This window comes from Carica papaya, chromosome 9 (genome assembly GCF_054855325.1).
Source record: "Carica papaya isolate Zhongbai chromosome 9, ASM5485532v1, whole genome shotgun sequence".
NCBI lineage: Eukaryota > Viridiplantae > Streptophyta > Magnoliopsida > Brassicales > Caricaceae > Carica > Carica papaya.
This window is the reverse complement of record NC_142317.1, coordinates 31,301,215-31,371,946: the sequence shown is the minus strand read 5'-3', so window position 1 is coordinate 31,371,946 and position 70,732 is coordinate 31,301,215. Positions and strand designations below refer to the sequence as shown.

The following is a 70,732-nucleotide window of genomic DNA, read 5'->3' as shown; positions in this document are numbered from 1 at the left end:
GTAAAATCCAGGAAAAAAGAACTAGATGAAGAAAATGAGTGATTGATTTTGGATTTAAGGAAAGAGATTTCTCATAGCTAGGATCAGAGAGATAAAAAGAAGAAAGAGAAGAAGATGGCATCAGATTGAGAAACTTGCCCACACCAATGCATCTCCTGAAGCTTCATCGCGATTAGCCTCTCCATCAGCTTCATCGTGCATCTCGTGTCCATTTTCTCATTTCTACATCACTAACAGGTGATCAATTAACACAAAACGCGACATTGACTAACTGTGAATTAATTTCTGTTAACTTCAAGTTCTAAGTTTTGACATTAAAAATTTTTTATGGAATTTTTTCTGTACCCCAATTTCTAACCATCTGTATCCATCTTGCAAGGTGATTTGATGATTAAAAAGACAAACAAATTATTGTGGACAGTGGCATTTGAATCCATGCCCTTAGACAACTCGGCAATCTCCACTTTTTGAGAATTTAGTTGTGCACTTTCTTATATATTCTCTGCGTGCTCTCTCATGGCCCTGAACTACATCATCCTTTTCCTCAGTCACAACTACAGAACAAATTTTCTTTTTCCTTTTTTCTTCTGTGTCATATTCTTTCAACTGAATGAATACAAATATGTATATTTTGGAGACAGATTATGAAGATCACAACTAAGAAACTGTGATTTGCTATACATGTTTTCCAAAAAGAAACTAACATGGGAGAAGAGAGGAAGAAAGAGAGGGAGTGAGAGAGACAGAGAGAAAGAGAGAGAATATAAATATATAACAGCTGACTGTTGAACTGTATCTGCAATTTCGGATTCCTTTCCTTCATTAATCTCTATCAACAGACACAAGGATTTTACTAAAAAAGTCTTTAAATAGTAAAATAATTAAAACTTTGTGATTTGCCAAACATGCGTACCATGAAGAAAGAAAGAAAGAAAGTACCAGAGTACGTAGTGAGTTAAGATCACCAAAAAGTCCTTAGCTAGAGGATGAGCTTAGTTGTAATCTAGAGAACATTCACCCCCATCTTCCTCATGAGTACCTCTATTTACTGGTTGCAAGATTTTCCACTTGAGGCTACTTCGGACTGGTTCCTGATCTCAAAATACTTCAACTCATGATTGTCATGCTGCACCCTCCCAGTTACTTCCAAACATAAGCCATTTCCAAGGCTTTTGCTGACTTGTTTATTATTCTTAACAGGCTTCTTGATAGGACCTGGATCCAAGAAGATAGGTTGTATTCTAACTGTTGGATTTGGTTTAATCCGGTTCGCTTCTCTCTCATCTGGTGGTCTTAATATCCTATTTTCCATCTCTAATCCTGAGACCTCATCTTCATTCAGTAGCACCTGCACTTTACCATGCATTATATCAGATACAAGCACTTATTTCAGTAAAGTAGCAGCAGAAATTTGCAACAGAGAAACATGAAAGAATTTCCAAACACTTCAACTTAACAACAGGAATTAAAGAGATTTCTTTGGGCATCATGTGGGTGGCTATCTGGGGTATGACCACAGTCAAAATTAAGCAAATATTACTGGTAATATTAGCAAAGAATTAATACCTTGCGGCCAACCAAATCAAATGTCACAACAACTTTGTTCCGTTTGGCACGTTCAGCTTCTTCGATCTCCTCCTGTTTCTTCTTTATCAGTTCCTTCTCCTGAAAGAGAAAAAAATGATTGCATACCAATTTCAGCACATAATTGCAGAATGACTACAAGACTGAAACCATTTAATTAAAAGAGATTCAATACCTCATTTGAAAGCCAACTATTCCCCTCAATTTCATAATAATCACTTTGATCATCAATTACTGCAGTACGTGCTGCAGAGTTTCGATCATAGTCAACAAGCCTTTTTGCATAAGCTTCAGCTGCTGCTTCAGCATCAGATAATGGAGCATAACTTTCTTCAAGGCCAGCATATGTACTGCCTTCCCTCAGAACAAGGACACTGCAGAAACTGCAAGGCCCCTCTCCCTCTTGTTCGCAAACTATTTTTCCACAGGACAAACAATTACTCACCAGTCTGTGCTGACGGGCTTGACAAGAGCATGGTTTACCCTGCTGGAAAACTATTGAACCTTTAGCCGCCTCTGCAAGTGAAACAACTTTCCCAGCTTTCTTCTTTTTAGAATTAGTTTGGTTCCCTTTATGCACGGTTCTTGACTGGCTAATCTCAACCGGAGCCTGGCTTTCCTGATAACTCGAAATTGCATTCTTTTTTGGTTCAACCTCATTACTGGCGACAGTGAACTTCTGATATTCTACCTGATAATTGGATGATGAACCCTCTTTTGTTGCTCTAGATGGTTTCTTTGTTCCACCAGAAGACTCTAAGTTTGGGCGTGGCTTCACATAGGCATGTAAACTTGAACCTGGAACATCTGAAGTACTGCTGCAGAGATCTGAGCGTCCTCTACGGTGCAAATATTCCTCTGTGACACTTTTGCCTGCTTCTTGGCCAATAATATTCTGCATAAATAAATGAATCCAGGATATAAAATATTACCAAGATATGTAATACTGTCAACAGTGTTGCAAAGGACTAGCTGGTACAGAATTCAAAAGGAGGAGAAGAACATCATATCCACTGTCTGCAGATAAGCTTTCTGTTCCTAAAGATGCACAACTTCCATAGAGCAACAGCCCATCTTTCCAATACTAATGCTATCCTTTCATGTGCCAATAATCAACTAACATGGTCAAGTCCCTTCAGTTTCAACTTTGTTTCAATCTAAAGCAGAAAATTCATACTTAGGCTGATCAGGGCAAAGCCATGGGAAACTGGCTTGAAAACAAGTAATCTATTTGCAATGAAAACCATTTAGATACAACAGTGAGAAAAAGTTGTTGCTAGAGAAGTTGCATGAACATAATCTCTCAGTGGGTTCATCAAATGCTTCCAAGAACCAGAAGTATAGGAATTATGAAATAAATCTGGGAAAGTAATAGAATTTGATTCTACTTCTATCATCATAGTTTTTGTTCAATTTAGTCTCAAGGTGCGTTGTTCCAGTTTAGCAGCAATATATGATATTAATTATAGAATAAATCTTTAAGACTCTTGCTTTAGATGTAGTTGTTTCCCCCACAAAATAGTATACACTAGCTAGGATGTGAATTGGGATCAAAGTCAGCCAACAGTCCAGGTCTTATAAAGAGAGAAAATAGAGAGGAAACGAATAGATATGAGACATAAATCTAAATTTAGCCAATGAAGCAATGGCAAAAGATGCTCGGGAGTTAAAAAAGAGAAATTATATTAAGTCAATCCTTACAAGGTGAATTATATGGCCATCATATAAGCCAATCCTTACAAGGTGGATTATATGGCCTTCATATCCATTTACATCTCTATTAATTGTTTATCTATTCCAAAATAATAACAGTATAACTGAAGCAGTATCTTTCAATCAAGCTTTAAATAGGTGAAAACTATGATAGCCTATTAGCTTCAAGAAGTTTCAGGTCAAAATAATAAGTGCTTCTTAGAAGTTTACACATGAGGGAGCAGCTGCTCAGCTTACTTATGGCAGTAAATGGCATCTTCCAATCTTGGGAATGTAGTAATATGTATTTGAAAATGACAAGAAGCAGTAGACAATAACCAAAATGGCTCTTATCAGTGCCCAATTTCCAACAGCTTTTTCCCAAGTAACAACTGCTCGGTTAAAAAAAACAAGTGAGACTTACCTACTATAACTTGGAAATGCTAAGGCTTTGTTGAAAAAATAAAGAAAGATTGTAGAATTCATTTGCAAATCTATGCTTAATTTAACTAAAATGTATTCAAAATCATTTTTAAAATGTAAAAAGTGACCTCATATGGAATTTCATACTAAATTTTAATTATTTTCTTAGAGAATTTATAGTCTTTCACAGTTGAACTAGGTACAAATTTACAAATAAATTCTATGGACTTTCCAGACTTGTTCCAAACATAGTCTGATATGAAAAATAAATAAATGAAAGCATAAGAAACCTTAGAATGTAATGTATAGAATTCAACAGAGCAAGTAGGGTGGGAGTCTATTTGTTTCTAAACACTTTAGTCTTATATAAGCAAAACATGAACAAGTTCATTATCTTCAAAGACAATCACTCAGGTAATTAGTCAATTTCCAGTAACAGTTCGCAAATAAAATGAGATTATCACAACCAATCCCATCTCTTAAATCTTAAGATTAATCATAGGTTTATCTAATTAGATATGGGAAGCAAGGCACACTGTTTAACCCCAAAGCAAACCAAAAATCCTTTGAAGATACAAAGAGAACAAACTTCATTGCAGATGACTAGTATTAAATCAGAAGAAACGAAGATATATTCAACTGTAAAGCATGCAAAAAATAAATGTTTGTGTGTGTATGTATGTGTATATGTGTATATATATAGAGAGAGAGAGAGAGGGATGATCACATCAAGGTACTCTTTTGCATCAAGGGGTTGAGCGAGCTCACAATAAGATACCAAACCCGATATAATTTCTCTATCCAAATCCAAACCTGTCTCTATTTTCTTGCACAGATCAAACAACGCCTTCTCTAACCATTCTCCCGGCGTCTCCATTTTTCCTAACGCAGTTACGCAGAGGAGCTTGCACCTTGCTTCCACTTTTTTTTTGGGTCAAAAAAATATTTCAAGAAAAAAGAAAAGACGTTTTGGGTTTCGGGTCAGGTCGGGTCCGGTCGGTGTCGATTATTTGGAGCTGCTCTGATCTGAAACTCAATGCAGAAAATAAAAAATCAGTGGTACTTTTACGAGTGATAATTAATTAATATATAATAATAATAATAATTAAATGATAATAATATAGAATTAGAATTGATAAAAAAAAATTTATATTTAAATAATAATATATTAATATATATTAATGATATATTTTTATTTAAATGGTAAAATAATATATTTATATTTTTAATTAAATTATTAATTTATTTTTATCTATTATATATAATAGTAAATAGTGTATAAAAAATATATAATTAAAAAAAAAATTATGTTGTTATTGAATATAATTATATTTTTATTTAAATAAATAATTATTTATATTATTATATTAATTTAATGTTAATAAAAATAAAATTATTTATATATTAAAAATAAATAATTATAATTAAATATTATTACATTAAATTTAAAATTATTTTAATAAATAAAAAATTAAAATATACTTAAAATAATTATATACGATGAATTAATTTATTAATTAATATTATTTAAAATATTAATCGCCAATAAAATTTTATGTGTTGTTGATCTTAACTAAATGAGCTTCAAAGGAGGTTATGTGAATAAGAGAACTTAGAGAGAGAAAGTTGATGAGAGAGAGGAACAGCAAAACAGAGCAAGATTATTCAACTGCATCTGTTTTTCTGTTTTCTTAAATATGGTGTTTTTATTGGAGAAGGACTGCAGATTTCTTTTTATTATTTGTATATATAAGAATGCAAATAGAAACAAGTTACTTCAACTAACCGATCAGATCAAAAAGCCCGAAATTCATGCATACACGTTGTATGGAGTTTTCGTATCCTACCGTGAAACAACTTCACGATTGATTTGAACTCTAATTTGAAACTAAACAGATAAAAAAAATTATTAAATTTAACAATTAAATTTAACACTTTCCCATAATGATTTTTCCACCAATCCCCACCTTTCCTCACAATTCCTCAAATTTGGCTTTAGACAGAGCCTTGGTTAGAATGTCCGCAAGCTGATCATCAGTGGAGCAATGTATCAGCTTGATTTCTTGATTTCTCTCAGCCTCACGTATAACATGGTACTTAACGTTGATGTGTTTAGTTCTCCTTTGCATCGCAGGATTTTTTGCAATGGTAATTACAGACTTGTTGTCTACATACAATACTGTAGGTGCTTGTTTGTCCAGCTTTACATCATCGAACACGTTCCTCAACCAAATTGCTTGGTTAGTTGCTGTAGCTGCAACTACATACTCAGCCTCAGCAGTGGATTGTGCCACAGTATCTTATTTTTTAGACGCCCATGAGAAAGCATCAGAGCCAATTTTGAACAAGTACTCAGTTGTGCTACGTGCATCTTCTACGCTTCCTGCCCAATCACTATCACTATAGCCGACCAATCCACCCTCAACTCTTGCTATGTATTGAACACCAAAATTCTAGGTTCCTTTCAAGTACCTCAGCACATGTTTAGCAGCTTGTAAATGTGATTCCTTTAGTGAAGCCATGTACCTTGAAAACAAACTCACTGCAAACAGAACGTCTGGTCTAGAAGTCGTGAGATACAGAAGGCTCCCAATCAGACTTCTGTAATTTTCCTCATCAACTTTGTTACCTTTCTCATCCTTTGTCAACTTCAAGTTGGACACGAGTGGTGTAGACACTAATTTACAGTGATCCATGTTGAATTTATTCAAGATCTCTTTGACATACTTGCCTTGTGAAAGAAAAATACCCAAGCTGTTTTGATGAATCTCCGTTCCCAAGAAGTAGGTAGCTTCCCCGAGATCAGACATCTCGAATTCCTTTTCCAATTTCAGCTTGAACTCCATCATCTTTCTTTTGTTGCTGCCTGTCACCAGTATATCATCAACATATACTGTAGTGATTAGTTTGTCTTCTTCTCTATTTACATACAGTGTAGTTTCTATCATGCTTCTCTCAAACCCATAAAGAAGTAAATATGTATTTAACTTATCATACCAGGCTCGTGGAGCCTATTTGAGGCCGTATAAGGCCTTGTGAAGAAGATAGACATGTCTCTCATTTCCAGGCTGAATGAATCTCGGTGGCTGCTCAACATAGATTTCTTCATTCAGTTTGCCATTCAAGAAAGCCGACTTCACATCCAAATGCATCACACTCCATCCAAACTGAGCTGCCATGGCCAGAATGAGTCTTATTGTTTCATGCCTGGCCAAAGGAGCAAAAGTCTCTGTCTAGTCGATTCCAGGAAGCTGGGAGTACCCCTTTGCCACAAGTCGTGCCTTGTGCTTGTTTGTTGTCCCGTTCGGATTCAGTTTCACCTTGAACACCGACTTTACTCCAATAGGCTTTTTGTCTGCACTTGATTTTACCAGAGACCAGGTATTGTTCTTCTCGATCATCCTGATTTCCTCTTCCATAGCAAGCTTCCACTCTTGCTGCTGAAGTGCTTCCTCAACAGAGGAAGATTCCTTTGAAGCAAAGCTGCACCTTTCATAGATGTCAGCTAAGCTTTTCATTTTTGTTCTCCTTTCTGCTTCATCTTCTTCATCTTCTTCATCTTCTTCCTCAGCTTGAGTTGGGTTTAATACTGATAGAGATTTCCTTCCTTCTTCCACTGTCACACAGTCTGGTTCGACCTTCTGCTTCTCCTAATTCCAATAGCTCTTTTTGTCCACTGTAACATCTCTTCAAATCATAAGCTTGTTAGTTTTCAAGCTTAGAATTTGATATGCCTTTGTTTTTGTACTGTAACCCAAAAATACTCCCAATTCAGCCTTTTTTTCTAACTTTGATCTCCTGTCATCTAAGACATGACAGTAGCACACTGAGCCAAACACCTTTAAATACTTAGTCGATGGTTTGATGCCACTCCAGGCCTCCCCAGGTGTCATCTCCTTCACAGCCTTTGTAGGGAGCATGTTGAGCAGAAACACGGCAGTGTTCACTGCCTCAGCCCACAAGGCTTTAGGCAAGTGCTTGTCAGCAAGCATGCTTCTTACCATCTCCATAATGGTTCTATTCTTCCTCTCCGAGACACTATTTTATTGAGGGGAATATAGTGCCATGAGCTGTCTTTTAATCCCATTCTCTGAACAGAAGTCCTTGAATTTACTGGAATTGAATTCAAGGCCATTATCCGTCCTTAGGCACTTCAGTACACAACCACTTTCCTTCTCTACAATAGTCTTAAACTTCTTGAATTCACCAAAAATTTGAGCTTTATTCTGTAGGAAACAAACCCAAATCATTCTAGAAAAATCATCTATGAACAAGCCAAAGTACCTGCATCCGCTCATAGAGTTTTCCGTCATCGGACCACAGATGTCAGAATGGATAAGTGTCAGCCTCTCTTCTGCTCTCCAATCTGCTTTCGAAGGGAAAGAATTCCTTATCATGTTCCCCATCTGGCAGGTACTACATATGTAGCAACCCCGGTAATTCAAAATGAAAATTATATTATAAATATTAAATGCGGAAGCAAGATCAAAATTTCGGTTAACATCCCTTACACGAAAACCAAAAACGTACTTAAAATATAAAAGATTAAACTAACTAAGAGAGAAACTCGAAAATAAAACTATGAGTATGACTACAGAGTCTCTAGGCATCCCCTTCGTCGTCCTCCTGCGGAACGGGCTCGGGAACCATGTCTTCCTGATCTGAAATGGTTAAATAAGGAGTGAGCTACACTAGCCCAGTAAGAACATCACGATATCTCACCGTCACGGAGGTAAAGGTGGGTAGAAAAACACAAAAGACCAATGGAGCATGATTTATAACAAATCCTTTTTATTTATGATAAAACCTTTACCATCCACTTACCTCGGTGGAATTCATGAAACAATATAAGAAAACAATAACATTATCACAATCATAGAATAATATAAGCTGTAAAACATAGCACTTATCATGCATTTTGTAATTCAATCATTATACAACATATCCTTTTCTCATTTACCAGCCTACTAGTATCCATGGGGGTCCATAGGGGTCCCGCTACCCGTTAACCTTTAACATTCATAATCAGTTTCCAGGGCCGTCCCCATACCCCGTCCGGTATGGGCGCCAAAACTATAAACCTCAATACCCCGTCCGGTATGAGGGTGAAACGGGCCGTCCCCATACCCCGTCCGGTATGGGCGCCAAAACCATAAACCTCAATACCTCGTCCGGTATGAGGGTGAAACGGGCCGTCCCCATACCCCGTCCGGTATGGGCGCCAAAACCATAAGATCTCCATACCCCGTCCGGCATGTGAGACCACAATCCCGGTAGGGTTCCCTACGGACCCGGTCCGTCCACCATCTCCCAGGATATCTAGTCAGGCTAACCCCATCATACAATTATCAGTCTACACAATCTTTCGTTTTCCTTTTCCTCAATAAGCATCATCAATTCACATTTAAAAAAAGCAAATCGTAATTCATGCCAAACAGACAACACACAGTATCAGTTCTTCAGTCTTTCAATCCATAATTAATAAAACAGTAATATATGCACTCGAAACTATACAATGAACACATCAAACCTCATAATGCATTTAAAGCTGTAAAACAGGCCAAATAACAGTAAATTATCAATCACACTAGACTCGGGCTCCATTAGCAACCTTAAGCAATTTCACACATGCGTTAATTCAAGAAATACCGTTTTATCATTTTGAACTTTAATACCGTGATAGAAAATAGGGTGAGGGGGTCCTTACTTGTTTTAGGGATCCGAATACGATTCACAGTGCGCCTACAGGCCGTCCCTAATTTTTCCTGAATTTTTTCTGGGGAACTGAAACACACTAACAGTACCTGCACGTGTTCCAAAAAAAACCCAAATTAGGCCCAGGGCCTCTTTCGGCCCAAATCGCAACTCCGGCACGGCGGCTCCGCAGTGCTCCGGCGACGGCGCCGCCGCTGGCGGCGGCGAGTCGCCTCGGGTTGGCTGTTTTCGGCCGTTTTTGGTCGAATTCGGCCACACTCGCATCGGTCCCTGTGAGAAAACAACCCTAGGGCCCTCGGGGGGCCAAAAAATCACGGAAAAAGGGAGCTTACCGGCGGCGGCGCTCTCGGGTGCGGCGGCTCTCCGGCGAGGTTCGTGTTTTGATGATTCGGCTCCGGTCAACCTGTAGAGAAAAGAATGGTGATCACGGTGATATAAAAATTGCATCAAACGGAGGCCGGGAAGGGCCTCGTCGGAGGCAAAAATCGAGAGGGGGCGCGGCGGCGCCGCTGGTCTTCGGACGCGTATTCCGGCCGTTTGGCCGGGATTTTGGCTTCGATTTGGCCACAGGAGGAATCAGTGTGGAAAAACGAGTCGGGGGTATGAAATTTACCTCGATCGGCGGTCGGAAATTTCCCCGGTGCGGCGGCGGGTGGCGGCGGTCGGCCTCTGGTTCGTCTTCTCCGGCGAGCGGCAGGCGGCTAGGGTTTGTGGTCTGGTGTGGGGGTTCTATTTATAACCCCTTGCCTTTTGATCTCAGCCGTCCATTTTGTTTTAATCTGGGCCGTTCGTTTTTGATTGAATCTGGGCCGTCCGTGCGATTATATCTGGGCCGTCCGATCGCGCGATTGATCTGGGCCGTCCGATCCCACCCACGCGGATCGCCAACGTGGCCCGTTCAGGAGCGACGTGTTCTTGCCACGTGGCAAGCCCCGGTTGGCCGGGACTGCTGACCGGGCCTGCTGACGTGGCTTTTTTTTTTTCTCCTCGGTCCGGGCACTACAACATACTGACTCAGTGACTGCAATGTTTGGGAAGTCCTTTGTTAGGCCTCCTTTCTATAGTTGTTGTAGCCCAGCCGCATGAAAATGCCCAAGGCATCTATGTCATATCTCACCTTCTATTACAGTGGCAACACTGACCTTCTCGACTACTTCTTTGAGCTTCAAGGAGTAGACTTGATCATTTTTTTGGATGAAAGCGATCAATCTATCCTCAGGATCATATATCCTGCAGCAATTATTATTGAATGTAACCGAGTAGCCTCGATCAGTCATCTAATTCACACTCAAAAGATTCTGTGAGAGGGTATGAACAAAATTCACATCAGTGATAAGCTTCCTACCTTCCCTGGTTTCAATGGCTATGTTACCTTTGCCCTTGATGGTTTCCAGCATACCATTTCTAAGCCGTACTTCACTTGAGACTGTTTTGTCAAGTGATGCGAACAAGGCCTTATCCTTGCACATGTGGGAGGTGCACCCACTGTCCACCACCCAGATAGTATCATCCTCCACTGACAGCTCACTTGATGCAATGAGAATTGTAACACGTTGCTCACTAGACACCTCGGTGACATTTGCATGCTGTAGTTCCTACTTTGGCTGTGATCCTTCCTGCTTCTGTTTCTGCCTGCAGAATTTCTCCTTATGACCAAGCCTTTTGCAGAAGTTGCACCAAACGGCTTTCTTTCCCTAGTACCAGCACTCATTTTCAGGGTGGTTTGTCAAGGAACAGATGCTGCACTGAGAATATTTCTTTTGCTTACTGAAATTTTAATTTCCAGTTTGATTCCATTCACTCATTCTCCCTTGATTCTGTGTTAAAGAGCTATCTTTGATCTGAGTTGAAATTAAGGCTCCATCGGTATGTTGTTGAACATGCATATTTACCCACTGCTCACTAGATTGAAGCTTGTTTATCAGCTCAGCCGAGGAGATAGATTCAATGTCGGCAAGCTCCTCCAAGGCTGAGATTTTATACTCGAATTTAGGGGGCAAACTGATAAGAATATGCTCTACCACTCTTGATTCCAAAAAATTCTCCCCAAGCAGCCTCATTTTATTTACCACATCCGAGAGTTTGGAGGCATAGTCCTTCACTGATTCATTTTCCTGCATTCTGAGTAATACAAACTCACTCTTCAGTCTCAAAATTTTTATCTTCCTGCTTCTAACTCCCCCGTCGAACTCTTCCTTCAGTTTTTTCCAAGCAGCCTTTGGTGATTCAAAGTTCATAATCCTTGAAAACACTCTATCCAAAACAGCCGAAAAAAGGCAAGCAATAACCTTTGGTTTCTTGGCATTGTCTTCCTCGTGCCTTCTTATTTGGTTTAGAGTGGCAGTGTCCCCTAGTGGAGGAGGATCGTTGTTATCGATAATAACGTCCCATAGACTTAAGGCTTTCAGATGGGCTCTCATTTTGATTGCCCATACATGGTAATTTTCTCCGTTAAAGTGTGGGGGAGGTGAGGTTCCAGTGGATGTCATCGGGTTTTCGAGAGTATGTTGATTTACCGGTCCCTTAAGATAAAGGCTCTGATACCACTTGTTGATCTTAACTAAATGAGTTTCAAGGGAGGTTATGTGAATGAGAGAACTTAGAGAGAGAAAGTTGATGAGATAGAGGGACAGCAAAATAGAGCAAGATTATTCAACAGCCTCTGTTTTGCTGTTTTCCTAAATACGGTGTTTTTATTGGAGAAGAAAGACTGCGGATTTCTTTTTATTGCTTGTATATATAAGAATGCATGTAACACCCAAATTTATTATTTTTATTTATTTTAATTTATATTAGAATTTTAGTTTAATTTTTTAATATTTAATTTATAAGGTTTTAATTTAATTTAATTTAATTTAATAATAATAATAATAATAATAATGATAAAATAGGGTAAAATTATTTTTGGGATTTAATTAAAATTGATTTTGGGAAAAAGGGATAAAAATTTGGATTCTGGAGGTGTTTGAAAAGAAAATCAGAATCCGGTGGTCAAAACGCAATTTAAGAAAGTTGTGCCACGTCAGCAGCCCAGTCAGCAGCCCCGACCAACCAGAACATGCCACGTGGCAAGGAAGCTGACGTGGGAGACCATGCAGACGGAGCCACGTGAGCGATCCGCATGCATGCGATCGAACGGTCCAGATCTCACGCGTGCGGACGGCCCAGATCTCACGTGCACGGACGGCTCAGATCAAATCGCAATGGACTGTCCAGATTTATTTCTATTTTAATCGCGATCGTACGACCCAGATTAAACCGTGATGGACGACTGAGATTAAAAGGGGAAGGTTATAAATAACCTCACCCACACCCGATCCCAAACCCTAGTCACCAGTGCCCTCGCTAGAGAAGAAGAACCAGTCGCCGGAGGAGCCGACCGCCGCCACTTGCCACCACACCGGAGGGTTTTTCGATCGCCAAACGAGGTAAATTTTCTCCCTTTGGCTTGTTTTTCGAAGCTGAATTTTTGTCTCTGATGAGGCCCTTTCCGGTTCCCGTTCGATGCAATTTTTACACCATTGTGATCACCGTCCTTTTTTCTACAGGTTGACCGGAGCAAAACATCAAATCGTGACTCGTGCCGGAGAAGCCGCTACATCCGAGAGCTCCGCCACCGGTAAGTCTCAGTTTTTCGTGATTTTTTGGCCCACCGAGAGCCCTAGGGTTATTTTATCGCAGGAGTCAATGCAAGTTTGGCCGACTTCAGCCAAAAACAGCCAACCCGAGGCGGATCGCTGCCGCAGGCGGCGGTACCGTCGCCAGAGCACGGCGGAGCCGCCGTGCCGGAATTTCGATATTGGCCGAAAAGGGGCCCTGGGTCTGATTTGGAATTTTTTAGGACACGTGCAGGTACCAGTAGTGCGTTTCAGTTTCTCGGAGAAAATTCAGAGAATTTAGGGACAGCCCGTATGCGCACTGTAGAGCCGATTTCAGACCCCGAAACAAGTAAGGATCTGTCACCCTATTTCCTATCACGACATTAAAGCCTAATAAATGATAAAACGGTATTTTATGACTTAATAGATATGTATAATTGATTAAGATTGCCAATGGAGCTCGAATCTGATATATTGTCGGTCAGTTATTGTTTGATCTATTTTTTAGATTTAAATGCAGTATGGTATTTGATGTATTTATTTTATAGTTTCGTATGCATGAATCATGGTTTCTTTTATTATGGTTTGAATTATGGTAAACCCGATGTTGTGTTGTTTTGTTTGGTGTTATTATTGGTTTACGTATTTGTGTATGATTGAAAAATTTAGACCAAGGAAAATGGGAAAAAGGTTATATGAATTGATAAATGGATAATATGGACAGCTTGACTAGATATCTTAGGAGATGGTGGACGGACCGGATCCGTAGGGAACCCTACCGGGAACGTGGTCTCTCATATCGGACGGGGTATGGGGACGGCCCGTTTCACCCTTATACCGGACGGGGTATTGAGGCTTATGTATTTTGGCACCCATACCGGACGGGGTATTGAGGTTCATGGTTTTGGCGCCCATACCGGATGAGGTATGAGGATGGCCATAGAATCAGATTATTAATGTTAATGGTTCACGTGTAGCGGGGACCCCCTATGGATCCCCACGGATACTAGTAGGCTGGTAAAAGATGAAATTTATTATCTGATTATTGAAGTGCAAAGCATAACATGTGTTATGTTACAAAGCGTATATGATTTTATAATGGTTATAATGTTATTGGTTCCATATGATTTTTTTATGAATCTCACCGAGGTAAGTGGACAGTAAAAGTTTTTATTATTGATAAATGAGTTTGTTAATAATTATGCTCCATTGGTCGTTTTTTTTTCTACCAACCTTTATTTCTGTGGCAGTAAGATAGTGTGATATTTTTACTGGGCTAGTGTAGCTCATTCCTTACTTAACCTTTTCAAATCAAGAAGACGTGGTTCCCGGACCCGTTCTACAGGAAGACGGCGAGTTAGGCGCCTAAAGATTTTATAGTTCTATTTATAGTTTTATTTTGAGTATTTCTTTTAATTAGCTTATTCTTTCATACGTTAAATACGTTTATTGCTATTGTGTAAGGGATGTTGATCAAAATTTTTATTTCGCTTCCGCACTTAGAAATTTTAATACATACATCTTCATTTTAATTTCTAAGGCCGTTACAATGCAAATAGAAATAGGTTACTTCAACCAACCGATCAGATCAGAAAGTCCGAAATCTGTGCATACACGTTGCATGGAGTTTTCGTATTCTACTGTGAAACAACTTCACGGTTGATTTGAACTCTAATTTGAAACTAAACAGATAAAAAAAAATCATTAAATTTAATAATTAAATTTAAAGTGTGTGAAATAATATTTTTTTATTAGTTTTAAATTTTTAAATTTATTTTTTTAATAAAAATGTACAGTATATATGGAGATATTTTATATTCATATTAAATATAAAAAAATATATAACTATATTTATATTTAAATAAATAATTATTATATATAATTAAATTAAATTTTTATATTTAATAAAATAATTAGTAATTATTTATATTATCATATTAATTTAATTTTAATAAAAATAAATTTATTTATATATTAAAACAAATAATTGTAATTATATATTATTATATTAAATTTAAAATTACTTCAGCAAATAAAAAATTAAAATGTACTTAAAATAATTACATATCATGAGTTAATTTAATAATTAATATTTTGTAAAAAATTAATCATCAATAAAATTCAATGTGTGCAATCATATTTTTTTTTTATTAGTTTCAAACTTCTAAATTTATTTTTTAACAAAAATGTACAGTATATATATACTTATGTAGATATTTCGTATTCATATTCAATAATAGAAAAATATTTATATTCTTTTACTAAATTACTTGAGACTTAAATAAATAGCACAATAAACCAAAACTACTTCAAAAATATAAATAGTAAAAAATATTATCTACAAACAAGTAAAGAAATATAGAAGAAATTAGTCCATTTAATATAAATTAATCAATCCAAAATAACAAATTAGTTAATCAAAATAATAAGATTCATCCATTAAACATCCAACATAAGGTTTCTAAAACTATAATATAGTCTTGCATTTTAGCAACAACAACTTTCATTTCAATTATCTAAAAATTCGAAAAAAGTAAAGAATCAAAACTAACAAAATAACAAATAAAAATATTCGAACTTAATATGTAATATTAGTAATTAACTGGTAAATTAAGCAAATTAGTCATGAAAAAACTACGCCAATAAGGAGGACAAATCATTAAAGCTTTAACCATGTTTGGTTTATCCAAAAGCAGCGTAAAAACTTTTGTTTCTAAAAGGGGATCTAATCTCATACGAGAAACCTCTTCATATAGCTCTTCTGCTGAAACAAACGATTTTGAAATTGTTAATATTTCATCCACTGAATTTGAAATAGTTTGAACTTCAGCTAGATATTCTTCTTTATAAACTGTTGTCAAATGTCTCACTTTCTTCTGCACTAAAGACGCTTGTACCTCATGTTCGGATTCTGAAATAGGAGTTTCGAGTGTTGTAGCCTCACATGAATTATTCAGACCATGAAAATTAAAATTACCACTTAAATCTTGGGTAAATGGTGTCTCACTTGTAGCATCTAGACTATGTTTATCACCACTCCTCTTCCTTTGTCTTCGTGGGTTTAGGGATGTCTCACTTGTAGACCCACTAGCTCTATCCCATCTATACATTTCTAATATTTTCTTGTAATTTCACACGCATTTATTTTTTAGTTCCGCTGCTTCAAGTTGAGCCTAATATGAATAACTATATTAATATTTAAATAATATAAAAAATAGCAAACAACATATGATAAAGTAAGAGATTTACTTTTATTAGTTGCTCCTAAACTACCTTTTCTGTTTCGAATCGTTCAGTTGTTGGATTCTACGCAAAACCACTAATTTCATGTTTAAAAACATCATAATATTTTGATAATTGCCTTTTCAAATTTTTTTATATGGTTGTGTATACGCTCTTTATCAATGTCCAGATTGAGAAATGCATTTCTCAGTTCTTTAAGTACACAATCAATGACGTGTGATGTGAATGTCCCGCTCGATCTACGACCACACAAATGTTGATCGTAAAACGAGTTTACTAGGACGTCATCCATATGATCTGACCAGTGGATCATTTTACTTCCTGCATCTGCATGCTTGTTCTTTTAGCCATTTTCTAAAACACATATGAAAACACCAAATATAATCATATACAAAAAAATACGATTACAACAAAATAAATTCCAAATTATAGCATTCAATTAAAATATTTAAGTTACATAAACATCATAAGTCATACAAATGTCATACACCATATAAACATCAAAACTATATAAATGTCATAAAATACACAAAATGTAATCAACCCACATATCAGCTGCTATTGCATCTTTAATTGCTTCGTATTTTCTCATTTCTTCAGTATTATCCCTAAAGTTACATATATTTCGTTCGTCTAGAGAAACGTTTCGAAGTTCTTCATCAACCTTTTGAAGAAGTTTATTAGTTTGATCATCTCCCTATAAATAATTACGCAAAATGCAACAAGTAAATATAATGATATTAACAGTCTTAATCCAATAATGAGGTTCAGTCGAGGTTTGGATAATTGAAAAATATTTTTTTTAGAACTCCAAAAGTACGTTTAATCCCATTACCAAGGAAGCAATCATAGATTAAATAGTCACGAGCATTACATGGTGGATTCCTAGAGTATTAACGTAGATGGTAGCGTTCTCCTCTATATGGTATAATTAGTCCGCCCCGCAACATGAACCCAACATCTACAAGGTAAAACTTATCTATAAGTAATGAATAAATTAAGTTATAACATTTTTCTTCAAAAGTATAAATTACATATTAAAGTTAAATATATTTTAATTACCTTTGAGAATTAGTAGAGGATCATCAACTCTGTTTAACACATCTTTTATTATTCTTGAATCTGATGCAGTCCCCTCCCACCCAACTAAGACGTATGAAAATTCAAATCAAATGTACAAGTTGCTAACAGGTTTTGAGTGGGAAAATTTTTCCTCCCGCGAAACCTTTTCTAGACATCTTGAAATTAATTATTAACTAATTAACTAAACATGCACTCATGTTAAAAGAAGTAATTAAACGTATATAACTTGTATATATACCTTAAAAATGAAAAGAATTTGGGATTATTAGCTACTTGTGATCCAGTTAGCTGATTAATAAATTTATCGGCCATATGTACTATAAATCATAGCATATTGTGAAAATGACGACTTGTCATCTCTCCGGATCGTCGAAAAACTCCAGATGACTCGATTTCTTAATTTTGTCTTAATAAGTAAAATGTTTTAAGTATTTGTTCCTCTATAGTTGCACGAATGGTATACCTAAGTCTACTATCTATAACTAGTAAATGACATAAATTCATAAAAGATGAAGTTTTCATCCTAATTATATGACAACAAAACTCACTTGATAACAAATTTTGCATAAGTTTATCTCAAGCTTTCTCTCTCTCTAGTCTTAATTCATGAGTAAGCTTATAATTTATATCGCGTCTTTTAGGAACTACTAGCCCATGAAGTATAATAAACTAACATACTAAAATAACTACACGTGTTAAAATATCTATATTTTTTATTTAATGTGTGAACAGAAACGATATTAAATGCTTGAAACAAAAAGAAATAATGAGTATAATTATTTCAAATCAAAGTAAGTCAAAGCATACATTTTAATTAATATTCTAACTACCCGAATCTCCATCATGAAAGCTTCTTATGAGTTCGAGATGGGTAGATCAGTCACCTATAACAACTAGGTGTTATCTAATGAATGTGACATCAAACAAGAAAATATATACAAAAATTAGGTACTGTTTAATTTTAAAAGTTTTTTCCATCTTGAATTTCTAAGAAAATCAAAGAAATTGAAAGGAAACCGCTTGCCATGTTTTCGCTTCTGTCAAGCCAAAAACAGTATTCAGAAAATTAAAAAAAAAAAAAAATTCTTATGAAAATTAAAAATTTCCTTTGATGAAGCAGTCAAATAGCTTCTCAAAATATTGTAAGGACAAGCCAGCTGGTGGCATCCAAGAATAAGGAAAGTTAATCCTTCTCCATATTTACAGCATCCACCAAAATTAATTAATGGCGCAAATGTTATACCGAGTAAACAACTATCAGACACAAGCATAAACCTCAAAAACCCATCATGGTCTTCTAAGTACAGTATTAACAATAATAATATAAAAAATCAAATAAATAATTCATCAGCGAAATGATACTTTACAAATGAGGAGTCGTCACTGACATTCAAAAAGCCATCATGATCTAGTACATATATATATAAACAAAAAAAGCTTAACTTTGGAACAAATCAAGATTTTTTTTATCGAATTCATTGAAAAAATTCACATCTACTTCACTAGAAAATAGTGAAAATCTCATACAAAATGACAAAAGTTGAGCCCAAATAAAAGTTCAAGTGGAAATCAAATCAAATGGGCATAAGAGGGACTGATTCATGTCTTCAGTTAGCTCTCAAGTTGAGTTAGAAACCGAGGTTCTTTTTAACAAAAATAAGTCAGACATATCTATTGTTTAAGTGTAGGATAATTTTAACACACTTTTACCTGTTTGGAAAATAAATTTCCCGTAATATTTCTTTAACCTTATTCTCTGTTAACAAAGTTCACATAACTCTCAACTAAGTCTATGACTTGACTCTTACCTTACACATCTCTTGACAAGTTTCATCCCTCTGCCAACATGCTCAATTCTGTTTTTTGTTTCCCAAATGATCACCCTTAATCTCGTTAATTGCCCACCTGGTTTATCATTCCCAAGCAGTTTCCTAAAATAAGACAGAATATGTTCTTCTCACATACCAGATTTTCTCCTCATTCATTCGGCCCCTGATTTCCCTTATACCCGATTAACAACTTCCTCATCTGCAAGTTATAGCTTCCTTAATTATTGGCTTCACAACTCCATTTACCTACAACTCCCTCTTCTATTTCTCTCACCCAGATTCTGCTTATCCCTTGTTCATATCAGAAACAATATTAATTTACAGATTATATGTAAGAAAACCCAACTCAACTAAATGGTTTGATTTGTTTTGTCTTTCTTCTTTTTTGTTCAAACCCTTATATTGATTTACAAAGTCAAAAGAGAGCAAGCCAAAAATCAGCCCTAATCTTTAAGAATTTCCAGCATATGAAAAAAAAAAAAAAAAAGAACAAACCAGGAGAACAAAAAAAGTCAAACAGAAAGCATATGAACTTGCAAAAACAACACTAGGTAACAATTCCTCTTCCACCAAAGATTCAAGCTTTGAAAAAAGAAAAAAATAAACAGAGGGAGTTTACCATAACCAAGGATAACATTGTTCAGAGAAGAGAAAATGACACAAGCAAAAATATAGTTCCTGGTATTTCTACTCCTATCCTCTTGATGCTGATGATGACTCCCATCATCGCAATCCTCTACAACCTCAGAATCCATTCTCCTGTACTTGTTCTTCTTCCCCAAAGAAACAACAGACATATCCATTTCTCCATTCCATTTTGTTGGAAACCAACCAGACCCATCTCTTACAACTCTTTTCTGGATTAAAAAAAATAGAGAACCAAGACGGACCCAGATGATGTTTGGCCTTTTTTTTACCAGCAGAAAACTATATGTCAGTCGTGGAGGATTTGGGGTTTTTTTTATATTAATTCATTAAGCAAGTATTAAACTAACACAACCGTTCAACGATCCAATTATAGGCCATACAGATTCCGCAATTATTGTTATCAGTAAATTGCCACACAATACATACACACCTCACGACCCAATAACAGGCCACACACAACCCTCACCAGAGCCCATCATTCCTGCAGGTACGTACACAAATGATCACAGACAATGCATATGCAAAAACATAGATTTATTATGCTCAACATGACCACCGAGTGGCCACTCCCCACATTTCTTTGCTTCAGTTCGTCAGCACCATGTTTATTTCTAATCATTGACCTTTTTCTTATTTTATCCCTTTTCTTCCCCACCTATCCTCGTGTGTATTCTTTCTGCCATTCAACTTCCCTATTTTTTTCGCATATTTACAAATCATTCTGTTTGGAATCCCTTTACTCCCCTCTCTACATTACACTGGATGTTCATGGAAAAATAAAAGCTTCAAGGATGATCAGTATCAAAAGCATAGTAAGTTCGTACAAACAATTTCTGAAATATTTTTTCAAAGATAAGGATTTCAGAATTGCTAATGCTAGATTTTATCTTCTTTCTCATAAAAAGCTCCATAGTAATACAATCATAAAAAAAATAAAATATGAATCAAGAAAAAGATTGGAAGGTAAAGATCGAAAGAAATTGACGTTGAAAAAATAAAAAAAATGTATAAAAATATTTACCGATCGAAAAGGTGAAGAACGCAAATCAGAAGTAGAATCAAGAATCTAATATTTAAAAACAATTAAAAAAGAAGAACAAATAGATATAGATTAAAAAATAAAATTTTTAATTTATGAAAATAAAAATAGAATTAATTATATTATATGACGGTATAAGTAAAAATAATCATAATTTATTGATCACATATTATTAATTCGATAGTTTAAAAATTTATTGATTAAGTACTGTTTGTTATTATTAGAAATTGAAACAAACATTATTTTCTTACAAAGCATCATGCATTGAACATCATCCAAACAAAATGTTAGTTTTGTTGGGTTCGGGGGAAGCAATCGACCCACTTTGGCCTATTTTATTTTTACTTTTTTAAAATTATTTTTTAGTAGAATATAATATATAAAAAATTTAGTGTGTATAAGATTCAAAATTGATTTTCTACCAGCATTGGAAGAATGCAAGCAATTTGGCCCTTCCTTCAAGCAGCCATCTGAACTCTTCTCCTACAGCCTCAGGCAGTCGCCATTCTTCAATTCAACAAGCTGACTTCTGGATAGCCTCAAGCCCGGTTTTCTTCAAGCTGACCCTTCTCCTACATAGCCTCAACAAGTCGTGATTCAGAACCAGTACCAGCTCGCTTCCGTTGCTCAACCTCCACAGCTGCGATTTCTCTTCATTGCGCCCATCATTCCTCTGAAGACTCGGTAAGTAATTTTTATTTTTAAAACATTTCTGAACTTTTAGGGTTTAAGTTGAGTTCATTAAATTTTCAGGTTCATTAAGTTTTTAGTTCTTTGCAATTATGGTATTTTAGGGGTGTATTTTGCGTTGGAAAATTAGGGCAGCTAGTCTGTCTTGAAGGCTTCTGGTTCTGCTGGCTGGTCTCAAGGTCTGCAGATGCTTTCGGGAAGAAGAGGCGGAGGTCTAACTATACGCTCTATATGATATGCGTAGACATCGACAATTAACATTGCCTTACCTTAAGAGATCGAAATCACTACTGATTTTAGGCACCCGTTGTATGCGTTCTTTTATCATATTTAGTTCCATTTTAGGTTCTTAAAATTAGTTTCAAGAAATCAGATGGCTGCTAGAAGGAAGGGTCAATTTCCTGCAGATAGTCAGCCTTGCTGCGGATTTTTTTTTCCTTCCTTCTTTGTGTTCACGTTTTTTGTGTTTCATTGTAATTGTTTTAAATATTTTTAATGTCTTTTTTTTTTTCTTTTTTAAGTAGAAGAGCGACCTTATAATTTGGTAATGACATGACATGCAAGGTGGTCATTTTTGATGACTTGACAGGTGGGTCACCGATGATTAAGGAGGCTTAAGGGAAGTTCTTGACTAAATGCAATTATAGACATTGAGTGGTCAATTGAATAGAACAAAATTTTGAGTTTTAAAATGGAGAAATGTGCAGATATTGGACCTTTGAGAGTACGTTTAGCCTAAAGTTTGGTATCTCTTTGTGTTTATAGTATTGGAATGTATCCTAAGTTACTTCCTAAACATGTAGCCTCTGTCGTAAAATACCAGAAAGATCCTCTAAAAGCGCTTAAAATGTTCGATTCTGTGAAAGAGGAAAGTGGATTCAAGCATACGATTTTAACATATAAATGTATGATTGAGAAGCTTGGGTTTCATGGTGAATTTGAGGCCATGGAGCAAGTTCTCATGGAGATGAGAAGGAATATTGATAACAGTTTGCTAGAAAGAGTGTATATTGGAGCAATGAGAAATTATGGAAGGAAGGGGAAGGTTCAAGAAGCAGTTAATGTGTTTGAAAGAATGGATTTTTACGAGTGTGAACCTACTGTTCTATCTTATAATGTGATCATGAATATACTGGTCGAATATGGATATATAGATCAAGCCCACAAGGTGTATTTAAGAATGAAGGATAAAGGTATTTTTCCTGATGTCTACACATTCACAATCAGGATAAAGTCCTTTTGCAGAACAAGCAGGCCCCAGGCTGCTCTGAGGCTTCTAAACAACATGCCTTCCCAGGGTTGTGAGCAAAATGCAGTTGTGTACTGTACAGTGGTAGGGGGCTTTTATGAAGAGAATTTTCAAGTTGAAGCATATATTTTGTTTGTTCAAATGCTTAAGGAGGGTATTTGTCCTGATATTACTACATTCAATAAGCTAATACATGTTCTCTGTAGAAAGGGCCATGTTGAGGAAAGTGAGAAACTACTTAACAAGGTTCTAAAGAGGGGTGTGTCTCTGAACGTGTTTACATATAATATCTTCATCCAAGGGCTTTGTACAAAAGGTGCACTGAATATGGCTATTCGTTTGCTGGATAATGTTGCAAAGGAAGGTATAACCCCAGATGTTGTGACGTATAACACAGTCATATCTGGCTTGTCTAAGCACTTGAAGGTTTTTGAAGCAGAGTGCTACTTATGCAAAATGGTAAACAAAGGGTTGAAACCCAATGGCTTTACCTATAATGCAATAATTGATGGATATTGCAGAGCAGGTATGATGCAAAGTGCAGATAAGATTCTCAATGATGCAATTTTTGAAGGTTTTGTCCCCGATGAATTCACATATTGTTCCTTAATTAGTGGGTTATGTCAAGGTGGTGAAATGGATCGTGCTCTGGCTACCTTTAAGGAGGCTGCAAGAAAAGGATCGAAGCCTAGTATTGTTTTGTACAACACTTTGATCAAAGGGTTATGTAAGCAGGGATTTGTTTTGGAAGCGTTGCAGTTGATGAATGAAATGTCAGAAAATGGTTGCAATCCTGACATATGGACTTACAACATTATCATAAATGGAATGTGCAAGATGGGCTGTGTGCATGATGCAAATAAGCTCATGAATATTGCAATTTCCAAGGGCTACCTCCCTGATATATTTACTTTTAATACTTTGATTGATGGGTATTGCAAGCAGTTGAAATTGGATAATGCAATAGATGTTGTAAATAGAATGTGGAGTGAGGGTGTATCTCCTGATGTAATCACATACAACTCTGTTCTGAATGGCCTCTGCAAGGCTGCCAAGTTTGATGATGTAATGGAAACTTTTAATGCAATGATGGGGAAGGAATGTGTTCCAAACTTAGTTACATACAACATACTTCTGGAGAGCCTATGCAAAGCTCGAAAGGTTAATGAAGCCCTGAACTTGCTCAAGGAGATAGAAAATAAGGGCTTGACTCCAGATTCTGTTAGTTTGGGCACATTGATTGATGGGCTTTACAATAACGGGGACTTGGATGGAGGTTACCTGCTTTTTAGAAGAATGGAATCGGAATACAAGATTTCTCATACAACAGCAACATACAATATCATGATTAGTGCATTTTCTGAGAAGCTAGATATAAATATGGCTGAAAAGCTTTTCCAAGAGATGCATGATTGTGGGTGTGCACCAGATACTTACACTTACCGTGTCATAATTGATGGCTTTTGCAAAACATGCAACTTTGATTCTGCTTACAAATTTCTCTTGGAAATGATAAAAAATGGGTTTATTCCATCTCTTACAACATTTGGGCGGGTAATTAACTGTCTGTGCATTGAGCATAGAGTTCCTGAGGCTGTTTGTATCATCCACCTGATGGTGCACAAGGGTATCGTCCCTGATGTTGTGAACACAATTTTTGAGGCTCACAAGAGGGAGATAGCAGCTCCTAAGATAGTTGTGGAAGACTTGCTGAAGAAAAGTTGTATAACTTATTATGCCTATGAACTCTTATATGATGGTATTAGAGATAAAAAGCTACTAAAGAAAAAGATACTTGGTGATAACATAATGGTATAATTCAATCATGCAAGGCTTTTGTACATTGTTACTTTATTTGCATTTGGGAAGAAAATTATAATGTCATGATCTGTGCTTTTATGGAGATATCCGCAGGATGCAAACTCCTTCAAGCACAGTACTGGTAGATCATGGGCTGCACATGGCATGCAAAAGGAACTTCCAGGGTGTCCAGTATTCTGATGTCTCATCAATCACTCTTTTTTTCTTTGTTATCTTTCTTTGGAAGCATAATCCTTTTATGGGTGTCACCATATTAATAAGGGTCTGCAAAGAGGCATGCAACTAGCAAAAGCGCATGACTTTGGTGAGCGTTTGTTTTTGGGCATTGATTTCTGGTTTCTGTTGAATCTCTTTTACAGAGATGGTCACATAACATTTTAGTCTTTGAGAGCTACTAAGTAGCCTCCTTTCTACTACTAATCATTTACTGCATACTATTTTCAGCTTTATGCTTTTTCATAATATGACCTGGCGGAAAAGAAAGTCGGCGGTGGGCAGTACTGTTGAAAGTGCTCTGCAAAAATATTTGGGTATTTCCTGATGGAATTTTCCCAAGGGCTTCAGGTGCTGTCCTATTACCAAAACTTGCAAACTCATGAGATCAGATAGGATGCCGAACTAAGATCAAATTACTCAAGGTTGTGGGAGTGAGTCCAAAATCTCAAAGACAAGTCCTTTCTGCAACCCAATTATGTTAATGGGTATTTTTGGCAGTAAGAAAAAGCCCTTTGTGTCTGTTTCATACTTTTCACAGATTTATTTATCAAACTGACTGTTGTTATGAATAGTTACTTACAGAATGGAGGTGTATCTTTTCTTCCAATGAAAGAGCTTAATAGTAAGTTGGTTGCATTTTGTTCCAGGCTGTATGCTTCAGAGCATTAAATGATTGTGCCGAACAGAAATGACATCAATAGAGGAACACCAGCTGAACTAAGATCCTGGTTCTCTCATGCAAGCACATTTCAATTAAACGAGAAGCAGATCTGTTGTAACAATATTTGGGAAGAAGATGATATGTACATATAACAATATAATATATTTTCATAGAAAATTGTTGGTGTTTTGCTCCCCTTACAGTGTGTTTGGATGAAAGTTTATTAATGTATTATATGATTTTTTGATGGGTTTTTGGATCCACTTCCAAACACATGATATAGTTTTTGATGGTTTATGCATAGTTTTTCAAACAATCTTTTTCTCATTTTTTTCAAACCACCGAATCAGTGGTTTTTCGGTGTAAAACTTTTTCCTTCCATTTATACCCTCACGAATTTTTTTAATCCCATTTTTGTCCTTGATTATATGTATAAAAAATTAAATATCTCCTCCTCATCTTCCAGGTTTTCTTCTCCTCCCCCTCCAGCTTTTCTTCTCCTCTTGTAGGTTTTCTTCTCCTTCTCCTCCAAGCCATGTCTCTCCCTCCTTGACGCTGCCCACCGGTGAAAACCAAGGCTTTCTTTGGTGGTTGCTAATTTCAGTTAGAAAGGTAAGCCTCTATTATATTTTCTTTTCATTTTTCAAAATGTTCTTGCTTCGGTCATCGAGCTGATCAGAGATGGGTCTTTTTCTGGTTCTTAATTTATGTTACTCCTTTTTTTATCTTTTTCTGGTTCTTGCTTTGGAAAATTAGTTTTACAACTAGAAAATTTCTGGGCTTTGTTTATGACTCATGTTAGTGACAATGAAATGCTTCTTCCTTAGTTTTGTTTATGACTCATGTTATTTGCTTCAATTTTGAAAAGACTGTTGTAAAATACTGAGTTGATGATTACTGTTTGAAGTTTTCAAGTAACTGTTAACTTTTGAATGATGATCTGCATCCATCTTTTAACAATTATTTTGGTGTGTCGTATCTTATCTCAAACAGCTGGATTTTGCAGTGTTTAGTCTAGGAATGAACTTGGTTGATCATTGTAACCTAAGCTTGCTTGGAGGTTTTAGCTACATTGAACCCAATATATGGCTTATTGGTATTTTGTTCCATAGATCAGCCTAGCTTAGCACTAATGTTTTGCTCCTAGATGGCAGAAGTTCAAGTTGATAAAATTTGTTTTTGTTTGCTACTTTGAGTTGTGAACCAACTGTTGCAGTTCAATATTCATTTCTTTTTTAACTTCTGTAACTGTAACTCTGTTTTCAGGGCATCTGAATTGTTTATTATCTTAAACAGTAGACCTATGAAACTGTGTTATCTTAATGGAATCACATAAAATTTCTTAGTTTTTGTGTAATTGTTTATTTTTCTGTTGCTCGTGAATGATTCAAAGGCTTTATCCTTGGGGTTTTTAGGTATCTTCCTTTTGATCTCCTCCTTATATTGAAAGGGTCATAGAAGATGAATCCAGCTGTAGAAATACTTGTTTTGCTTATACATATAACAGCTATATGTGCTTGACTATACTGCTGCTTAACAATAGCAAACAATGAGACCCTCTTCCCATGTCGATTAATGGTCTTTATATGACTATACGCTTACTCATATAGGAGCATAGTACTTTTGAAACTTTCTGCTATTTAATATGATTGCATCCACATTTGCAGTTTTTATGTTTATTTAAACTATTCAACCATTTCCATGGGTGTTAAGGTGGGCATAACCATTTCCATGGGTTTATTTAAACTGCTCGATATGATTTAAGTTCTTGGAATTAGCTGTGAGATGGATATGTCTTTTTATCTCTCCAATTTTAAAAATATTTTCCACTTATTTATCTTAAAAAGAATTAGCTGTGAAGGAATGGTTTTGCTGGGTCACAGAAATTAATTCCTGTGTAGGGAAAATGTTCTTTAGGTGGTATTTTTGTAGGATCTTTAAATGTAAAGACTTATTGTAATGAATGTCAAATAAGAAAATATCCAAGCAGAAAAGACCATAATGAAAAGATAAAATGAAGGCAGTTTCTTTCTCCTTTGCTTTCTCTAGTGGCTCTTCCTTCCATTCCCATTTTATGACTGTCCTTTCTGGATATAATGAAGCGATCTGCTTTTTTTTTTACCTGTTATATTTTAGTAGCATGCAGCTTTTCTTAACCATAGTTGATTAAATCTTAACCATATTTGTATCTTATTTCAGATGGATCATAGGGAAAGGGTAATTGTTTTAGTAGGGTGCCTTTTCATGCTTGTTATGATTAATGTCCATAAAAGGAGAAAGATTAGGCTTACTCATGAATAACACTAGAGAGAGAGAAAGTGCGAGATAAGCTTATGAAAAATTTGGTTGTAAATGAGTTTTGTCGGCACATTATTAAGATAAGAGCTCCGACCTTTATGAATTTATGTCATTTACTAATTATAGATGATGGATTTAGGCCCACTATTCATGTAACTGTGGAGGAATGAGTTGCTAAAAATTACAATTGTTCATGTTTCAGCAAGCTAACTGTATCAAGATGTTGCTCATTTGGGTTTCGAGGTAGATCAAGAAACACATGCTTATATTGTTCATATGGGCAAACCAAACATGGCTATTGCTTTCATGAATTGCCTTCTTGAACGGTGTAAGAGTTTCATACAGAATTTGTTTTGTTTATCAAGTAATCACTTATATTAAATCTCAATTTCGATATAAAAACTTGTTAATTTGTAATTTTTAATTTTTTTAATTTTCAGATAATTAAAAACAATGGCTGTTGTTGACGAATTGCAAGACTTTAGTATGAATTTAGGAAGTTGAAAAAATTATGTTGCATGATGTATGCTGCTGCTTTATGTGGTCAGTTGGTGTTTATCATCATAATTAACATGTAATTAGGAAAGTTGATGAATCTTATTATTTTGGACTAATTTGTTATTTAGAGTGATTAATGTATATTGAATTTGTTGTAAAGATTCGAAACTTAAAAATAAACAAAGTCATAAATTAAGTGCGGAAGCGAAATAATATAATTTAGGGTTTACATTCCTTACACAATAATTTAGAGTTCATAAATTAGAACTATGAGAATGATCTTTCCAAAAGAACAAATAAAAATTAAAGAAATAAATAAAAGACAATATGTTGAGTATTCTATGACAACTTTCACTAACTTTTGAAGGGATTCCGGGTAGTGAACTATTCATAACCCTTTATCGGGATTTAGGTCTTGATCCTCTTGATCTGAAATAGTTAATGAAATAGTGAGGTAACTAACCCAGTAAGAATATCATACTACTCACTGATATAAAAAATGAAGGTTGGTAAAAATCATAAAAACAACTAATAAAGTTCTTGATTTAAATAAATTCATTTATTATAAAGAAAATCATTTATTACATATATTTACTGTTGTAAGATTTTCAAAATTGATCTATATAGACAATAACTCAAATAACATTTCAATATCATTTTCAAGTGAACAATAACAATTACTTTTCCTTTTTATTTACCTACTACTATCTTTGGGGGCCCATAAAGATGTCACACTACGTGTGAATTAATATTCAACATTGTCAACTAACCGGTCGTTCCCATATTTCGTCCGGTATGAGCGCCAAAAATACCATCGCTTAATACCTCGTCCAGTATGAGGGTGAATCGGTTTGTCTCCATACTCCGTCCGGTATGAACGCCAAAAATATCGTTCCTCGATACCTCATTCGGTATGAGGCAATGTTCACGATAGAGTTCTTTATGTACCCAGTCCGTTCACTATATCCCAAAATATTCAGTAAGGGTACCATTCATTAATTCACATGACTAAATAATTTTACGTTTGCATATTAATTTTCAACTTAACAATCAATCGTAAATCATGCAAGATAAGCAATATATACATCAAGAAAATACAATTGAATCATTTAACCATTTCAGTATATTATCATGTATTTAAAGATGTAAATTCAATAATTAATTACATAAGATAACAAATAAATGACTAACCAGTTTCGGCTCCATTAGAAACTTGTAAGTATTCTCAAAGTTTTTTAATTTACACAAAATACTATATTATCGATTATTAAGCTTCAATTCCATAACAGAAAATAAGCTGAGAGATTCTTACCTAAATCGATATTCAAAACACGGAACTTTCCACTGCGCTTATTGGCGGTCTCCAAGTTTCCTGAATTTTCTTGTGGAGATTAAAACATGCTTCTCGTACCTAAAAATACCCCAAAAATTCAAAATCAGTATTAAAAATCTTTTCCAACTAATTTCAAAATTCTAGCACGACGGCACTGTCGTGCTCTGGCGACGGCATCGCTGCCTGCAGCGGCGGTTTGCCTCAGGCTAACCGTTTTCGGTCAATTTTCATCGATTTCGGTCGGTTTTATACACATCCCTGTAAGAAAACACATTATGGGGCTTTGGTTAGGTAAAAAAAGTTAAAAAAACAGAAACCTACCTGCGGCAAAAATTTTTGGTGCGACGACTCTGCCGACTCACCTTCATGGTTGGGCGTTTTTCTCTGGTCAACCTGTAAAAAGCAAAACGGTAAACACAATGGTGGAAAAATCGCATGAAATAGAAAACGAGAAGGGGCTCATCGAATGAGGTTTTAGGTTTTTTCTGCGGCGGTGTCGCCTGCAATTTTCGGCTTATCCGCCGTTTCTTTTGTTCTGATTTGGCTATGGGGGTGTTCAGAATCAAATTCCGAGTGGATAAGAGAATTTTTATCTTTTTTGGCGGTCAAATGTGGCTCCAGTGCGGCGGCGGGCGGCTCCCTTCTCCGACGATTAGTTCTTCTTATTTGGTAGGAGGCTGATGCTTAGGATTTGGGTTCGGTGTGATGCGAAATATTTATACCCGTCTCGCGTAAATGTAGACCGTTCATCACGTTTGATCTCGATCATCCGATCGCGTTTAAAGAGAAAATAAATCTGAACCGTTCATCGCAATTCGATATCGACTGTCTGATCGCGTTTAAATATAGGACGAATCTGAGTCATTCATCACGTTTAATCTCGACTATCGATCGGGTTTGGGGAGGGAACGGATCCGGATCGTCCATGCGCACAGGAACGCTTCTTGGTCGTCCGATCGCAGTGATCGCACGTAGCACCAAGTCAGCGTGTCTTGTCACGCGGCGCGTTTCAGTTCGTCGAGGCTGCTGACTGGGCAGCCATACGTGGCACAATTTTTCTTAATTGCATTTAAACCTCTAGTTTCCGATTTTTCTTTCAAAAATATCATCTAAACTTAAATTTTCACATATTTTTTTCAAAATTATTTTCAATTTTGTCCTTAACCTATTTTTTTCATAATTCCACATTAAATTAAATTTTATTAATTAAATTTTTATACATTTTTTTAAAATTTTAAAATTAATCTCGAGCCAAATTCTTAAACCTGATATTACATTTGTAATTGGAGTAATTTAACGGGGGGTTATATTTTCAAAGTTATGATATTCTTTGGACTATACATTAAAAAAAAAAAAAAATTAATCAGGTATATATTAAAAAAAAAAGATGATTGAAATAGGTAGTTTGATTAAATATACATAATTATTTAATTATTTGAAAATAAAAAAAAACTAAAAATTAATCATAATGAACTTAATAAAATTTATTTATTTATTTTATTTAAATCATAAAAATAATAATAATAAATATTATGTAATAATTAAGTTTTAATTTTTTTAATTTATAATCATAAATAAAAATTGTATTTTCAAAGTATCTTTTTATATTAATTATTAAAAAATTAAATTTATATTTCTCATAATAATTTTTTTTTTGCTATTTTTAAAAAAAATATTAAAAATTATAATTTAAATAATTTTAAAAATTAAATGAATGAATTATTGGTTAAATAATTTTTTTTTTTATTTTTTTATTTATTATTACATACAATAACACATAAATAAAATAAATAATTTATTCAAATATACAATAATACCATACTATCAATTTAAATAAAAATAATTATTATTAATATATAATCTTTCCAATATCAAATAACCACAGTAAAATTCATCCAAACTCATCCTAGTCAGTATAATGGATAACATCAATGGGCATTTGTCTACCTCTAGCCTTAATTTAATCTCCATATCAGTTCATTCTCAAAAAAATTTCAAAATAACCTTATTTTATTTTTTTGTAAAATTAAAACTTGGTGTACCCAATAAAAATAAATCTGAAACCTTGATGTCATACTGAATCGGCCAGAATAATTTGGTCCTGCTCCTGCATGGGTAAGTCAATCATGAGCTGCTATATTCTAGATTATTATTCCATGGGAATTTATATTACAAGTTTGAAACTCATCTTACCATGTTCTTATAAGCAACAAAAAATTATGAACAAGGGATTAAAAGGATGCACAAGTGACTACCATCTAAATCCAAATCTGCTAAGAACTGGAATCATTAATGTCTACCAAATATTTCTTCATATACACGTTTGCAGCACCTAGGTAAATTTCATGGGGCTTTGTCTGGATTAGGAAACAATAAGTTAAGCTCCCCAATATTTTACACAAAACTCCAACCAGGTTCTTTCTTAAGCCCACCTCCCTTCATCCTGTCTCTGATCTCCTTAACATCCTCCCACTTGCCTATATTTGCATATATGTTTGACAACGAGACATAAGCTCCAGCCTCACATGGCTCCAGCTCAATAACTTTTTCTGCGGCTAGTTTTCCAAGCTCAGCATCCCCATGCACTTTACAAGCAGCAAGCAGCGTTCCCCAGACCAAAGCATTAGGTTCAATAGGCATATTCCTTATAAAATTTTCAGCCTCTTTCAATCTCCCTGAACGACCAAGAAGATCAACCATACAGGCATAGTGCCGGTAGCTAGGCTCGATTCCATAGTCTTTACTCATTGAATTAAGATGGGAATATCCTGCTTCAACCAAACCACTATGGCTGCAAGCAGATAAAACCCCAACAAAAGTCACCGAATCAGGTCTGATTCCATCTTTCCTCATAAGATCGTAAACTCTTAAAGCTTCCACACCTTTTCCATGCTCAGCATAGCTAGCAATAATTGCTGTCCAAGCTACCAAATCAGGTTCATCAATCTGACCAAATGCTCTATGACAATATTCAATGCTTCCACATTTAGAATACATCGTAGCAAGCGAACTTCCGACAGAAGCTTCTGTATCTAAGCCCATCTTTATGATGTGTGCATGAATTTGAATCCCAACGCCTGATCTATTTGAAAGTGCAACGGCCCCAAGAAGAGATGAAAATATGAAAGAATCTACAGCCAATTCAGACAACAGCATCTCATGGAACAGCAAGACAGCCTCTTTGACTAATCCACTTTTAGCATACCCCGAAACCAAAGAAGAGCAGGCAACCTTATTTTTTTCAGGAAGCATATCAAACATCTTCCTTGCCAATTCCAGGTCATTGCATTTTGAGTACATATTGACAAGTGCAGAACCAACTTCATCTTCTTCAGCAATTCCTGCATGAAGAGCATATGCATGTATTTCCTTACCTTTTTGTAAAGATTGAAGAGCAGAACTTGCAGTAAGCACAGCTGTCAGAGTTGTTTGGTCAGGGTTTGTTCCCTCACACAACATGTCACTAAACAATTGAAGAGCTCGGTATGCACAGCCATGTTCTGCAAAGCCAGCAATCATTGAGGTCCATGACACATTGTCTCTGTCTACAGCAGAAATCTGCTCAAACACTTTATAAGAGTCCTCTAAGCTACCACATTTAGAGTACATAGTGAAAAGAGCACTATTAACAGAAAGATTCATGTGAAAACCAGTTTTAAGAGCATAACTGTGGATTTGTCTTCCCAAATTCGAACAGTCTATAATGCTTAAGAAGCTAGAAATACAGAACATATAAGGGCTCAGACCCTTCTGAAGCATTCTTTGAAATAATTCAACTGCGCTTTGAAATCTATGACTCTGAACAAAAGAAGATAGCATCACAGCCCATGTATCTGGATGCTGCAAATGCTCAACATCTTTAAACACCATCTCAGAGAAATCAATAACTCCTATTTTTGAATACATATTAATCAAGGCAGCAGCTACTACAGAATCTGTATAAACCCCAGTTTTCAAAATCCAGGAATGGAGTTGAATTGCCTCATAGAACGTATGTGGGTTAGAACAAGCACTGATTACGCTAGTCACAGTATAGTCGTTTATTTCCACCCTTAACTTTCTCATTTCTTTGAAAGTTTTGAGGGCAGTGGTTGAATCATCCTTCTTTACAAAACCAGATATAAGAGCAGTCCAAGAAACTACATTGCGGTCAGGAAGCCGGGCAAATTCCTTTGCAGCTTCATTCATTTCTCCACGTTTTGCATATAAATCAACAATAGCAGTCCCCACAAAGATATCTCTAGCTGAGCATTTGATGACCAATCCTTGAACACCTTTTCCAGTCTCAAGCTCTTCAAGTGTGGCACAAGCAGTCAAAATACTAGAAAATGTAAAACTATTAGGTGGGATAAACCTACTATGCATCTCATGAAAAAGATTTATTGCAACCCAATTCTCTCCATTCCTAACAGCTCCAGACATAATAGCATTCCAGCAAACCACATTGTCACATGAAGAGACATCACAAAACACCATTAAAGCATCTTCAAAGCTGGAGTTCTTTGCAAACAAATCTATCATTCCAGACCGAACATAATCATTTGAATAAAACCCGTTTTTCAGAGAAAGTGAGTAAACAAGCTTACCAAGAACAGGACACTTCAAAGCAGTACAAGCTGAAAGAACACTTCCGTAGGTGAACTCATTAGGCTCAAAACCCAAAAGCCGCATCTTGCTAAAAACACTCCATGAATGTCCAAACAAATTGTTTCGATTGTAACCAGAAATCGTGGTGTTCCAAGATATAACATTTGGTTGAGAAATTGTATCAAACAGTTTGCCTGCATCGACAACTGAAGCAGATTTAAAGTACCAATCCAGTAAATAATTTGTATAAAACATATCTGATTGCAAGTCAGCTCCTTTGAGTAAACAAGCATGTAATGATTTGGCATTTCTGAGCGTATAATGCATCGTTTTTGTGCAATCATTAACGAACTGAAAAGGGTCAAAAGGAGTGAGATTTTGCTCATTTTTAACGATATTATTCGATGAATTTTCAGCAACGGCGAGAGAGAATATGAATTTGCGACCAACAGAGAAAACTTTACTTGGAATACCTTGACTGACCAGTGAATTCATTCTTAATCCATCGAAGATGCAGAAAGAATTATAAAGCGCGGGAGATATAATTAATAAAAGAGTGACAACATCCCGAACACGCAAACGTCAAGATGGCCGAGTTGGTCTAAGGCGCCAGTTTCAGGTACTGGTCCGAAAGGGCATGGGTTCGAATCCCATTCTTGACATAATTACTTTTTTTTGGTTTTTGACGACGTTATAGACGTGGAAAAGAAGCAAGATAGTTGACCTTCTGAAAAATGAGACATATATAAAAATCTGAAGATAAAATAGAGCAGCATATTTATAATTTTCCATTGAAAACTTGCAGAGCAAACAGAGAGATCTGAGAAGAAGATGAGTGAAGAAAACAAACTGATACTACACGGAACATGGAGTAGCCCTTATTATAAGACGGTGGAATTAGCTCTGAAACTCAAGGGTATACCCTTTGAATATGTAGAAGAAGATTTGAAGAACAAAAGCCAGAAAATCCTCACTTACAATCCTGTCTACAAGAAGATCCCAGTTCTTGTTCACACCGGCAAACCCATTTCAGAATCCCTTGTCATCGTTGAATACGTCGATGAAACTTGGAAAAATGGTCCTCCCCTCCTCCCCCAAAATCCCTACTCAAGAGCTCAAGTTCGCTTCTGGGTCAGCTTCATCCGAGATCAGGTTAAGTTGAAATTCTTGCTTAATTCAATTGGGTTTTTGATTAAGCTCTTGAAATGACTAATTGATGGTTTTACTGTTTCTGATATTGCAGCTTTATAAGACTATGTTTGCAGTAATCCAGACCCAAGGAGAAGAACAAGAGAAAGCTGTTGAGGAGTTATTGGAGAAACTTGGAGTTCTTGAGGATGGATTGAAAGAGTTTTTCCCAAATATTGGCAACTTATCGTTTGGAAATGGCGATATGGGATTGCTTGATATTGCAATGGGTGTAGTATTTGGTCCTTACAGGGTTCAAGAACAAGTGGCTGGTGTCAAAATAATAGATCCTGATAAAACTCCATTGATATTTTCTTGGCTGAATGCTATAAGCAAGCACCCTGTGGTAGTTGATTCAACTCCTCCCCTTGACAAGATGGTGGCAATGCTCAAGATTTTCAGGCAAAATGCTCTTAGCTCTTCAGCAACTTGAGCTTAATCATGGTGTTATTTTATGCTTGAACATGATCATATCGACTTGGTTTCATTATATATATTATCATGTATTAATAAGAGCAGAACGTTCTTCCAGAAGTTTTGCTGCTTGTGGATTTTACGGTTTGATTCCACTAATTAAGAAATAATTAGAAATAATCGGATCTGGAATCCTGTTATCTCGAAAGCTATAACCCATATATTTATTGAGAACACACAATTTGTACGTGCTTTGAAAGAAAAAAACACAATTTATGTCCATTAACTTGAAGTATACCTATTAAATTATAATAACAATATAAAATTGTGTATCCATAAAACTTTCTTTATGATGGGCAATTGTTCTTATTCAAAACAAGAAAATTTTCTATATCTATTACATGCTTTTAAAGTTGGGATAATGCTAATTTATTTCCTTTTACTTACAATATTGGTAGTTATATTTTCTGTATTTATTATCCGCATTTATATGTCTGAAAAGTCCTCTTGTTATTCATAGCTTTCATTTTCAACAACTTGTATGATTTCTGATTTTGTGCAAGAAGATGAAAATTTTGAACTCAAACCAGAAATATGTTAGGTAGATTGCCAAGTTATAAATTACACATGGCTAACTTCTTAAATACTACTATTGTTATGTAGAGCACCATAAAATATTATATAATTATTTCCAACATATTATGATATATCAGTCAGAAGACTAATACTTAATAACTGTAAGTTAAACTTACTCTGCAAGTTCAACAGCAGGGTATAGATTAATAGCTTATATGCTTCTCGTGGGTAAATCTTTGAAAAAAGAAAATGCTTTTCGTGAGTGCCAAGTCAAGAAACTTGAATATCTGGTCAACAAAATGGGAGTAAAAAATGCCAGCAGAGAGCCTCAAAATGATTAATGTTTCGTTCAAACTTGGAAGTAGTCCAAATTTATCCGAAAACTTAAATTATTATTACTTTGACTAACAAACAATTTCGTTTTTTGAAAAAATTCTCAAAAAGAAAAAGACTCTCCAACAAAGTCAAATTCCTAAAGTCTATTTAGAGAGATAAATTAACAAGACCACAAATATGAAATACACATAGCAACTTGAGAGGGAGAGAGAGATATGGAAGAGAATCAAGTGAAGCTACTAGGGATGTGGGCTAGTACTTACTCTAAGAGAGTGGAATTAGCACTTAGAATCAAAGGCATATCCTATGAGTATATAGAAGAAGATTTGAGAAACAAGAGCCATTTGCTTCTCCAGTACAATCCTGTCCACAAGAAGGTTCCTGTGCTGGTTCACAATGGGAAACCCATAGCTGAATCATACATCATTCTTGAATATATAGATGAAACCTGGAAAAACCCTCCTCTCCTACTCCCTACGAACCCTTATGCTAGAGCTCGAGTTCGGTTCTGGACCAGCTTTATCCAAGAGGTACACAATTTAAATGCCACTCTTGCTTATATGTACTCCTTATTCATGTAGTCAAGTTAATACTATCTTCAATTTCTTTAACCTATTTTGAAGAAAAAAAAAACCTATCTTCAATCTCTATAATTGCATCTGTAGATGTTTGAACCCATGGGTCGAGTAGTAATAAGTGATGGCGCAGCTCAAGCAAAAGCATTGGAGGAAGCAAGTGAGAAAATGAAGATGCTTGAAGAGGGACTCAAAGAGTTCTGCCCAGAAGGCACACCTAAAATTGACAAGGAAAATTTTGGACTTCTTGACATTATACTGTGTACAACATTCAGCATCCATGACGCTTATGACAAAGCTGTTGGTGCGAAAATTTTGGACCCAGAAAAGCATCCACTGATACACTCCTGGGTCTCAACTCTGAAGGAGATGGCCGTGGTCAAAGACATAACTCCACCTCATGACAAACTGGTTGAGCTACTTCTAAGTCTCAGACTTAATTACACAAAAGCTTCTAATTAATATGCCTCCAGTTGCTCACTAAAATGCTTAAATGATGTCTTGATATCACTTTGGATTCTATATAATTCCTCAATAAGAGCAGCAACCATTATCAATCTATTACTGTGACACACCTTTTGGTGCTCTTTTTTTCAAACTACATAATGGCAACAGCACAGCCTTCAAATTTTATAGGTCTAGTACACCATCTAATAAAAACTAACTCCATAGATAATGATAATTTGGATCTATGAGCTGCCGTTCATTTGATTCCCTCCAGAGAGGGTTCTCTAGGTAGGGGGATCCATTCTCATTGGGGAGATAACCACAAGGTGTTAAACAATATAAAAAAAAACAGTAATTAAACTACCAGTCGAGGTAAAAGTAGCATAACATAAAACAAATGCCCGAGCATTGTTAAACAACCTCACAAGAATAACATCAACCACAATTCATAATAAAATTCTAAAAGTCAAAATTTCATTCAACCTAAAGCTAAGATATAAGAGTTTCTCTCTCACTTTGATGTCTCCTTTTCTTTTGTCTTCCGGAGCTTCAAAACTTTCTTCACAATCTTCTGCTCTTCCACCAGAAAAGCTCGGATAATCCTATCAAGTTATTAAAAAAAAAAATTGACATTCTCAAAGATATCTACAGAACTTTCAAAATATTTCAATCTCAATCACAATATCAAGTTCTTATGTTAAGAAAATTTTAAGGGGGGGAAAAATAGTATGCAGAAACAAACCTTTCCCTGACAGCTCCTCCAGATAATACTCCACCATAGGCACGGTTCACGGTTCTCCTATTTCTAGGTAGTCTAGACCTCTTGTATTCCGCAGGTCTCAAATGAGGAATCTGTCGTAAAGGAAAAATTCAATGAGACTCTAAGCAGTCACCATATTGCAAAGATGTAATGCAAAGTAGTATACTTTTTATGAGAATTGAGAAACTGTAGTGGTCAACTATGAAAAAAACTACTGAAACTAAGGTAACTTATTACTTCCAACTTGAACATGTCCAACAATAATTTGCATTTTGGAGAGAGAGTTTTGAACAATATAAAGACAACTGACTGTAAATTCCTAGAAGAATATAAATGGAAACAGACGATGCTCATCAAAGGAGAAGCATTTGAAGCCATAAAGTCTTATCGCAAACTCTAAAAAATAAAAATATATATATCTTGATTTCCTCTATAATAAAAAGTTGATGCCTCCAAAACAAACTCAATTTCGCAGTCCTTAATTTCAGCCATAACCCATAGTGGCAACACATATGCATATGCTAACACAAACATATCATTATGCTTAACTGCAACACTTCATGAAACCATGAGTTATACTCTGTACAATCATCAAAACATGATCAGGAAGGAGGTCAGAATTAATCTCAAGTGAATTACACAAAAGCCCATACATGGAGATACTTCTAACATATGATGTCAGACGGAGGACATACATGTTAAACATTCACTAGGGACAGCATGAACAAAGAATTCAAAACATACCCCCTGGATTCTTTTCCCAGTTACAGGACACTTGGGTCCACTGGCTCTCTTCTTTGTGCTCTGGTACACAAGCCTCCCACCTAAATTTCAAAAGTAATGAGCAAATCATTGTAAAACCATTACGAGTACCTTATGCGACAATAATGTACATTTAGAACAAAAGAAAACATGCTGTAAGTAGCAGAAAACAAGACATAAACCCAGAAACCCGAAACAGTCCCTTTCTTTACTGTAAACACAGTTTTGAACGCTATAATTGAAGTAAGAATACAACACAGGGCAGAGACGTTTCAAAGCCATCCCACTTGAAATACTAGGCAATGCGGCTAGCTTTAAATTTTAGGATTCAAGATTATTCAACCACTTTCCGTATTTATAATATTTAATTAAATATGTCAATTTTTCTCAGTAATATCCTCTATCGTTATCTAATCTTATAAAGAGAGGGACTTGCCGGTTCCATGCCTTTACAGGCTTCCATTACCCAATCAAGAACGAAAAGTTTCTGCTAAAACTAAAAAAACAGCCCAGGCAACAGAAATTCAATCAGGAAATCTAGTACAAACGTCAATAGAAAAATCAGCATCCAAATCCACATATCTAAACAGGGCAACTAAATATCATTTCACTTTATTCAAGTTGCAGATTGACATATACTAGGAATACATGTATAAGCAGGTCAGAGCAATACCAGGGGTCTTGACGACACGATGCTGATTGGATTTTGTAGCGTAGCTGTGACGCGTGCGGTATGTGAGACGCTGGACCATTTTGCCGATCTCTCTCTCTCACCCTTCCCTGCGTCTGTGGAGGAGGCAAGGGCTTCGGTTGGGTCCGGGATAAATTTAAGGTATTAGGGTTTTCTGTGCCCTAGATCGGACGACTGTGGAGACTTTAATCAGACGATGTTGATTTTTCCCACGTGTCAAAGATTTTGAGCAGACAACGGTGCCTCTCTGGCAATTTTTTTTTTTTTTTCTTGACGAAGTTTTTAATTTCTTTTAAGATGATAAAATAAATAAGTTTTGTTTAATATAATGTGAATTAGATTTTACTTTCTTGTTACACATATTATAATTTAAATAAATTTTTAATTAATTCTAAATTTTAATTTTTTATTTTAATATAATAGAATATTGATTAACTTCCAATAGTTGTTGTTTAAGTTACTTTTAATTTTTTATGAGTTAAGAATTATAATTATATATAAGTATATATAATATTTTTATGCTCTCAATTATAAGAATCCATTATTTTGTTGACTAAACAAAAAATGGAGTGGACATGGAAGAAATCTAACACATTTATAAGATAGTTTTTAAAAAAAATATATATATTTTAAAACCTTATGTAACATTTTAGACATTTCATTCATATGTATTAAGCAAAAGAAGAAATTTACTCTCGAAAATAAATAAATAATACAAGTTCATATCTATAATCCATGGATTTGCTGACAACAAGTTAACCTATATTTGCTTACTTTTAAGGAAAAAATCATGTTTCTATCATTTGCGTGGAAAAATTTGTTAAATATAAAAAATTATGTTTTATGTTTTAAATACATATATTAAATTATAAAAAAATAGAAATATTATTACTTTTTTAAAAATTTAAATATCTAGTGAAGGTTCTTATCTATTCATATTCATATATAACTTAAATTTTCATAGTAGGGATAATTTTCTCAAACTAATTTGGTTTTGTTTATTTTTATATGTGAATCAATAAACAGATCATCACTTCATAGAAGTTTAATGAATATTTTTAAAACTATCTCATGCTTCATTTTTCCTTCTGCAGCGGTCGATCCCTTTATTCTCCATTTTTTTTTTTGGTTGAAAATCATAAATACCAACAACTAAAAGGAAGTTTGGTTGGATTTCAGTGTTTTTTATTAAGAGGTTAATCATTTATTACTTATTTTGTGTTTATAATTTTAGTGCACTAGTTCTGCTGTTGATTGATTTTTTTCCTTCGGATTTATGGTAGTTTTCTATAGTTTCTTACCTTAGATTAAGTTAGTGTACTTACGGTGTAATGTATATATATTTTTAATTTAAAAAATAGTGCTACAATTGATACTTTCTTCGAACACCTTCCAAGTGATTTTAAAAAATGTTCACTCACTTCGTCCTCTTAATTGCAATGATTTTTTTTATTAGATTATCTTTTACACTTTTTCTTAATAAATAATTGAAAATACAATTACTATAACACTAACAATAATAATAATAATAATAAATCTCAACTTATGATATCATTTTGTATTATTCATTATGAATGAATGTTGGACATGATTAATAAGATAATTTATAGACATGAACAAAACTAGACGAAATGAAGCTATTACACTTGCCTGTTGTAATACTCGGGCCCGAAAAATTTGGCCCGGGATTCATTTTTAAAAATTAAATTAATATATAAAAAATAAAAATTTTAAATTTGTAAATTTCTATTTAATGCAAAATTAGAAAAAAAATAGGTGGATGATGAAATTGAAAATAATTTTTGGAAAAAGAGGTGAAATTTTGAGTTTGGGAGGTATTTTTTAAAGAAAATTCGGGAACTTGGGGGTCAAAATACAATTTTAAAAACATGTACCACGTAGAACCGACCAGTCAGCAGTTCAGACGAACCGGAGAACTCCGCGTGGCAAGGCACATTGACTTGGTGCCGGCGGGAGGCTACGCTGGCAATCCACGTGCCTGCGATTAGATGGTGCAGATTTATTTTCACACGCGTAGACGATCCAGATCCGTTCCCTCCTCAGGCGCGATCAGACAATCACGACTAAACGCGATGAACAGTCCATATTCGTTTCTTCTTTAAACGCGATCATATGACCCATATCAAATTGTGATGAACGGTTCAGATTTATTTTGTCTTTAAACGTGATCGGACTGGATCAGTTCAAATTAACAAGATACGGGTATAAATATCTCACTTCACACCGAATCCTAACCCTAGTCACTAGCCCTCTGCCGGAGAAGAAGAAGCAGTCTTCAGAGAAGGGAGACGACCGCCACCCGCCGCCGTGCCGGAACCACATCCGACCGTCAAAAAAGGTAAAAAATTTCTCATTCGCTCGAAATTTGATTTTGAACACCCTCATGACCAAATCGGAGCAAAAGAACTGGTGGATGAGCTGGAAACCGCAGGTAAAACTCGGCGGTGATGTTGTAGGAAAAATTAAAAACTGCCTCCAATGAGGCCCTTCTCGATTCCCGTTTCGTATAATTTTTCTACAATTGTATTTATCATTCTGTTTCCCATAAGTTGACCGAAGAAAAACATCCAACTGCAAAGGTGAGTCGGCGGAGCCGCCGCATCGGAAAATCCCACCACCGGTAAATTTTTATTTTTTGACTTTTTTCTGCCAACCGATACCCCTTAATGTGTTTTCTCGCATGTATGAGTATAAAATAGGCCGAAAATGGCCAGTTCAAGGCAAACCACCGCTGCAGACGGCGGTGCCATCGTTGGAGCATGGCGGTGCCACCGTGCCGGAATTTTGAAATTAATCGGAAAAGGTTTTTAACATTGATTGAATTTTTTTGGATATTTTTAGGTACTTGAAGCGTGTTTTAATCTCCAAAGAAAAATTCAAGGAACCTGCGGACTGCCAGTAGGCGCAGCTGAAAGTTTAGTATTTCGAACATTGATTCGGGTAAGAATCCCTCACCTTATTCCATATTATGGAATTGAAGTTTAATTATAAATAATACGACATTTTGCGTAATTTAAAAAAATTCGATAATTAATTATAGGTTACTAATGGAGGCGAAACCGGTTATTTATCACTATTTATCCTGTTTTAACTGATTGGTTGATTTTACAGTTTTAAATGCATGATAATATGCTGGAGTTTGTAAAATAATTCAGTTGTATTTCCTTGATGCATGTATTACTTGTTTTACGTGATTTACAGTTAAATTGTGAAAGTGAAAATTAAATATAAACAAAAAATTACTTGATTAAGTGAATGAATGAATGGTAGCCTTACTGGATATCTTGGGAGATGGTTAACGGACTGTATACATAGAAAATCCTATCGTGAACGTCGCCTCATACCGGATGGGGTATCGAAGATTGGTATTTTGGCGCTCATATCGGATGAGGTATGGGGACGACCCGTTTTACCCTAATACCAGACGGAGTATTGAAGGATGATATTTTTGGTACTCCTACTAGACGGGGTATGGGGACGGCCAGTTAGTTGACAATGTTGAATAAGGGTTCACACATAGTGGGGACATCCCTATGGACCCCTATGGATACCAGTTGGCATATAAAAATGAAAAGTTGTTGTTCTGCTTAATTGAATATGAGATTATGATGTTGTTTGTATTATTGCCTCTATCAGTCAGTTTTGGAAATCTCGCTACAGTAAGTATATAATAAATTATTTTATTTATAATAAATAAATTTACTTAAATTAAGAGCTCCATTAGTTGTTTTCATGATTTTTACCAACTTTCATTTCTGTATCAGTGAGTAGTGTGACATTCTTACTGGGTTAGTATAGCCTACTCTTTCATTAACTATTTCAGATCAAGATGACCAAGATCCAGCTCTCGATCTACAAAAAGGTTGCAAATAGGATGTCCAGTTGTTTACTTTATATTTATTTCTTTAATTTTTTGTTATTCTTTTAGAAGTGTCATTTTTGTAACCCTATTGAGTATTCTAAATTATTGTGTAAGGAATGTAAACCCTAACTTTATTATTTCGCTTCCGCATTCAATTTATAATTTATTTTCTTTTAAGTTTTGGACCATTACAATTGGTATCAGATTCCCGTTTCTCAGAACCATTCCTTACACAAAAACCCTAGAAAACAAAAAAAAAATGAATTATCACTCAATCATTCATTGTGAAATACAGATATAGATAGATGATGAGAGGAAAACCCCTACTAAACTGAGCAGCCCGGGAGGGTTCGCTTCAAGAGAATGTTGACCGGTTATTTGAAATGCTGGAGAGATTCATCGCTGCTTAGCAGGCCCGGGAGAAAATGAGGGAGTTACCTGACCCTCTCCTGCTACCACAAGTTGAGCCACCCCTGCAGTGGGAGAATCCTGAGCCACCTCGGTACGATTCTACTCCTCCACAGTACCATCCAGCACCACCACAGTATGGTATGGTGCCCTAACTGCATCATCTGGTACCACTACAGTATAGACTGGTGCCCTAACCGCATCACCTGACACCACTATAGTACAATCCAGTGCCTCCAACATATCATCCAGTACCACCACAGAACAATCCAGTCCATCCCCAGTACAATCAAGTCCCTCTTCCACAGGACTCAGTTCCTCCCATGATGGACCCAAGCTACATTGAGAGGTATAAAAGACTAAACTTATCTACTTTTATAGGGGCATCCTCATTTGAAGAGGTCGAGTACTGGTTAGCTGAGACAGAGAAGACTTTCACGACTCTTGGAGTGATTCTCGAATAGAGAGTAATACTTGCCACCTACATACTAGTAGGAAAGGCATGCCACTAATGGCTACTCAAGCAAGCCACCCTACCCGTTCCAATCACTTGGGAACAATTCTTGATGGCCTTCAATGCAAATTACCTCCTAGAACATCTCCGACATCTGAAAAAAATAGAGTTTGCACACTTAGTCCAAGGTGACATAACTGTATCAGAATATGCCCGAAAGTTACTAGAGTTGGACCGGTATTCCCTTGAGCGCATGATGGATGAAGGCAGAAAGGTAAGAAAGTTCGAGTGGGGTCTCCGTCCTGAGATTATACAGCAGTTGTATATGTTTGAACTCAGTACTTACTCGGCCGTTCTGGCCAAAGTATAATTAGTGGAGAAGAACCTTCGCATTTTTTCTCCAGTAGTAGGGAACCTCAGGCCCTAGTTTCATACTGCAAACCAGTACCTACTGCACCTGTTCAACAGAACAAAAGATCTAGCCCAATGACTTAGGTTCCTCCTCAGATTCCAACAACAGGATGCGGTAGGACTTGCCAACACTGTGGCAAGGATCATGGGAATCAACCCTACTATCGCCTCAACAATAGTTGTCGTATATGCGGGAGTGCCCAGCATTATGCGAGAGAGTGTCCGAGAAATCAGAACCATGTCAGATCTCTTATCTAGGGCATGACTTACAACCTCATTCAGCAAGATGCAGAAGCCAACCCAACATGATACAAGGTACGTACACTATCTGTAATCATCTTGCACATGTATTGATTGATACTCGTGCCTCATATTTATTTATTTCACATGCTTTTACACCAAACTTGAATGTATTACCTAAAAAACTTGATTCTGTATTATTTATATTACTCTTGGGAGTAGGACACTACTGGGGGAGGTTATATAAAAAGTATATATCATAGAGATAACAGATAGAAAATTGAGTGTGAACCTAATAGAGATTAACACGAGAGACTTTAATGTAATCCTGTGAATGAATTGGCTAGCGGTGTATCACGCTACCGTAGATTGTTTCTATAAGAAACTTGTATTCAACCCTCCTAATGAAGAGTCATTTACAAATTAATAAAATTTTTTAAACATTATTCCCTCATGGAAATTTTTCCTATTATTAAGTGTTTTAACTCGGTTGTTTTCTCTAATTAGATAAACCTAAGAAAGAAATTTATATTCGAGAGATTCTAATAGTCCGAGACTTCCTAGATGTGTTCCTGGATGAATTACTCGAACAGCCAGTGGACATAGAAGTTGAATTCACCATAGATCTTCAGTCAGGCACCCAACCTTTTTCGTTTGCCCTTTACTGCATGAGTCGTGTTGAGATGGAGGAGTTGAGAAAACAGATTAATGAATTGAAGGATAGTAGATTCATCCGACATTGTGTGTCCCATTGGGATGCCAGAGTCACATTTGTAAGGAAAGGGGATAGGACGTTAAGGTTATGTATTGGCTATAGAGGACTGAATAGGGTCACGATCAAGAACAAGTACCCCCTCCCCAGGATCGATGACCTTTTTGATCAGTTATAGGGTGCTCATGTCTTCTCTAAAATAGATTTTCGTTCAAGTTACCATCAGGTAAAAATCAAGACGGAAGACATTCCCAAAATAGCTTTTCGAACTAAGTACGGACACTATCAGTTTTTGGTCATGCCATTTGAACTAACCAACGCACCAGCGATCTTCATGAATTTGATGAATAAGGTTTTCAGAAAATTCCTGGATCAGTTCTTCATTATATTTATTGATGATATCCTGATCTATTCAAAAAGTAAAGAGGAATACGCTCACCATCTGACTCACGTTTTGCAGGTTCTCAGAGAAAAGAAATTGTATGTAAAGTTGAGTAAGTGTGGGTTCTGGCTCAAGTAGACTACCATCCTAGGGCATATCATATCAAGGAATTGAGTGTCAGTGAACTCCGAAAAAGTTGAAGTAGTGCTCGGCCGGAAAAAAATAACCTTGATCAAGGAGATTTGTAGCTTTTTGGGGATGACAGGTTATTACCGCAGGTTTGTGAAAGGATTTTCTAGTCTAGCTACTCTTTTGACTCGACTCACAAAGAAGAACGCCAAATTTGAGTAGAACGAGAACTGTGAAAAGAGTTTTTCAGAACTAAAGAAGCAATTGACTGCTACACCTGTGTTGATCTTGCCAAGCAGGACAATGGGATACACAGTTTATAGTGATGCCTCCTACTTGGGGTTGGGTTGTGTTTTGATGCAGCATGGGAAGGTCATAGCCCATGGGTCCAGGAAGGTGAAGAGTCATGAGAAAAACCACCCCACCCATGACTTAGAACTTGTCACGATTATCCACACCTTGAAGAATTGACGTCATTACTTGTATGGGAAAATATTTCATATCTATACCAACCATAAGAGCTTGAAACACATATTCACTCAAAAGAATCTCAACATGCGTCAGAGAAGATGGATAGAACTCCTCAAGGACTACAATTGCAACATATTGCATCACTCGGATAAGGGCAACGTGGTTGCCGACACATTCAGCAGAAAACGTACAAGTATATTAGCTCATCTAATGGTTTCAGAATGTAGGGCAATAAGGGTCGTACAATAGGTGACTTCATGACTTGAAGAGAGTCACATACTTGACCCAATTGACTGTTCAACCTGAGTTGATCTAGAGAATAAAGGAAGCCTAATATGCCGATTCCACCCTAGCAGCCCTCAAGAAAAATGCATAGTATGGAGTAAATTTAGAATTTTGAGTCTCTGCTGATGGATTGCTTAGATTTTAGGACAAGGTGTGTGTTTCATGTGATAGTAAGCTGAAAAGGGACATCATGATCGAGGTCCATAGCTCAAAGTTTATCATGCATCCTTTAAGCACTAAGATGTATCAAAGTATGCGACTCCGATTTTAGTGAATCGGGATGAAAGAAAATGTGGCGGACTTTGTTTCCAAGTGTTTGGTATGTCAGCAAGTCAAGGCAAAGCATCAACACTCAGACGGGCTACTTCAGTCATTACCAATTTTAGAGTGGAAATGGGAACACACCACAATAGATTTCGTAACAGGATTGCCTAGGGTACACTCAGAACATGATGCAATTTAGATAATTATTGACCGAATCACCAAGTCTTCCCACTTCTTGGCCATTAGGATGACCGACCTTTTGGACAAGGTAGCAAGAATGTATATCCGGGAGATAGTCAGGTTATATGAGGTGCTAGTGACAGTAGTGTCCGACAGGGACCCTAGGTTCACTTCTCGATTCTAGTATAATTTTTAACAGGGCATGAGAATGAAACTGTCCTTTAGTACCGCATTCCACCCTCAGACTGATAGACAATCAGAAAAGACAATACACCTATTGGAGGATTTACTCCGAGCTTGTGTTCTTGACATCGGAGGCCATTGAGATGATCACTTACCCTTAATAGAGTTTTTTTACAATAACAGCTACCAAGCAAGTATCGGCATGGCTCTGTACGAGACGTTATATGGCCGCCCATGTAGATCGCCGACCTATTTGGAAGAAGTGGGTGATAGAAAATTATTCGGTTCAGATCTTGTAGAGGAGACTACAGCCAAAATAATTAAGATTAGGAAAAACATCCAGATGGCTCAAAGTAGGCAGAAGAGTTATGCGGATACCCAGAAGAAGAATTTAAAATTTGAGAAAGGTGATCGGGTGTTCCTTAAGGTCACTCCTTTCAAATGAATCAGTAGGTTTGGCAAGAGGGGGAAACTAAATCTTCGGTTTATTAGTTCATTTGAAATCTTAGACAGAATTGGCTCCGCCGTCTATAAACTGGCTCTACCTTCAGAACTATTCATGGTCCATAATGTGTTTCATTTGTCTATGTTGCATAAGTATAACCCAGACCCCTCTCATGTCTTGGCCCATGAGCCCCTTTCACTCCAGGAGGATCTGTCCTACGAGGAAGTACTGGTGAGTATTGTGAACTGAAAGAGCAGAGTACTCCGCAATTGGAAAATTTCTTTCGTTAAGGTCCTATGGCAGAGTCACACACACAGAGAGGCCACATGGGAGCTAGAGTCAACTTCAGAGCTCAATATCCCCAACTGTTTGATTGAGTGAGGGAGAGACAAATTTGAGAGACCAAATTTCTTTTAAGGTTGGGAGAGTTGTAATATCCGAGCCCAAAAAATTTGGCCCGGGATTGATTTTTAAAAATTAAATTAATATATAAAAAATAAAAATTTTAAATTTGTAAATTTCTATTTAATGCAAAATTAGGAAAAGATAGATGGAAGATGAAATTGAAAATAATTTTGAAAAAAAAAAGGTGAAAATTTGGGTTCGGTGGATATTTTTGAAAGAAAAATAAAAAATTGGGGGTCAAAATATAATTTTAAAAAATGTGCCATGTAGGACCGCCCAGTCAGCAGCCTTAACGAACCGGAGCACATCCCGTAGTAAGGCACGCTGACTCGGTGCCGCACAGGAGGCCACGCTGGCAATCCATGTGCCCGCGATCGGACGGTCCAGATTTGTTTCTGGGTGCGTGGATGGTCCGGATCCGTTCCCTCCTCAAGCGCAATCAGACAGTCGCGATTAAATGCGATGAACGACCCAAGTTTATTCCTTCTTTAAATACGATCGTACGACTCAGATCAAATCGCGATGAACAGTCTAGATTTATTTGTTCTTTAAATGCGATTCGATGGTTGAGATCAAACGCAATGGATGGTCCAGATTAAAGGAAGACATATATAAATATCTCATTTCACACCGAACCCTAGCCCTAGTCGACAGCCCCTCGTCGGAGAAGAAGAACCAATCGTTGGAGAAGGGAGTCGACCGCCGCCCGCCGTCCTACCAGAGCCACCTTCGATCGCTAAAAAAGGTAAAAAAAATTTATTTACTCGAAATTTGATTTTAAACACCCCTATAGCCAAATTAGAGCAAAAAGACCGGCCGATGAGCGAAAAATCGTGGGTAAAGTCCGGCGGCACCACCGTAGAAGAAATCAAAAACTGCCTCCGATGAGGCCCTTCTCGATTCTAATTTCATGCGATTTTTCTACTATTGTATTCACCATTCTGATTTTCACAAGTTGACTGAAGAAAAACGCCTAACCTCGAAGGTGAGCCAACAGAGCCGCCGTACCGGAAAACTCCGCCGCTAGTAAGCTTTTATTTTTCAAAATTTTTTTGCAAACCAAGCCCCCTTAACGTGTTTTCTCGCAGGGATGAGTATAAAATCGGTCAAAATCGGCCAAAAATGACTGAAAACAGCCAGTTCGAGGCAAACCGCCACTGCAAACGGCAGTGTAGACATCCGGAGCACGGTAGTGCTGCCATGTTCGAATTTTAAAATTGGCCAGAAAAGTTTTTTAATACTGATTTTTGATTTTTTGGAATATTTTTAGGTACTTGAAGTGTGTTTTAATCTCCGAAGGAAAATTTAGAGAACTCGCAGACCGTCAGTAGACTCAATTGAAAGTTTAGTGTTTCGGACACCGATTCGGGTAAGAATCCCTCAGCTTATTCGCTATTATGGAATTAAAGTTTAATTATAAATAATACGATATTTTGCGTAATTTAAAAAAATCTCGATAATTAATTACAGGTTACTAATAGAGGCAGAACCGGTTATTTATAACTTTTTATCATGTTTTAACAAATTGGTTAATTTTACTGTTTTAAATGCATGATAATACACTGGAGTTGGTAAGATGATTCAGTTGTGTTTCTTTGATGCATGTATTGCTTCTTTTGTGTGATTTATAGTTAAATTGTGAAACTAAAAATTAAATATAAACAGAAAATTGCTTGATTAAGTGAATGAATTAATGGTAGCCTTACTAGATATCTTGGAAGATGGTGGACGGATTAGGTACATAGAGAACCCTACCGTGAACGTTGTCTCATACTGGATGGGGTATCGAGAATTGGTATTTTGGCACTCATACCAGATGGAGTATGGGAACAGTCCGTTTCACCATCATATCGGATGGAGTATTGAGGGATGATATTTTTTGTGTTCATACCAGACAGGGTATAGGGACGGCCGATTAGTTGACAATGTTGAATAAGAGTTCACGCGTAGTGGGGACATCCCTATAGACCCCCATGGATACTAGTAGGTAGATAAAAAGAAAAAGTTATTGTTTTGGTTAATTGAATATGAGATTATGATGTTGTTTGTGTTATTGCCTCTATCGCTCAGTTTTAAAAATCTCACTATGGTAAGTATACAACAAATAATTTTATTTATGATAAATGAATTTATTTAAATTAAGAGCTCCATTAGTTATTTTATTAATTTTACCAATCTTTATTTCTGTATTAGTGAGTAGTGTGATATTCTTACTGAGTAGTATAACTCACTCTTTCATTAACCATTTCAGATCAAGAGGACTAAGATCTAGCTTCCGATCCACAAGAGGGTTGCAAATAGAATGTTAGTTGTTTACTTTCCATTTATTTCTTGATTTTTCGTTGTCCTTTTAGAAAAGTCATTCCTGTAAATCTATTGGGTATTCTAAATTATTGCGTAAGGAATGTAAACCCTAATTTTATTATTTCGCTTCCGCATTCAATTTATAATTTATTTTCTTTTAAGTTTCGGGCAGTTACGCCTGTGATGTATAGATAATTCAAGAGTGATATTATGATATGAAATTTTCCATATAAGAATAGATTTGTCATGAGCAATATACTAAAATCGATATTTAAGAAAATTAATCCAATATGCGTTTGAAAGCTATGAGAGTGATTATATATTGATGTAATAACTTTTCCTGCACCATTGGCTTCAATTCTTGCGAACACTATATCCTCTTTCAAATTATACTTGATTTGATATTTGCAAAAAATAATGATTTTTATGTATGATTCATCAAATAATAATTGGTGTTGCTTGGTTAATTTAGAGAGATGTATAGGTTGTAAGTTGTTGTTAATGAAGATTATATGAAGGCTACTCATAATCTGTTCAACAAAATGCTCCAAAGACCCTTTAAATCTGTAGGTGTTGCAGAAATGGAGGAGGGTAGTTCGAGTTTACAGACTGAAGAAGCTTTAGATTTAGATATTGAAGAAGCCTCGGGTTTATAGATTGAAAAAGCTTTAGGTGTTGGAAACTGAGGAAGCTTTAGATTTAGACAATGAATAAGCCTCGGGCTTAAAGATTGAACAAGCTTTGGGTTACAGATTTTAGAAGCTTTGGGTTTTTGAAAAATCCCTATTGCAAATGTGTATTTTGTAGAAAGAAATGACGAAATGAGGAAATGGGGAAGCTTATTAAACAGAAACTTCGAGCTTTCCAAGGTGTGTTGCAGAGACAAAAGATGAAGCTTGATGAAACTTCAGGTTTTCTGTAACACACAACTAAAATTTTATTTTTATTTTTATTTTTTATTAATAAATATAATTTTTTAATTAATTTATTTATTTTATTAGATTTAATTTTATTTAATTTAATAAAAAAATTGGGTAAATTGATAAAGGATTAAATTGAAAATAATTTTGAGAAAAATGGGTAAAAATTTAGGTTCTTAAGATATTTTTGAAAGAAAAATCAGAAAACGGGGGTCAAAACACAATTTAAAAAAATTGTGCCGCGTCACACACCCGGTCAGCAGCTCCAACCAATCAGGACGCGCCAAGTGGTAGAGGTGCTGATACGGGAGGCCACGCAGGGGGGAGCCTCGTGGGTGATCCGTGTGCGCGCAATCGAACGGCTGAGGTTCGTTTCCACGCGCACGGACGACCCAGATTGAATCGCGATGAACGGTCCAAATTCACTCCTTATTTAATTGCGATCGAACGGTCCAGATCAAAAGCGATGGACGGCCCAGATCAAAAGCGAATGGGTATAAATAACCCCATCCACACCCAAACTCTAACCTTAGCCGCCAGAGCCCCTTGCCGGAGAAGACAACCCAGCCGTCGGGGAGCCGACCGCTGCCATCCGCTGCTGCATTAGAACCCTTTTCGACCACCAAAAAAGGTAAAAAAAAATTTTTTGCACAAAATTCAATTTTAAACCCACCAATGGCCAAATCAGAGTGAAAGAACCAGCCAATTGACCGAAAAATAACGTCGATGCCTGACGGCGCCGCTGTGGAAAATTTCACAAACCGCCTTCGATGAGGCCCTTCTCGATTCTCATTTCATGTAATTTTTTTACCGTTGTGATCGCTATTTTCTTCTCTACAAGTTGACCGAAGCGAAACACCCAACTACAATGTGAGCTGGAGGAGCCACCGCACAGGAGAGCCCTGCCGCCAGTGAGTTTCAATTTTTCATATTTTTTCGGCCCACCGAGGCCCTTTAGCATGTGTGCTCGCAGGAATCAATATAAAATTGACCGAATTCAGTGGAAAACGACCGACTCGAGGTGGACCGCCGCCGTGCTGGATTTCTGAAATTGGTCAAGTAGGCCCCGGGACTAATTTTTGGATTTATTGAGGACATTTGTAAGTACCATAAGCGCGTTTAAGTTATCGGAGAAAAATTCAGGGAACCCAATGACCGCCCGTAGGGGCAGTAAGCCATTTAGTTTTCGGTGTCAAATCAAGTAAGGACCCATCATCCTATTTCTTATCATAGAATTGAAGTTTGAACAAATAATAATACGGTATTTTGTACAAATTAAATAGATGTGCATAATTAATTACGGATTGCTAATGGAGCCCGAACCGGACATTGTTCTCTGTTGATTTTTGTTAATTTATTTTGCAGTCTAAAAGCATGATGGTTTCTGCTTTATCTATTTTATGGTTTAAATGCACGTATTATTGTCTTACTTGACCACTGTTTGATTTTGGAATTTAAGATATGATTGCATTACCGGATGCATGTTCATTTGTTTATGTGATTATGTTTGATTTGGTAACGGAGGCTAAGGGGAAACAGGAAAGGGGTGTGATCAAATAAACAGACAAGATGACAGTCTCACTTGATATCTTGGAAGATGGTGGATGGACCAGGTTCATAGGGAACCTTACTGTGAACGTTGTCTCATACCGAACGGGGTATGGAGACTTGAAAATTTGGCACTCATATTGGAAGGGGTATGGTGATGGCCGTATAATTGAGATTGTTAAAGGAAAGGGTTCACGTGTAGTGGGGACACTCTTATAGATCCCCATGGATACTAGTAGGCTGGTGAAATGAGAAACGATTATGATTTAGTTTATTGTTAATGAATATGAATTTATGATATGTTCTATGTTGCTGATTGTGCATGAAGTTATGATATGTATGATATTATTGTCTTTATAGGTTGTTTTCATAAATTCCACAATGGTAAGTGAACGGTAAATGATTTTACGATTGATAAACGAATTTGCTAAATTTAGTGCTATATTAGTTGTTTTGATTTTCTACCAACCATTACTTCTGTGTTGGTGATATAGTATGATATCTTTACTGGGCTAGTGTAGCTCATCCCTTATCTAATCATTTCAGATCAAGAGGACTTGGTTCCAAAGTCCGATCCACAGAAAGATTGCGAGTAGATACTAGGTACTTTCTATTTTCCATTACTTTTTGTATTTCTCGTGTTTCTTTCAGAGAATTCATTCCATAATATTTTTTAGTACTTTTAAGTTATTGTGTAAGGGATGTAAACCTTAACCTTTTATTTCGCTTCCGCACTTAAATTATTATATTTTTTTTTATTTTCGAGGTCGTTATAGTTGGTATCAAAGCCACGTTCCTTGGACTCGTCCCTTACACAATGATACTTAGAGAAACACCAAACCAATGAATTATCACTCAACCCTTCCTTATGAAATGTAGGTACAGAGAAATGAGGAAAAGAAGATCCCCACTAAACCGAGCAGCCCGGAATGGTTCGCTTAAGGAAGATGTTGATTGGATATTTAAGATGCTGGAGAGACTCATTGCTGCCCAGCAAGGCTAAAAGGAGAGGAGGGAGCTACCTGACCCTCCCCCGCTGCCACAGGTTGAGCCACCACTGCAGCGAGAGGATCCCGAGCCACCCTGGTACGACCCTACTCCTCCACAGTACCACCTGGCACAACCGCAGTATGATCCAGTGCCCCAGCCACAGTACCGTCCGACACGCCATAGTACAATTTGGTGCCCCCATCGTATTAGCAAGTACCACCATAGGGCCCCCCAGTCTATCCTTAGCCTGGCCGAGTCCCTCTTCCACGGGACCTAGTTCCTCCCATGATTGACCTAGGCTACATAGAGAGGTACAAGAGATTAAATCCATCTACTTTTGCAGGGGGATCCTCTTTTGAAGATGTCGAGTACTGGTTGGCAGAGACAGAGAAAGCCTTTAAGACCCTAGATGTGACTTCTGAGTAGAAGGTCACCCTTGCTACCTACATACTAGTGGGAGAAGCAGACCGCTAGTGGGAACTCAAAAAGACCACCTTGCCTGTCCAGTTACTTGGAAACAGTTTCTAGCAGTCTTTCATACAGAATACCTCCCAGAGCATCTCCGACATCTGAAGGAGATGAAGTTTGTCCAGTTGGTCCAGGGAAACATGACGATGTCAAAATATGCTTGTAAGTTTCTGGAGTTGGGCCGATACTCCCCTGAGACGTTGTTGGATGAAGGCAAGAAGGCTAGGAGGTTCGAGTAGGGCCTCTACCCAGATATCAGACAACATTTGTTGGTGCTGGAGCTCAGGACTTATTCGGTCGTCCTAACCAAGGCACAGCTAGTGGAAAGGAGCTTCCGCACCCTCTCTCAGACAGCAAGGAACCTCAGACCCTCAGCTCCACCCCGCATAGCAGCACCTACTGCGCCTGTTCAACAGAACAAAAGGCCCAGGCCGGTGATCCAGGCTCCCCCTCAGGCCCCGGTGGCAGGACGTGGTAAGATCTATCAGCATTGCGGCAGGGATCATAGGGACTGACCCTGCTATCGCATCAACAACACCTGTCACATATGTGGTAGTGCCCAACATCATGCGAGAGAGTGCCTAATGAATTAGAATCATGGCAGACCTCCTTTCCAGGACAAGGCTTACAATCTCACCCAACAGGATGCTGAAGCTAACTCGGACGTAGTACAGGGTATGTACACTATCTGTAACTATCTTGTTCATGTTTTGATTGACACTAGTGCATTGTATTTATTTGTTTCACCTGTTTTTGCATCAAAATTTAATGTATTACCTGATAAACTTGATTCTATATTATTTGTGTCTACTGCTGAAAGTATGACACTAGTGGGAGAAGTTGTCTACAGGGCTTGTGTCATAGAGATAGCAAATAAAAAATTGAGTGTGGACCTAATAGAATTAGACACGAGGGATTTTGATGTAATTTTAGAAATGAATTGGCTAGCGGTGTATCACACTACCGTAGATTGTTTTAGCAAAAAAGTTGTATTCAATCCTCCTAATGAGGAGCCATTTACAAATTAATAAAATCATTTAGTACTTATTCGTTGATGGCAAATTTTTTTATTCGTCGAGTACTTTAACCTTACTGTTTTCTCTAACTAGGCAAACCCAAGAAAGAAAATTGCATTCAAGAGATTCTGGTAATCCGAAACTTTTCAGATGTGTTTCCAGATGAACTACCCAGACTGCTAGTGGACAGGGAAGTCGAATTCACCATAGACCTACAGCTAGGCACCCAGCCTATTTCAGTTGCTCGTTACCGCATGAGCCACGTTGAGATAGAGGAACTGAGGAAACAAATCACTGAATTACAGGACAATAGCTTTACCAGACATAATGTGTCCCCTTGGAGTACCGGAGTCACTTTTGCTAGAAAGGGAGATAGAACGTTGAGGTTATGTATTAATTACAGAGGGTTGAACAGAGTCACAATTAAGAACAAATATCCCCTTCCCAGGATTGATGACCTCTTCAATCAGTTACAGGGTGCGCAGGTCTTCCCCAAAATAGACCTGCGTTCAGGTTACCATCAGGTAAAAATCAGGACAGAAGACATCCCCAAGACAGTCTTTCGAACCAGGTATGGACACTATGAAGTCTTGGTCATGCCATTTGGGTTAACCAATGCCCCAGCCATCTTCATGGATCTGATGAACAAGGTCTTCAGACAATTCTTAGATCAATTTGTTATCGTGTTCATTGATGACCTCCTGGTTTATTCAAAAAGCAGAGAGGAACATACTCACCATCTAGCTTATGTTTTACAAGTTCTCAGAGGAAAGAAGTTGTATGCAAAGTTAAGTAAGTGTGGATTTTAGCTTGAGTAGACCACATTTGTAGGACACATCATATCAAATGATGGAGTATCAATGAACCCTGAAAAGGTTGAAGTGGTGCTCGGCTGGGAGAAATTGATATTAATTAAGGAGATCCGTAGCTTTCTGGGAATGACAGGCTATTACTGCAGGTTTGTTGAAGGATTTTCTAGTCTAGCTGCTCCCCTGACCCGATTCTCAAAGAATAATGTCAAGTTTGAATGGAATGATGACTGTAAAAGAATTTTTTCAGAACTAAAGAAACAGCTGACTACTGCACCTGTGCTGGCCTTAAACAAGTGGATCGGGGAGATATACAGTTTACAATGATGCCTCCTATCTAGGTCTGAGTTGTGTTTTAATGCAGCATTGGAAGGTCATAGCCTAGGGGTCCAGATAGTTAAAGAGTCATGAGAAAAACTATCTCACCCATGACTTAAAGCTTGCCGCAATCATACACGCCTTGAAGACTTGACACCATTTTTTATATGGAGAGACCTTTTAGATCTATACTGATCACAAGATTTTGAAACACATATTCACTCAAAATGATCTCAACATACGTCAGAAGAGGTGGATAGAACTTCTTAAGGACTATGATTGTGACATCTTGTATCATCCAAGTAATGGCAACGTGGTAGCCGATGCACTCAGTAGAAAAAGTGCAAGTATATTAACCCATTTGATGGTTTCAGAATGCAGACAGATTGGGGCCACACAACAGGTTCGACTTCAGGACTTGAAGAGAGTCACATGTTTAGGTTATCTGACCATTCAACCTGAGTTAATACAGATAATAAGGAAAACTCAGTCAGTCGATCCCACCCTAGTAGCCCTCAAGAAAGATGCAGAGCAGGGAGTTAGCTCAGAATTCTGAGTCTCCGCCGATGGGTTGCTCCGATTCCAAGACAAGGTGTGTGTTCTAAGTGAAAGTGAGTTAAGGAGAGGCATTATGACAGAGACCCATAACTCAAAGTTTATCATGCATCCCGGAAGCACTAAACTGTACCAAAATATGCAACCCCATTTTTAGTAGAACGGGATGAAAAGAGATATAACTGACTTTGTTTCTAAGTGTTTGGTATGTCAACAGGTCAAGGCCGAACATCAGCGCCTAGACGAGCTACTTCAGCCATTACCGATCCCGAATGAAAGTGGAAACATATCACTATGGACTTCGTGACAAGATTACCTAAGGCACACTCAGGATATGATGTCATCTGGGTAATTGTTGACCAGCTTACCAAGTCTTCCCACTTCTTGGCCATCAAGACGACCGATCCCTTGAACAAGTTAGAAAGAATGTATATCTGAAAAATAGTCAGATTGCATGGAGTGCGAGTGACAGTGGTGTCTGACAGGGACCCCAGGTTCACTTCTCAGTTTTTGAGTAGCTTTCAACAAGCCATGGGAACGAAACTGTCCCTCAGTACTGTATTTCACCCTCGGACTGATGGACAGTTAGAAAAGACAATCCGTACACTTGAGGATATGCTCCGAGCTTGTGTCATTGACTCTAGGAGACGTTGGGATGACCACCTACCCCTGATAAAGTTCGCCTACAACAATAGCTACCAAGAGAGTATTGACATGGCTCCGTATGAGGCATTATATAGGCACCCATGCAAATTGTCGATTTGTTAGGAAGAAGTGGGTGATAAAAAACTGTTCGGCCCATATCTAATAGAGGAGACTACATCCAAAATAGTTAAGATCAGGAAGAATATTCAGACGGTTAAGAGTAGGCAGAAGAGTTATGCGGACACCCAGAGGAGAGATTTAGAATTTGAGAAAGGCGACCTAGTGTTCCTTAAGGTCACTCTTTTCAAGGGAATCAACAGGTTCGGTAGGAGGGGGAAACTGAACTCCCGATTTATTGGACCATTTGAAGTCTTAGACAGAATTGGTACCGCTACCTACAGACTAGCACTGCCTTCAGAACTTTCTAAGGTCCACAATGTGTTTCATGTGTTCATGTTACGCAAGTACAACTCGAACCCCTCTCATGTCTTGACCCACGAGCCTCTTCCACTCTAGGAGGATCTATCCTACGAGGAAGTACCGGTCGGTATTGTGGATCGAAAGAGTAGATTACTCTGCAACCGAAAAATTTCCTTTGTAAAGGTCATATGGCAGAACCACACACCGAATGAGGCTACATGGGAGTTAGAATCAGACTTTAAAGCCCAGTATCCCCAGTTGTTCGATTGAGAGTGACAGACAAATTTGAGGGACCAAATTTCTTTTAAGGGGGAGAAAGTTGTAACACCCAACTAATTTTTTTATTTTTTTATTTTTTATTAATAAATATAATTTAATTAATTTATTTATTTTATTATATTTTATTTTATTTTATTTAATAAAAAAATTGGGTAAATTGATAAAGTATTTCTGATTTCCGTTTCGTGTAATATTTTTACCGTTGTGATCACCGTTTTCTTCTCTACAGGTTGACCGAAGCGAAACACCCAACCACAACGTGAGTCGGAGGAGCTGTCGCACTGGAGAGCCCCGCCGCCGGTGAGTTTCGATTTTTTATATTTTTTCGGCTCACCGAGGCCTTTTAGTGTGTGTGCCCGCAGGAATTGATGTAAAATCGACTGAATTCGGCCAAAAACGGCCGACCTGAGGCGGACCGCCACCGTGCTGGATTTTCAAAATTGGTCGAGTAGGCCTTGGGACTAATTTTTGGGTTTATTTGGGACATTTGTAGGTATCATAAGCGCATTTCAGTTTCCGGAGAAAAATTCAGGAAACTCAAGGACTGCTCCTTGGCGCAGTAAGCTATTTAGCTTTCGGTGTCAAATCAAGTAAGGACCCCTCACCCTGTTTCCTATCATAGAATTGAAGTTTGAATAAATAATAATACGATATTTTGTACAAATTAAATAGATGTGCATAATTAATTATGGATTGCTAATGGAGCCCGAACCGAACATTATTCTTTGTTGATTTCTGTTGATTTATTTTGCAGTCTAAAAGCGTGATATATTTAGTTTATCTATTTTATGGTTTAAATGCATGTATTATTGTCTTACTTGACCATTGTTTGATTTTGAGATTTAAGATATGATTGCATTACCGGATGCATAATCATTTGTTTATGTAATTATGTTTGATTTGGTAACGGAGACTAAGAGAGAACATAAAATTAGTGTGATCAAATAAACAAATAAGATGACAGCCTCACTAGATATCTTGGAAGATGGTGGACGGACTAGATTCATAGGGAACCCTACTGTGAACGTTGTCTCATACCGAACGGGGTATGGAGAATTGAAAATTTGGCGCTCATACCGGACGGGGTATGGGGACGGCCTTGTAATTGAGATTGTTAAGAGAAAGGGCTCACGTGTAATGGGAATACTCCTATGGATCCTCATGGATACTAGTAGGCTGGTGAAACGAGAAATGGTTATGATTTAGTTTATTGTTAATGAATATGAATTTATGATATGTTCTATGTTGCTGATTGTGCATGAAGTTATGATATCTATGATATTATTGTCTTTATAAGTTATTTTCATAAATTCCACAATTGTTGGTGAACTGTAAATGATTTTATGATTGATAAACGAATTTGCTAAATTTAGTGCTCTATTAGTTATTTTGATTTTCTACCAACCATTACTTCTATGTTGGTGATATAGTGTGATATCCTTACTGGACTAGTGTAACTCATCCCTTATCTAACTATTTCAGATCAAGAGGATTTGGTTCCAGAGCCCGATCCGCGGGAAGATTACGAGTAGATGCTAGATATTTTCTATTTTTCATTACTTTTCGTATTTCTCGTGTTTCTTTCAGAGAATTCATTCCGTAATATTTGTTTAGTACTTTTAAGTTATTATATAAGGGATGTAAACCTTAACTTTTTATTTTGCTTCCGCACTTAAATTATTATATTTTTTTTTAGATTTCCAGAGTCATTACATTTTCTGATTTGAGTTTACAGCTTTTCTAGTTTCCAAGTCTGCCACCAGTTTCAATAGTTGCAGAGAAAAACATAAAGAAAGAGGGAGAAAAGATATTTAACTCTAATCGTGTTTAGAGTTATAGGCATCAACGTTAGCACCACGTGGATGACAACGTGGACACCCACATGGAAGCCACATGGCCAAAAATACAAGATCATGTCCTGTCAGCTTCCACGTATACACGTATTTAACGATGGAGGGTGTCTTTGAATACTTTTTAAAATAAAAGGACTAGTTGGAACATAATAAAACATGATGGGCTTTTAAGCCCAAAAAAACGGTTATATATATATATATTACAAAATTTATATTTAGGTACATGCATCTTAAATTAGTAAATTTATAACACCTATTAGATTATATGAAAATCGAGAATAAGCTTAGAAGTTGAAGAACTTAATTACCATATTTTCAAGATATAATTATTCAACTAAGCTTTATAAAATATTTTAAAAATTATTTATTTATTTCACACACATAAAATATTAATTTCTAAATAAATTTATCATTTAATTGATTGTATATCAAATAATTAAATTATATGATTCTTTTTTTTTTCAATTTTTTTCTCTTATCTTAAATCATATTAAAATAAAAAAAAATTATACTTATTAAATAATTAAAAATAATATCAATTATTTTTTTAAAAAAAATCAGATAGAAAAGAGTGATATTTATATTATGTTATAAAGTTTGTATATATGTTCTATTTAAAAAAAATAAAAAATAATAAAATTATTTTTCTTAAATTTCATTCTTATTAACACTTTAAGTTATTATTAATTATATAAAATGATGCATATAAATCAAACATAGTTTAATTTTCTACATATATACATGTATTAAATTATTTTTAGAACAACAAATGCTTTTGTGATGATGTGTCCTAATATGGTGCTACCATAACCTAATATATATATATAAGATAAAAAAAAAATTTATTTTTATTTTAGAAAATAATTTTCCATCTTTTCCGACTATTCTATTTTTTTTTTCTTTAAAAATAAAAACAGAAAATGACCTATTTTTATTTTAAATAACTAAAAGTCAGCCATCATTTTGTGAATTGTTCCAACTCCTCCCATCTATCGACGAATCAGTTCTCCCTCTCAGAAACTGGGAAACTATGTCTCTCTTCGAGAATGAGCAGATTACAGCAGCAGCAGTATCTTTCTCTCTTGAGCAACTGCAAGAGCCTGAAAACCTTCAAACAAATCCAAGCTTCTCTACAAAAATCTGGCCTCGATACCGACCCTTTCATCTATGGGAAGCTTCTCCTCCACTGCGCTGTCACAATCTCTGATGCTCTCGACTATGCTCGCTTCCTCTTCCTCCGTTTCCCAAACCCAGATGTTTTCATGTACAACACTATAATCCGAGGATTCTCCGACTCCGATACCCCCCAAAACTCCATCACTGCTTACATCGACTTGCGACGGAAATCGTTTGCCCCTCCTGATAGCTTCTCTTTTGCATTTATTCTCAAGGCAGCCGCGAGTTATAGGTCATTGAGGGCGGGGATCCAATTGCATTGTCAAGCTTTGACGCATGGGCTTGATACCCATCTGTTTGTTGGGACTACATTGATCAGTATGTACGGGGAATGTGGGCGTGTGGATTTTGCGAAGAAGGTGTTCGAGGAAATGCGAGAGCCCAATGTTGTTGCCTGGAATTCAGTGGTTACAGCGTGCTTTAGGGACGATGACGTGGAGGGTGCTACGAGATTATTTAATCGGATGCCTGCTAAGAATTTGACATCGTGGAATGTCATGCTTGCTGGGTACACGAAGGGCGGGGAGCTTGAGTTGGCTAGGAAGATCTTCTGGGAAATGCCAGTTAAGGATGATGTTTCATGGAGTACAATGATCATTGGGTTTGCTCATAATGGGTGTTTTGATGGGGCTTTTGGGTACTTCAGGGAGTTGCAGCAGGCGGGGATGAGGCCAAATGAAGTGAGCTTGACCGGAGTGCTGTCTGCATGTGCACAGGCTGGGGCTTATGAATTTGGAAGAATACTGCATGGGTTAATTGAAAAGGGGGGATTTACGTGGCTTGTTTCGGTGAATAATGCTCTCATGGATGCGTACTCTAAATGCGGGAATGTGGGTATGGCTCGTTTAGTTTTTGAGAGGATGCCGGGAACAAGGGGCATCATTTCTTGGACCACAATAATTGCTGGGCTTGCAATGCATGGCCATGGCAAGGAAGCTATACGACTATTTCATGAAATGGAAGAGTCTGGAGTTAGGCCAGATGGAATCATTTTTATTTCAATTTTATATGCTTGTAGTCATGCTGGATTAATCAAACAAGGTAGTGACTATTTCTCCAAGATGAAGGATATTTACAATATGGAACCGGCCATTGAGCATTATGGCTGTATGGTTGACCTATATGGTCGAGCTGGTAAACTGCAGGAGGCCTATGAATTTGTCTGTCAAATGCCTGTTTCACCTAACGCTATTATCTGGCGGACTCTTCTTGGTGCTTGCAGCATTCATGGAAACATCAAGTTGGCAGAGCAAGTGAAGCAACAGCTTTCTGAGCTAGATCCCAAGAATTCTAGTGACCATGTTTTGTTGTCTAATGTATATGCGGTTGCAGGGAAATGGAAGGATGTTGCTGCAGTCAGAAGATCAATGAGTGAGAAGAAAATCAAGAAAACTCCGGGTTGGAGCATGATTGAAGTTGACAAGATTATGTATATTTTCATGGCAGGCGAAAAGAATAACAAGATAACAGAGCAGGCTTATGAGAAGCTAAGAGAAATTATTCTGAGGCTTAGAGTTGAAGGGAGCTATGTGCCAGAAATTGGGAGCGTTATGCATGATATAGAAGAGGAAGAAAAAGAAGATCAAGTGGGTAAGCACAGTGAGAAGCTTGCTGTAGCATTTGGAATGACAAGATTGGCCAAGGGAGTAACTATTAGGATAGTGAAGAATTTGAGAGTTTGTAGGGACTGCCATACCATAATGAAGCTGATTTCTAAGGTTTATGGATTGGAAATTGTGGTTAGGGACAGAAGTCGCTTCCATTTATTCAGAGATGGGTCTTGTACATGCGGAGACTACTGGTGATCAGGGGCTTTTCTTCTGTCGTATGTTGAGAATAAGGTTGTCCAAGGAATAAGCTAACAAGAGACGAGAGTCCAAGAAAAGATGGAAGAGCTAGAAACAGATAGTAGCACGAAGAAAAAAACAATGGACATACAGAAATTTTGTGAGAAGTGATTATCTTATGAACCATTACAAGCAATCAATTGGTAAACCTGAGTAGATGGTGGAGTTGTCTACTGGACACAAAATATTGACTACTACTTTCAAAAATTAATGATTGGATGCAGAGAAGTTATACTGATATATGAGGAGCTTGAGGCAAAAAGACAGTCAATATGGAATTATCACCAGAAAGAAAATTAAGAATACAATAAAAAATTTTCTTCATCTCTAGATTGTAGGAAGGGGCAGACTTCCAGTGATTGGAAATTTGACATCCTGCATCTTTAGTTGTTTCCCCCTTTTCTTATTTAGATGCTGGGCTCTGCTTTGTTTGAATTGTAGAAAGAAAAATAAACAATTAGAGGGAGAGCATGTGGATGCTTCCCACATTCAGCTTCTTTAGTTGACTCATCTTCGGTTACATGTTCAGTAGTTTAAGTTTCTATCTATCTGAATCTTCTCACAAATAAGAGAACAATTAAGCTCTATACGTATTCGTACACTCATGAAAAACTGAATTTTTTTTGTACAATATGCAGTCTAAGTTTACCGTTAAAATGTAGTATAACAGCTTGAGGGTGTTTAATTTACAGCTTGAGGGTATCTCGACATGCTTCCAGACACTATCACTATAGCTCTAAGCTATAAAGTAAATGTAAAGGGATCGAAAAGATGTTCACCAAGTGATCTCTTAATGTATCTTAAAACCTTGTGTGCAGCATTTAAACCCGAGCTTTGCAGACTTTCCATGAACTGATTAAGCAATTGTACAAAGTATTATAAATCCAGTCTTGTGAGGGTTAAATATATTAATTTTCCAAAAAGTCTTCTTAGATGGATGGACAAGAAGTTGTCCACCTTCCTTAGAAAACATAAGGTTTTGATCAAAAGGCAGTTAGACAGGTATGACACTAGTTGTTCTAGAATCTATCAACCTATCTAGTGCATATTTGCATTGAAAGTATGTATATTGCCCTCTTTGACCTAGCCATCATGATGCCAAGGAAATATAGAGGTTGTCGAGATGTTTATTTCTAAATTTTTCATTCAAATATCACTTTAGATGGTTGATGGAGTCTATAATATCATTGACTACTACTATTATATCATCAATATATAATAAGTTGACAATAAAAGTATAATTTTTGACCATATAAAGAGGCTGTGATTGGCTTTGGATTGAGTAAAATATCACAGGATGATGAATTTTGAGAGTTTGACATACTATTTAGGTGATGCTTACTTGAGACCATATAAACTTTTTAAAGCTCTACGTAATTTAGACTTATTTGTAGTAGATATTTAGGGAGTAACTATATATAAAGTTCTTCATTTAAGTCACATACAAAAAGACATTGTTTACATTGAACAAGTGAAGATGTCATCTATTTGTAGCAACTAAAGTAAATAGTACTCTTATAGAAACTATATTTACAACAGGTGAAAAAGTCTCATGATAATTCAAACATTTTTCTTATGTATATTTATTCGCGATAAGTTTTGCTTTGAATTTCTCTACAGATCCATATGTATTATGTTATATCTTATACACTTACTACCAACCAACTACTTTCTTATTAGGTAACAAATCTAAAAATATTTAGGTCTTATTTTGTTCTAATGCTTTTATCTCGGCCTGCATAATCCTTTGAAATCAGAGTTTTTACAAGTCTTATTATATGAGTTAGGTTCTATTTAAACTGTAGTAAAAGAAAACAAAACTCTTATGTCCACAAAAAGTCTCTTCATAAGACAATGTGTAACAAAGAAAGAAAGAATGACCTAAGGATGGAAGATTTTTTCTCTGGTTAAACTCATGCGAATAAATGGATAAAGTAGTAATTTTTTTATAGATGAAATCATTTAGGTAGATAGATATTTATGCTTATGTTTGGTATTCTTGGTAAGTGAGGAAGTATGTTATTGCCACTGTCTTGATTTTCATGATATAGGGCAAGCTTAGAGGAGTTGCTTTTACTAGAGGATAGACGAGATTTGGCTAGCATAAGTTATGTATCATGTGGTTGTGTGGTCTTAGAGTTGATGTTTTGGCTTGAAGCCTACTATATTAGATATATATAACCTATGGTGGTTTGTTGATGAAGGTTGGTATGTTGAGGAATTTCGTTACTCAATTCCTTTGTTGATGTTCAACCACAGTTTTCAAACTACCACAAGTACAATTAAGAGTAAATTTATAATTTAGCAATTCATAAAATAGAGCTTTTAACTTGCAAAAATAAATGTTTATCGTGTCTTGGTTCTGCATTAAATTGACTATTTTTTTACTTTATAAATTTTATGACCGTCTTTTTATGCATGATATTGCTCTAGTTCAACCCATAGTTAACTAGCACGGTCTACATAAAATATGTTGTACTTAATATTAATGAAGGAGTGTATTATATAACCATGTAATGACAATATCATTACAACGAAACCAACGTTCCATCAATGTACTGTTTGGATTTGTGGGTTCAGTAATACCATTCTTAATTAATCAAATTTATTTTTGATATGTAATGTTCGTTTCATTGATCTTGTCTAAGCATGACAATTATTGGAATTTGGTAGTAGTATGACAAGAAAAGTTATTAAATTTTTATTTGTTTTAATTCAATAGAGATTCTTTGGATGTGAGGGATTGAGAAAATTAACATTTAAGTTGATGGTTGAATTTAAATTTTTATATTGATTCAAATCTTTTCGAGACATTACTTACGTGATAAGTACATTAATTACTCACGTTCTTTGCGCGTTACCTAATGATGACTCATTTGTTGGCTGAGCTTTGACTTGACATGTTGACTTGATTCTAGTATATGACCAAACATAAGCTTTGTGTTCTTTGACAAGTTGATTAATTAATAAAGAGAAAGAAAACCTTTTTGAGAAAAATTGCAAATTGTAAAATTGTTTTCTTTAAGGAATCATTATATGAGATTATTAAAAAGTACAGGGGCTTAACTGATATTATGACATCTCTAGAAAGAAGACCTAAACCCCACCACCTCCAGCTACTGCTGCGAAAATTTGTAGTTTTCTAGGGGGCGACGACCAAAAATCAAAGTCAACCTCGTGGTTCTGGTTCAAACTCGTTGCCACTTCAAGCTTCTCTAGTTGAATTGTCTTCATTATTGGTCCCACAACCTCAAAACCCTAACGCATTTCTTTCTCTGTATCTTCATTTCGGTTTTTCAATGGCTGCCTCGGCGACGTTCTCCATCTCATCATCATCATCATCGTCTACCCTCGCTTTCTCCTGCAAAATTCAGAAACCATGTTTCTCGAGATCAGCTGTCTCCTTAAGACCTATTTCCGTTAAAGCGTCTTCAACTTCTCTAGTCTCCGTCGTCGATCAACCATCGACCCCGTCAAAGGTAATACATATCTGGTCACTGATTTTTCTTCCCGATATTTTTTCTCGGTTTCCCGCCCTTGTGGCCTAAATTTTGAATAATTTCCTTCATCTACTTAGTTTAATCAATATAATGCTCCACTGTTTGTTCTATGACTTGTGAAGCTTCCCTCATGTATGTACAAGTTTGGAATGTAGAGAAATAAATTTGATTGGGTTAGAATATAGGAAAACAGCTTTCTGAAGAATGAATCGTTGTGACATTGTCCTAAAATAGTTAAAGTATCAAATGAATTCGTTTAATGAAAACTTAATGGTCAATTGGACTGTTTCCATCGCCTCAAGGATTTGGAATGCATTTAATTGCTTGTTTTGTAAGTAAGGTGTATAAGTCTCGATGCATTTGAATTGAAAACTTCTGGAAATCTGTAGAATTCTTGAATCTTTATATAAGTGAAGTAGATAGTAATAAAAATTTAGTAGTTATTACTTTTTCCAGTAACATAGAGAGCTTATTGTGTTTCAGAGTAGTAGTTGGCAGTGGAAATTCAAGGACAATTTGATTAATATATATTATGAGGAACATGAGAAGGAGAGCCCTAATCCTGCAAAAAATATCCTTATGATACCAACTATTTCTGATGTTAGCACTGTTGAGGAATGGAGATCAGTGGCTAGAGACATTGTTCAGCGTGATGGTAATGTCGCTTGGCGGGCTACTCTTGTTGATTGGCCGGGCTTGGGGTACTCTGATAGGCCAAAGATGGATTACAATGCTGATGTCATGGAGAAGTTTGTGTTCGATTTCATTAATGCAACTGATAGCCCAATAAGCCATGCAGGTCAGTTAATCTGTTCTATTGTTTCATATTTGTTGATCATCAGTTTTATGATGTTTCTGTTGGTATCAAAATTACTAATTAGCCATCCAATTTAACAATAGTTCATGATGAATAAGATGCATGAGTGAATTGCTCAGAAGGATATTTTCATTTCATTGTATCTTATTAAACCTCTTCATGTTGGCGTACACCCGAGCAAACATGCTCACTATGAAGTGAAATCCAGGATATTTGATTTGGTTCCCTGATGCACAATACTATTAGATAAAAATTTCAGTTTCAGTTGCTTTACGTTAAATGAGAATTGCTAATTTGAAATGTTCTACATTTAGTTCTTGCCAGTCTCTCATCTCTCAACCTTATTCTTAAATATTGCTTATTCAAGCTATGGGGTCAATTTCCTGTTCTCTTTGCGTAGCTATTTCTTTTTTTTTATATATTTTTTTTCTTTTTTGTAATATTGGTGAAGTATTTAAGCGGAGTGAATATCATGGGTTCTTTTTTCTTTCCATTTACTGCATTTTCTTTTTCAAATTAATAGGAAAAAAAAAGAAAAAGAGCAGATAGGGTTATTTTCGTATTTTCAAATGCGTACAGATACTTGACCGTGAAAATAAACCAGGAGAATTGGTTTCTTTAGTGCATTATATACTTGAATCTTGACATTTAAATGCCAAAGGATTTGAAGAGTGTCCGAACTACTTGACTATGATGGGTGTTTTTAGCGTAATCTTGATCTTTCTAATTATTGTTCAAATATCTGGATAATAATACTCTTTTTAAAATAGTGATGTGTACTGTTAACTGTAGAAATTAACCTTGGAGAGTTGCATTTATTGTTATTTCTTGGCTAATATTTAAAAGGGTTGGCATGTGAAGAGTGTCCAACTGCTTGATTGCGATGGATACTTTCCCCACCATTTTAGTATTTCCTGTGTAACCATTTCAAATGTCCCATGATAATGCTATACTCAGAAGCTAAATACTGTTATCTTAAGTTACTTGGTTGTACAAATCAGCCCTTAAGGGTCGAATTTGTTGTCAGTTATGGACTTAACGATAATATTTAAATACCTTGGCTATTTAACTGCAATGGGTGCTTTCCTCTTCATTTCAGTATTTGTCTGATGCTGATATTATACTCTGAAGTAAAATAGTAATCTGCACAGTTTATTTAGTTGTACAAATTAACACTTAAGAGGCAAATTTGTTGTCGGTTATAGCCTTAACTACACATTTAAATGCCTAGGGATGTGAAGGAATCTCCAACCTACTTGACTGTGATGGGTGCTTTACATGTCATTTCGGTCTTCAGTCTTTCTCTCTATCCATCAAGTGTCTAAGCTTTGATGTAATACTTGGAACCTTTTTAGTGGATCGTACTATGTTGGGTTCTTCTTTGCTAAATGCTATCATCCCATTGTCTGGCGATTGAAGTGAAGTAATATCTTTTGTTGTTTGCTCTAGGAAATGAGTTGGTGGTTTTTGGAGGAGGGCATGCAGCAACCCTAGTTGTTCGTGCTGCCAAAAAAGGGTTGGTGAAGCCAAAAGCCATTGCTGCTGTTGCACCTACCTGGGCTGGTCCTCTTCCAATTGTGTTTGGCCGAGATTCCAATATGGAGACAAGGTAGTCCAACATAGACACCACCTTTATAGATATAATGTGATTTGTTCATGGTCTTGAAGTTCTATGCTTGCTTTGTAGTTTTAGTAGATGGCAACGGGAGAATTATGTGCATCTTACTGAAGAATTTGATTTCTTCCATTTCTTTCCCTGCTTACTACTTTGATTGCCGTTCGATTTTTTGCTGCTAAATTGCAGTAGTGCTCTAGTTCCTATTACACTGTTGTGAATTTCTCCCGCTTCTACACTCTGTCTTGCTAGTGATGTCAGCTAATTCTTGAGAATTCTAAAGATTTCTCTAGGAGAAAACCTTTTCATGGAAGATGTAGATGGTTTTGGTTTTAATTCTTTTTGTTAATTATCCCTGTCACCTGATATGTCTAATCTGTTTCTGGTGAAATTCAACAGATATAGTCTCCTAAGGGGCACCTTAAGGGCCCCAGGTGTTGGGTGGATGATGTATAACATGCTTGTCAGCAATGAGAAAGCAATTCAGTCTCAGTATGTATCCCATGTATATGCAAACCCTGAAAATGTTACTCCTGATATTATTGGAAGCAGATATGAGCTAACAAAGCGAAAAGGAGCCCGTTATGTCCCCGCAGCCTTCTTGACTGGTCTTCTTGATCCTGTTGCTTCTCGACAGGAGTTCCTTCAACTTTTTGCAGATTTAGAGGGAAAGATACCAATTCTTGTATTGTCAACAGAGGGTTGTCCAAAAAGGTCAAAAGCAGAGATGGAAGAACTCAGGGGAGCCAAAGGAGTGAGCAAATTTGTGGAAATTCCCGGTGCTCTGTTGCCACAAGAAGAGTACCCTACAAGAGTTGCAGAGGAGCTATACCACTTTTTGCA

The 70,732-nt window shown here is 36.5% G+C and overlaps 8 protein-coding genes and 1 non-coding gene across 11 annotated transcripts in view; 6 read left to right on the top strand and 3 right to left on the bottom strand.

Annotated features, from left to right (window-relative positions):
- Positions 1–745: 745 nt before the first annotated feature.
- Positions 746–4,712, bottom strand: LOC110825058 (transcription regulator/ zinc ion binding protein). The gene is given in 5 exon segments (XM_088211648.1): positions 746–1,048; positions 1,051–1,348; positions 1,567–1,665; positions 1,760–2,479; positions 4,427–4,712. Coding segments are annotated over 5 exon segments (1,323 nt in total). The 5' UTR covers positions 4,577–4,712; the 3' UTR covers positions 746–992.
- A 16,537-nt stretch (positions 4,713–21,249) lies between these two features.
- Positions 21,250–25,739, top strand: LOC110819807 (Pentatricopeptide repeat (PPR) superfamily protein). 3 transcript variants are annotated; one of them, XM_088211276.1, is made up of 6 exons: positions 21,251–21,539; positions 21,650–21,757; positions 22,135–24,606; positions 24,709–24,919; positions 25,060–25,328; positions 25,479–25,739. In XM_088211276.1, exons 3-4 carry the CDS (start codon positions 22,318–22,320, stop codon positions 24,793–24,795), a joined length of 2,376 nt encoding a protein of 791 aa, XP_088067402.1. In that variant the 5' UTR covers positions 21,251–21,539; positions 21,650–21,757; positions 22,135–22,317; the 3' UTR covers positions 24,796–24,919; positions 25,060–25,328; positions 25,479–25,739. The 3 variants fall into 3 exon arrangements, with proteins under 3 accessions (XP_088067404.1, XP_088067402.1, XP_088067403.1); XM_088211277.1 differs by lacking the exon at positions 21,650–21,757; XM_088211278.1 differs by lacking the exons at positions 25,060–25,328; positions 25,479–25,739 and having other exon boundaries at positions 21,250–21,539; positions 21,650–24,606; positions 24,699–24,918.
- Positions 25,740–31,750: 6,011 nt separating this feature from the next.
- OTP87 (pentatricopeptide (PPR) repeat-containing protein) lies at positions 31,751–34,927 on the bottom strand. Its single transcript, XM_088210901.1, has 2 exons — positions 34,682–34,927; positions 31,751–34,414 (listed from the first exon to the last, which is right to left on the bottom strand). The coding sequence occupies exons 1-2, from the start codon at positions 34,701–34,703 to the stop codon at positions 32,016–32,018; spliced, it is 2,421 nt and encodes an 806-aa protein (XP_088067027.1). The 5' UTR covers positions 34,704–34,927; the 3' UTR covers positions 31,751–32,015.
- On the top strand, positions 34,790–34,870 carry TRNAL-CAG (transfer RNA leucine (anticodon CAG)). Its single transcript has one exon. It is a non-coding gene; the product is annotated as a tRNA-Leu (tRNA).
- A 34-nt stretch (positions 34,928–34,961) lies between the features above and the next one.
- On the top strand, positions 34,962–36,018 carry LOC110819687 (glutathione S-transferase U9-like). Its single transcript, XM_088210902.1, has 2 exons — positions 34,962–35,360; positions 35,452–36,018. Exons 1-2 carry the CDS (start codon positions 35,040–35,042, stop codon positions 35,827–35,829), a joined length of 699 nt encoding a protein of 232 aa, XP_088067028.1. The 5' UTR covers positions 34,962–35,039; the 3' UTR covers positions 35,830–36,018.
- A 777-nt stretch (positions 36,019–36,795) lies between these two features.
- On the top strand, positions 36,796–37,861 carry LOC110819808 (glutathione S-transferase U9-like). The gene is made up of 2 exons (XM_088210903.1): positions 36,796–37,252; positions 37,388–37,861. The coding sequence occupies exons 1-2, from the start codon at positions 36,938–36,940 to the stop codon at positions 37,757–37,759; spliced, it is 687 nt and encodes a 228-aa protein (XP_088067029.1). The 5' UTR covers positions 36,796–36,937; the 3' UTR covers positions 37,760–37,861.
- A 250-nt stretch (positions 37,862–38,111) lies between these two features.
- Positions 38,112–40,098, bottom strand: LOC110819690 (large ribosomal subunit protein eL34-like). The gene is made up of 4 exons (XM_022048974.2): positions 39,940–40,098; positions 39,249–39,328; positions 38,487–38,596; positions 38,112–38,346 (listed from the first exon to the last, which is right to left on the bottom strand). Exons 1-4 carry the CDS (start codon positions 40,016–40,018, stop codon positions 38,256–38,258), a joined length of 360 nt encoding a protein of 119 aa, XP_021904666.2. The 5' UTR covers positions 40,019–40,098; the 3' UTR covers positions 38,112–38,255.
- A 21,799-nt stretch (positions 40,099–61,897) lies between these two features.
- LOC110810109 (Tetratricopeptide repeat (TPR)-like superfamily protein) lies at positions 61,898–64,544 on the top strand. The gene has a single exon (XM_022036182.2). It carries the CDS (start codon positions 61,981–61,983, stop codon positions 63,913–63,915), a length of 1,935 nt encoding a protein of 644 aa, XP_021891874.2. The 5' UTR covers positions 61,898–61,980; the 3' UTR covers positions 63,916–64,544.
- Positions 64,545–67,123: 2,579 nt separating this feature from the next.
- LOC110810103 (alpha/beta-Hydrolases superfamily protein) overlaps positions 67,124–70,732 on the top strand; it is a 3,851-nt gene continuing 242 nt past the window's right edge. Inside the window, exons 1-4 of the mRNA XM_022036173.2 lie at positions 67,124–67,436; positions 67,941–68,256; positions 69,724–69,883; positions 70,289–70,732. The exon at positions 70,289–70,732 is cut by the window's right edge and continues 242 nt beyond it. Of these exons, the coding sequence (XP_021891865.1) occupies positions 67,257–67,436; positions 67,941–68,256; positions 69,724–69,883; positions 70,289–70,732 (1,100 nt within the window). The 5' untranslated portion in view covers positions 67,124–67,256. The remainder of the gene's footprint in view (positions 67,437–67,940; positions 68,257–69,723; positions 69,884–70,288) is intronic.

What these genes read in the sequence shown, in the direction of transcription:
- LOC110819687 (XM_088210902.1), top strand. Translation starts at nt 35,040, where the DNA reads ATGAGTGAAGAAAACAAACTGATACTACACGGAACATGGAGTAGCCCT. An exon ending in TCAGCTTCATCCGAGATCAG is followed by an intron (nt 35,361 to 35,451) that starts GTTAAGTTGAAA and finishes CTGATATTGCAG; the next exon opens with CTTTATAAGACTATGTTTGC.
- LOC110819808 (XM_088210903.1), top strand. Translation starts at nt 36,938, where the DNA reads ATGGAAGAGAATCAAGTGAAGCTACTAGGGATGTGGGCTAGTACTTAC. An exon ending in GGACCAGCTTTATCCAAGAG is followed by an intron (nt 37,253 to 37,387) that starts GTACACAATTTA and finishes TTGCATCTGTAG; the next exon opens with ATGTTTGAACCCATGGGTCG.
- LOC110819690 (XM_022048974.2), bottom strand. Translation starts at nt 40,018, where the DNA reads ATGGTCCAGCGTCTCACATACCGCACGCGTCACAGCTACGCTACAAAA. An exon ending in TCGTGTCGTCAAGACCCCTG is followed by an intron (nt 39,329 to 39,939) that starts GTATTGCTCTGA and finishes TTTGAAATTTAG; the next exon opens with GTGGGAGGCTTGTGTACCAG. An exon ending in GGAGGAGCTGTCAGGGAAAG is followed by an intron (nt 38,347 to 38,486) that starts GTTTGTTTCTGC and finishes ATAACTTGATAG; the next exon opens with GATTATCCGAGCTTTTCTGG.
- LOC110810109 (XM_022036182.2), top strand. Translation starts at nt 61,981, where the DNA reads ATGAGCAGATTACAGCAGCAGCAGTATCTTTCTCTCTTGAGCAACTGC.
- OTP87 (XM_088210901.1), bottom strand. Translation starts at nt 34,703, where the DNA reads ATGAATTCACTGGTCAGTCAAG. An exon ending in GAATTCACTGGTCAGTCAAG is followed by an intron (nt 34,415 to 34,681) that starts GTATTCCAAGTA and finishes AATCTGCTTCAG; the next exon opens with TTGTCGATGCAGGCAAACTG.
- LOC110819807 (XM_088211277.1), top strand. Translation starts at nt 22,318, where the DNA reads ATGTATCCTAAGTTACTTCCTAAACATGTAGCCTCTGTCGTAAAATAC. An exon ending in TACTTGGTGATAACATAATG is followed by an intron (nt 24,607 to 24,708) that starts GTATAATTCAAT and finishes AGATATCCGCAG; the next exon opens with GATGCAAACTCCTTCAAGCA.